Consider the following 72,089-nt stretch of genomic DNA (forward strand, 5'->3'; position numbering starts at 1 on the left):
GAATGCACCAGGTGCATTTGCCTGCAGTGGAAGAGCATGCTCACAGGGAGACCTGCAGGAGTTGGGCTGTGTGTGGATGTCTGTGTAGGTGTAAATGGCTATGTGCAGATGGTTGAAAAGGAGGAGGAAGCATCGTGTTACAGTTTATTTATTGGGCTTCAAAAATACGCATTTGTTGCAGCTGTGCTGGAGTATGTGTATTTAGTGAGGCAGTAAAATAGGATCATGCTAATTGTATCCTAACTATTGATCATTTTAATGTGATGCTTGCTTCTTAGGTATATTATCTTACTCAGAAGTTGTTGCTTTTTAATTGCATTTGCTATATTTTTAATGTACTTGCTCAGGAGGACTCGAGAAAAATTCTGAAGGCTATGGCAGAGATCCCATTTATGATTTCAGATCAAAGCCTTTGTGTTGGGAATATTTTCCACTTATTCTTTTTAACTGTCTGGAGACAATAAGCAGAAATGGTTCTGCTCTTGGTAGTGAATTTTATGAAAAATATATGGAATTGAAATGGTACCAGACTTAAAAGATATAAGCGCAGTGTGTAATGATTAAAAATCATTTTTTGTTTAATTCAGCAGTTCTTCTAGTGCACAGTGTGTTGTCAGGCGGGGGATCTCAGTACAGGTGCTTGTGCCTGAATCTTGTTTCCTGAGCTGGCAGCTCTGCAAAGGTAACATATTTGTATCCAAAGAGAGGGAGCACCTCTCATTGCTTTCCACTGATCCCTCTGGCCTTACATGGCAGTAGTGGATTCTAGGAGTCATTTCATGTCCTTATAGCAAGAGGGAGGGTTGATCCGAAGTGCAGCTTTCAGAGTGCTGAGGAGGTGAATTGTCTGGAGCCTCACTCCTCAACACCAAACCAGAAATACTTACTGACTGTTGATCCCTGCCACTGATTGTGGTGGAAGATATCTCAAACGGAATCTCAGAATGGTAGGCAAGGAACCTCTAAAGATCATCTAGTACAGCTCCCTTGCTAAAGCAGATTCACTTACATCAGGTTGCATGGGAATTTGTCCACTGGAATGGATAGCATTACCCTTGATCAAAGCAAGAAGATGATATTGTATTGTATGTCGTGGGGTTTTTGTATAGCAATCTATTATCACAAGCATTATGTGAATTTTAAACTAAATTTTTAAGAATTCCTACCTTCAAAACAGCTCTAAGAGGCCAGCTGTGAAGGAATATAGTTTTTCTGGACATAAAACCAAATTAAAATGTCCGTTTCACAGCAGCCTCCTCTTGGAGAATGATTACTGAATTTAACAAGATGTCCCACAGAAAATTCTATGAATGTATATCCCTTTACATTGTTTGTCGTTAATTGTGTTACTCTAAATTTGTTCTCTGTTTTTTATATTTTTAGTGCTTTTTTATGAGAGAGGCTAAACAGTATTTAAGAGGTGCAGGATGAAAAGATGGCACAATCAGTGCTGGTACCACCAGGACCTGACAGCTTCCGCTATTTCACAAGAGAGTCACTTGCAGCTATTGAGCAGCGTGTCAATGAAGAAAAAGCTAAAAAGTCCAAACAAGAACGCAAAGATGAGGATGATGAAGATGGCCCCAAGCCAAACAGCGACTTGGAGGCAGGAAAGACACTGCCGTTTATTTATGGCGACATACCTCCAGGAATGGTGTCTGAGCCTTTGGAAGACCTGGACCCATATTATATCAATAAAAAAGTGAGTGTGTTGTATATTTCTATTGGACTTTTAAGAAGATTGAAATTCCAAGGAACCATCTCACAGATATATTATTTCCAGTGTTTTGGACCCAGTTTCTACTTACAATACATTTCCCCAGCAGCTGATTTCACAGGCAGAAATCTCAATTGTAAGGACAGAAGTTAGTAATGAAAGTTTGTGGGACCTAGTCTGTTGACAGAGATGCATTTATGTTTATTTTAATATATCTGCCATTTTAGTAATATTTGTAACTGTCAGAGTTTTACACACAGCAGAATTGAAAAAGTAGCACAGGGGTTATCTTTAAAATTCTTTTATTAATTACTGTATCAGAGATGTGAAAGGAGCAAATCTTCACTATGAAACCCACCCCAAAGGTAGCTAGACACCTTCTGACTGGCTTTCTTCATTGTCTCGTGGAAAGCATCAGTTGTCTTGCTGGGAAGGATAGGGAAGTATGTAGAGGTAATTTCTCAGGATATGCTGAAGATTATCCTCTTCCATTATGTAGTCTGTAGAAGCACCATATGTGCAACTGAAATAATATGGGTGAAAAATATTTCATGTCCAAATTTATATTGTTCTGGTTTTGTTATCAAAGAGGAGATGTTTAAAAGAGGGATGTAAATAAAGGGGAGGTAGGAATTCTTTGAGTGTTGACAGAATATTACATAATTAAAACAAATATTTAATAGAGATGTAAATTTAAAAAAAAAACCCCACAGTTTTTTTTGTTGTTTGTTTAAAGTAACAGCTGTTGTGGCTAAGCACAAACATGCTAAACTTTAGACTTTTTTAACAAGTGTCCTTGGGTTTCCTCCAGAATTCCAGTTCCTCAGACTTTTGGCATCATATGTGTTGCACCATCAGTATTCTACCAGTAAAGAAGAAATTACAATCTGCCTTTATAATATTTTTCTTGTGCTTTCTTCTCTTTTCTTTCCTGTGGAAATTAGCTAGTGAATAAAACCAAGTAAATTAGAAGAAAGCAAAATATCTTCTTCAAAGAATCACAGAATCTGAAGGGTTGAAAGGAATCTCAAAAGATAATCTAGTCCAACCCCGCTGCCAGAGTAGGGCCTCCTAAAGTAGGTCACACAGGAACTCATCCAGGCGGGTTTTGAATGCCTACAGAGAAGGAGACTCAACAACCCATCTGTGTAGCCTGTGCCAATCCTCCATCACCTTCACAGTGAAGTTTTTCCTCATGTTTCTTTGGAACCTCTTATATTTCAGCTTTTACCCATTACCGCTTGTCCTGTCCTTGGACATCACTGAGAACAACCTGGCTCCGTCCTCCTGACACCCACCCTTTATATATTTGTAAACATTAATGAGGTCACCCCTCAGTCTCCTCCAAGCTAAAGAGCCCCATCTCCCTCAGCCTTTCATCATAAGGGAGATGCTCCACTCCATCATCTTTGTGGCCCTGCACTGAACTCTCTCCAGCAGCTCGCTGTCCTTCTTTGAACTGAGGGGCCCAGAACTGGACACCATATTCCAGATGTGGTCTCATGAGGGCAGAGTAGAGGAGGAGGAGAACCTCTCTTGACCTACTCACCACACCCCTGCTAATATGCCCCAGGATGTCATTGGCCTTCTGGGCCGTGAGGGCATATTGTTGGGTCGTGGTGATCCTGCTGATCACCATGATCCCCAAGTCCTTTCCCCCTAAAATACTCTCGAACAGTTCATTCCCCAACCTGTACTGGTACATGGGGTTATTCTTTTCCAGAGCCAAGATTCTACAATTGCCCTTGATGAATTCCATTAGATTTCTCCCTGCTCAACTCTCCAGCCTGTCCAGGTCTCATTGAATGGCAGCACAGCCTTCTGGTGTGTCAGCCACTCCCCCCAGTTTAGTATCATCAGCAAACTTGCTGACAATGCCCTCTGTTCTCTCATCAAGTTCATTAATATATTGAACAGTATTGGTCCCAGCACTGACCCTGAGGGACTCCATTAGCTATAGGCCTCCAACTAGACCTTGCCCCATAGATCACAACTCTTGGCCTTTTTTCCCTCAACCAATTAACAATCCACTTCACTACCTGATCATCAAGCACACACTTTCTCAGTTTTGCTGCGAGGATGCTGTGGGAGATGGTGTCAAATGCTTTACTGAAATCGAGAGAAACCACATCCTCTGCACTACCACCATCTGTCCACCTGGTTATGTCTTCATAAAAGGCTATCAGGTGGGTCAAACATGACTTCTCTTTGGTAAAACCATATTGACTGCTCCTAATGACCCTCTTGTCCTTTATATATGTATTGGGTCTGGGGTGGTGGTGATTTTCCACACTAGCCCTTGTAGTGCTGTGCCTGAAGATAGCACCTAGGGTAAGTTGTGCCATCACATTTCCAGGGCTGGAGGTGAGGCTGACTGGTCTATAGTTATTCAGCTCCTCCCTCTTGCCCTTTTTGAAAACTGGAGTGACCTTTGCTTTCCTCCAGTTCTCAGACGCCTCTCCTATTCTTCATAACTTACTGAAGATGATGGAGAGTGGTCCAGCAATGACTTCCACCAGCTCCCTCAGCACCTGCAGGTGCATCGCATCAGGGTCCATGGATTTATGTACATCCAGGTTGCTCAACTGATCCTTAACCTAGTCCTCATCAACCAAACAAAACTCCTCCTTTAACCGGGCTTCCTCTGGAGTCTGGGGCTCCTGAGGGCAGTCTCCAACAGTATAGACAGAGAAAAAGAAGGCATTCGGTAACTCTGACTTCTCTGTATCCTCTGTCACCAGGGCACCAGCCTAATTCAACAGTGGGCCTACGTTGCCTCTAGTGTTAGTTTTATCTGCAGTGTATTTGAACAAGCTCTTCTTGTTGTCCTTGACCTCCTTTGCAAGGCACAACTCCAATGAGGCTTTAGCTTTCCTAGTCGCCTCCCTTCATCCTCTGACAACAGTCTTTTATTCATCCCAAGTGGCCATCCCTTCCTTCCATGATCTATAGAGTCTATAGACTCTCTTCTTCTTCTAACTCTCTTCTTCCACTTGAGTTTGCTCAGCGGTTCCCTGTTTAACCCTATAGATCTCCTGGTGCCCTTTCTTGATTTCCTACCCACTGGGATGCTCCGATCCTGAGCTTGGAGAAAGTGATCCTCGAATATAGACCAACCCTGGGCCCCTTTGCCTTTTAGTACCCTGTCCCATGGTACCTAATTGCTAGTACCTTAGCAATTGCTTGAAAAGGCTAAAGTTGGCCCTGCTAAAGTCCAGGGCTGTGATCCTGCTTGATGTTCTGTTCCTACCACACAAGATCCTGAACTCCCATATCTTGTGGTTACTGCAGCCAAAACTGTCCTCAACCTTCTCCACTTCAAGCAGACCCTGCTTGTTCATGAGTATAAGATCCAGTAGTGCTCCTCTTCTAATTGGCACATCCACCATTTGCATCAAGAAGTTGTCATCGATTCACCGAAGGAACCTCCTGGACTGTAAGTGGTTAGCTATGGAGGCCTTCCAGCAAATGTCTGGGTAGTTAAAATCCGCCATGAGAACCAGGGCCTGTGACTTTGAGGCTGCTATGAGCTGCCTGTAGAAAGCCTCATCAACTTCCCCATCCTGATCAGGTGGCCTCTAATAGACCACCCACAAGTGTCACACGTGCTTAGCCTGCCCCTTAATTCTAACTCACAAACTCTCAACTTGTCCATCATCCTCACCTGGACAGAATTAAGTACATTCCAGTTGCCCTCTCACATAAAGAGATTCAAAGAAAAAGGAATAAAACCCCCAAGAATTGTTAGGAGTCAAACTAAGTAAAAAAATGTAAATGTAGATATTTATTTCCTACAGCAAATAGGGGTATGTCTCATCATTCATTTGTTGAAACATACTAAACTAAACAAACAGAACAGCTTTAAAAATATCAGATGTATTTTAAATGTTCATTGCAGAATTTCTGAAACTCAATTAATGCAGAGAATCATGAGTTAACTTTGAAAATGAGGTCTTCAATTAAATATTGTGTTCTGCTCCTTTTACTCAAGTGATTTATCCTGCTGAAGTCTAGGTAAATGGAATTTGGGTCAAAGTGCTGGTTCTTCCTTCTTTCCCAGTTCTGCAATAGTAAAAATCTAAAACTAAGTGCTGGAAATCCTAAAGTTAGCACATGTATTATCATGCTTTGGAAACCAGAAAAGTAAATCTGCAATTAAATGTGGACGGGAAGTAGAATCCTGCTGAATTGTTTGTTCCTGATTGAGAAATGCTTAGCAGTTTACTTGATTTTTTCCAAAATCACAGTGGTTTCTAATAGGAGATATAACAGAAAACATATGAAAACTGATTTGAGGGAATATTTTCTTGAACCCCAGGAAGAACAGTAATAGAGTCGTAACGCAATGGTAGCAAAGAGTAAGTCACAGAACACTGGCTTGAGAATCAACAGATATATGGGGGAATGCAAATACGTTCATTTTGGAAGTGTGGAAATTTATGATTTCTGACAAGGGGAGGCATTGTTTTGAGGATTTCAGCTGCTGTATTTCTCACACCTGCTCAGCAAGTAGAGCATAATCTTTACAAATGCTGCCCTCTGGTTCCAGCTGAGGCAGAGCTTGGTTACTGGCTCTGCTTCAGGTTTGCATGGCTTATGTTGCCCTTGGGCTTTTTAGGGCTGACAATGCTAGCTAGATCCACTTAATTTCAGTGAGCATGAACTTTCACTCATGTAGAAAGAAGAGATAATAGAAATAGATAAGAATTTCCCCAATGGAAATCTAAATAAATTTAAATTTTACTGCCTGTTAAATAAATGCTTTATTGTTATTTACCAGGTTTTAATAAAACTATTACCTTTATAAATACTTTAAAAAATATTGCTAGTATACACGCATTATTGCTAAAACAGTGGAGAGATAGTGAAATTACATGGAGTATTGACTGCTGTATTGGGTGAAAGTAAAGCATGACATAAGAGAAATAGAATTACATGTATTAAACTCTAACAAGAAACAGTTAAAAAGAGAAGCAATGCGTTAGTCTTAAGAGTACAACAGAACCTATTCAATACATTAGTGTTATGTTGAAAAACTGGTAATTGAACACTCTCAATTTCCTTATTTTCATGAAGATTGTTCTTAGATCACTTTGTAGTACTGTTTTTGTAGTACTTTGATGTGATAATTAATGCTGGTTATTTGATTCAGGGAATGTTGAAGTTTTAATGGTGGTCATTTTTCTTTAAGTTACATACTGCAGTGTATACATTATTAGGTACAAAAAGTATACTAATTCTTCAACTATTATATACACTTGTACCTTATATACATGTCTTTGTTTTCTATCTAGCAATATCAGAACTACTTACAATTTCTGACTAAACTTACTCAAATGTTTTTCTGCACTGATATTCAGTAGTTTGGCTGGATTCTAGTGTTTGTAAACTGGATAAAGGGATTGTGATTGTGGAGAGGTGTAAATGGAAGAAGAGTTTGACCAAATATTATTAATAATGAAATTAAAATTATTCTAGCTGTGAACTTGTAACTTTTATGTGACTTGATATCTTTTAAATGTCATTTTTCATTCTGTGTTTCTTTTTCCAGACCTTTATAGTATTGAATAAAGGGAAGGCAATATTCCGATTCAGTGCCACCTCTGCCCTGTACATGTTAACTCCTTTCAATCCTCTTAGAAAAATAGCTATTAAGATTTTGGTACATTCATATCCTTTTCAAGTGATTAGTCTAGAACTGTAGCAAATGAGATGTTACTTAGTATTTAAATCATTCTCTGGCATGTGTCCCGAGATCAATGTGATCTATAGTGCTTTGTCCCTCTTGTCTCTGCTATTTCTCTCTTAATTTTTTTTTTTCTTATTCTCTTTTTACATAATATCAGAAGCCAGACAACCAGTCATGGTCCTTCACAATTTCTTCCTGTTATTTTTCTTCCCCCATCTGTGTTTTTCTTCTCTGTCTTTTTTCACGTAGTCATCACTTTTTTTTTTTTTTTCATCTTTTCTCCTCCTCCCCATTTTTCATCAACTGCATATATATTGTTCAAAATACTTTCAGTTCTTCACAGACACTTTGTGTTAAAAATCAAATCTTTGATCCTAGGTTTGTGCTTGCATGAATATTTAGTGAAAATACACTTTCATTATTCCTTTTCATTTTTTTATTCAAATCACAATTGCAGAAGAATAGGTTGATAAAGCAGCTTAGGTTTCTTGTTTTATTATACACTTAGTCCTATATGTATCTTACCCATCTGTTATATTTCTTGATCATTATTGCATTATGCATTCATAATCCTGGAGATGTTCTAATTTTAATCTTCATTGCAGGTAGATATTTGCAAAGCTAAATTATCACAATTACTTGTTTATTATTTTGTCATGTTCAGTGTTTTGATAGCTGATTATAGTAGGCATGCCACTGGTCTGATCCCAAATGCTGATATGAGTAATGAGAGCATTGACTTCAGCAAGTCTAGTTTCTTAAGGAACAAATGAAATGTTTACACATGTACATTTTACAACAGTCAAACATAAGCACACTGAAAGTAATTTTGTGTGTAGTGTTAGATGTAAGGATTCTAAGATCATATAGAATAAATCTTGAGAGGATTTTTTTGTTCAATCTTTGTATAATGGAAGTCTGATGATGATAATGGTTGTTACATGTTGGATGTTTTTATCAGTGGGTAGCCTGCAAGTGACTTCAGAATCAGTCATGACACTACATAGCCTGTTTTGTATTTGCTGGCTACAAGTGTCACTGAAAATAATTATTTGTCAATTATATGACAATCCTTAGTATATTATAGTGCATTATTCTATTACATGAATAATGGGAGATCATAGGACTGAGATGGTGGTGAAGAGCTAGATTCACCAAAGTCATAATGTTAAAAAATGTTTAAAATTGTGGGAAGGTATATTCTAGTTATTTCTTCTCTGATGAAAGCCTAGTGGGGATTTGCAACACTGACAGGACATTTAATCAAAAAGGGGTTTGGAAGCCTGTGTAAAACATAGGCTTGCGAAACCCTCTTATAACACATTATTTTTTAACAGTTTTTATTTTTTTCTTCTGCTCCATTCATATACAAATTGCGTAGTGAGAAGCTGGATTCTGAATAAATGATTTGAAATGTGTTTACTGAGTGGAAAACACAAAGAATTGCTGAATATAATGTCACAGTCATTTGAGATTTCAGAAGGCAGAGGTATATACTGTCACTTGAAGGTTTCTTTCATTAATGTAGATGTGCAGAAAAAAAGCACTCACAGCGCTTCCCACCCCATTATACTCGGATTTCTATTAAGCAGCTCCGTGTGAACCTGCATTTTAGCTAGAGAAGCTAAAGCTCTTTTGAAAATCGAGCTTTGGCCGCTTTGTAGTTTTAGGAGATGGTGCCATCGTGTGGACATTTTATGCGTCACCTGTGTGGTTTGCATTCGGGGGATTGTGTTTTCGTTTCTAAAAACGTCATCAGTCCAGCAAGTGATGTGTTGTAGATTCAGAGCAGTTCTGTTAAAATCTGTGAAAGTATTTAGGACTTGGACCTGTGCCAGAATTTTTTTTTTTTGAGAAGATCATGTGCCACCCTCTTCATCAACTTTATACAACAAAAGCCATATATAATGCAAACAGTGATTAAATTTCCCTGTATGATGAAGGCTTGATACTATGTGACAACGAGCTTTCAGCAGAGGTATTATAAGCAAAAATTTTGATACATGCCTAATATAATGGGGAAATACAAAAGAAGTGAAGGAAATGTGTTTTTAACTGGTTTGTACACATGAAGCAGATTGAATTTGCCTAGATCATCCAAAACAAACACTCAACTTTTTTTTTTTTTTTGTCATTCCACTAACTTAGAAGCTACTAATTCCAACAAAAAGTCATCTAAGGTCTTCTTAAAATTAAGGGCTGGGTTTGGGTTTTTTCATCATCAGATTTTCTGATTTTTAGTATGTGATTGCTCTCTTTTAGCTGTAAAGCAGTGACTGTGGAAGTTTTAACATAATTAGGTTTTTCCCTGAGTGTTAAGAGAGCACTGGAGGGATAAATAGCTTCTGATAGTGGAAATCTGCCAAAGCAGCATGTTATTTGATACTCTTTTTATGAGATTTTCTGGCCTACATTCCTTAACTCTTAACCTACATTATTCAGCATGCTTATCATGTGCACTATTTTGACCAACTGTGTATTTATGACCATGAGTAACCCTCCAGACTGGACAAAGAATGTAGAGTAAGTTAAATGGATTTTCTTTGAATAATAGTCAGTAATCTAAAAGAAACTGTTGTAAATTAGTTTTTATTAGAGTGACATCCACTGACAGCAGCTACCTTGTTGGCTTATCTTTTCAACAACTCTTCTGATGGCAGTTTCTTCTGCATAATATTAAATACATATATTTTACAACACTTGCATCATTAAAAGTTGTTCACTGTCCATCCTCTGTTTGCAGTACTAGATGGGGAATGTAAGAAGAGAAATTAGTATTACAACTATGCAAAAAAATGGAATATAAATATTTATCACTGCATTCTGTGTTCCATTTGTGAAAGAATGTGGGGAAATACAGTCTTCCATCTCTACTGCAATAATCATCACAGATAAAGGGATCATCTAATGAATGTCTGTGTTCACCATTGTATAGCTTTCCTATACCAAAGACAATCTAACAATGGAATGCTTGTATGAAAAATAAGCTATTCAAAAATTGTTTAAATGATTGGCTTATCTTCTCATTGGAAGAAAAGTGGTCCAATATGATGTCAGCTACTTGGTGCCAATATACAATTGCTGCATATTTGGTGATAGTTCCAAGACTACAGACCTCAGTGTGAAACACAGCTCATCATGATGATTTATTTTTGGAATAGCATTTTATGCTTCTACTTCTTCATTCCTAACTGCTTTGCATGATACCTACTTGTTCAGTCTTTAGTAACCAAAAATCACAGGGCTGTTAAAATCAGTGGAGACGTGTTCATTTACAGTTCAATATGAACATACATGTGTTCCGAATGTCGAGCATATAGTAAATATTTATGAGTAAAGATAGCTAGCTTGAATATTTCTTCATGTCATTACATTGTGCCATTTAGATATGCAACAGAAGTCCTCATCTATTCAGTAAAGTTGTAAAGGAAAGAAACTCAACTGAATAATTCACATTGCAAAATTGATTTCAGGTTGGCTGAAGCCTGAAAACCAATTCAAGCCTTTTAAGCAGTTTAATTGGAATTGTTTTGCATCAGAGATATAAATGAGACTAAATTTCAAGATTCTGTCTTTTGGAGATAGAAAATTGAAATGACTCAGAATGCCAGAATGAAATATTTTTACTTTTCAAATTTCAGCATAAATTTTTTTTTTTTTTTTAGTAAAATGAGTTACTGGATTTTATTGGCATTTGCAAGCATTTGTGGTTGTTCTTGAACATAATATTGTATCTGAAAACACTTGGTTCATTCCAATATTATACATGTCTTGCTGAAGGTGAACTACTAGATACACCTACTATAACAAAATCAGTGAAGACTGATGAGGGCTGGCACATTGCCAGCTCATCGTACTTAGCAACATTTCAGCATAAAAATAAAACTGAAGACAGAAGTTTTTGGTCTGGAAACAACTTCCAAAATCCTAACATAATCAATCTATGTGTTTCGTTATAATGTAATCAGATTAGATATAAAGACCTGCCAATGAAGTTAACAACAAATTTTCAACTATCTCATTGGTATAGACTATAGAATCTGAACTTAAGCATTGTTTTGCATTTAGTCTTTTAATCATAATTTGATTCCTCCTACCTTATGGTATAAATTCTTTAGATGCATAAAATTGGTTGGAACTTCCATGAAATTCTTATGGCACTTAAAGAGCAGAAAATGAGAATAAAGCAACTGGAGAGCATAACATGTAAAGATAATGTGTGTGTGTTTCTATAAACCCTGTCTTGCATATTTTCCTCAGATACACATTCACGGGAATTTATACTTTTGAATCACTTATTAAAATTCTTGCAAGGGGCTTCTGTTTAGAAGATTTTACATTTCTTCGAGACCCATGGAATTGGCTGGATTTCACTGTCATTACGTTTGCGTAAGTCTTCTACTTTTTTTTAGTAAAAAATTCTTTCAGATAGCACAAGATTAGTGACTAAAAATTGCCTCATATTTTGTCAGCCAGAACATTTGGAGCCTGGACTTCCTGCGGTTTCAATATGTTTCTTATACCTCTTTTACACATTTTAATATTTCTAACTAAGTATGTGCTGCAGGGGCCAGCATGGTGTGCCATCCCGTTACGATTGTGAATGCCATCAGCCTGAACTGTTCATATCCTGTCTCATTTCTGCATACCAGAACTAAAGGAATCTTTTTAACTTCCTGCTATAAGCTGACCAAATTAAGTTTCAAAAATGAAGTCAATGTGGTTTATTTTATAACACTAAATTTAATCTTATGGCCAGAAGCGTATTTATAACACAGGCCAAATACAGTGAAGGGTGAAGAGGTCTTGATCGAAGACCCAAGCAAATAAGATAAAATCTGCCTCAATTCTGAGTAACTGTGATTTAATCCTACAGGTATGTAACAGAATTTGTAAACCTAGGCAATGTTTCAGCTCTTCGAACTTTCAGAGTATTGAGAGCTTTGAAAACTATTTCTGTAATCCCAGGTAAGAAGTAGTTGGTGTAAGGTGTTAGGCCCCTCGTAACTCCAACTGTTATTTGTGTGCTGTCATTGTGTTTGTGTGTGAACTCCCCTATTACAGATATGTGACAGAGTTTGTGGACCTGGGCAATGTCTCAGCGTTGAGAACATTCAGAGTTCTCCGAGCTTTGAAAACAATATCAGTCATTCCAGGTGAGAGCGAGGTTAAACACCGAGGCTGACTTTTGTTCTACAAAGACTGTACTCAACATTTTTAAAAGCATAAGCCTTGTTTGCTACATGATGTTAACAGAAGAAAAAAGCAGGAATCAAGACATGTAATTTTATTAAAATTGATTCTTACTTTTCTTATATTAGTTTCATTTTCTTGTAAAAAAAAAAAATCAGCCTTTGAGTTTAACAGATTCTTGCATGAGATATTTGCAGTAAACAGCCTATGTGATTTGCATCTTATGACATCAAGCTTTCCTTTATGTGTTCTAAGATAAGTTAATTTTAAACTTCCTTACTGATGCAAATTTTATCATTTATTGCAGGCACTTGATATAGCAACTTAATTCAGTTTTAAGTCATATATAATAAATTAAACTCTAAAGGATAGCATGGGCCATGCATGGGGTATTGTTTTAACGATGTCCTTCTTCTCCAAACCATCACCCCTCTTATATTGTAAGAAGATTATTATTATATCAATAAAATATGTGCCTATAATATCTTTATAATGGGTTTACTAATACTTTTTAAAGGGTAATATAAGAAAGGTTTGGGCAAGAAGCATCAGCAAAAGCAAACAATGCTTTTTTACGTAGGGTTGAGATATAGCATGAATAATAAAGTCACTTGTTTTGGCATAAACAATGTGTTTGGTATTATCTATTTTTATTTCTGTACACTATAAAATCAGCATAAATGTACAGCTTTTCATTCATCTTCACAAGTAATAAGATGTTTCATGAAAGTTACTGTACACAAATATTAGACTCATTTAGTTGTAAATTTGCATGAAATCTTTATCTTGTCAGGAAAAGTCACATTTTTTTTTATGTTTAGTATCTATTTGATATCATAATAAAAATCTTTTCTCTTTTCAGGCTTGAAGACTATCGTGGGAGCCCTAATTCAGTCTGTGAAGAAGCTCTCGGATGTTATGATCCTGACTGTGTTTTGTCTGAGTGTATTTGCACTAATAGGGCTACAGCTGTTCATGGGCAACTTGAGGAATAAATGCCTACAGTGGCCTCCAGACAATTCCACTTTTGAAACAACTGTTATTTCCTACTTTAATAGCTCTATAGGTGAAAATGGTACATTTATTAATACAACTATGACAATATTTAACTGGGATGAGTACATCGAAGACAAAAGTAAGAGTTAATTTTATCATCTACTGCATCAATTATCTAGATTTTTTTTACATAGATACAAAAGCCTCAGTATGTTCCATTGCACTGAAATTGGTGTAATCTAGTCAAGAGACATAGAAGCATTCACTTCATATAGTAAATAAAGACAATCATACTGTAGTTTAACATAATATTGTACTGGATAGAAAAAATATCTTTTTACATTTAACTCAACATGGCTTTTAGAGTAAATTCTCATTGTAGCACAAAGAAGATATTTCTTTCCTAGCTCTAAGACTCCTGAAATAGTGTAATAGTCCTAATAGATTATCTGAAATTTTATAGCTACATTAGTGCAAGATAATGCCCAATATCATAAATCCCATTTTAACATCTGTTAACTCATGAATCCTGTCTTGGCATGTAAATGTAGCTGTGTTGTTTCTTCTGGAACTTGGTGAATGTCTCTACACCACCCTCACGTGCACAGCACAGGCATGCCTTTATGTGGCATGTCTGGTGATCTACTGGTGATTTATCCCATACTTCTTATTCTAGCAAAATAAGAACTAGATTCCATATTATGGGTATTTTCATATATTTTTTATCTGCAGAAACTCAAGAAAGCAGCATTTTTGTCCCTTTTTAGCTCATAATACAGTATTTTCACCATTTTAGGTAGTTAATGTCACTACTGTGTTGACAAAAATTGTTTTAAAATTCAGATATAACAAGGCTGAGTATATATATAGCAGATCACTATATATATATGTCTTTTATAATGTTAAATAGCTTCAGTCTCTCCCAATCATCTGTTCCATCCCTCCTATTTATTTTAGTGTATTTTGAATTTGAACTTTTTAATTAGGCATAACCTTAGATTTTTTTATGAAGTCTGTATAAGTGTTGTAGCTGATGCCTGTATTATGGAAGGTTAGGAAACCTCAGTTTCATAGCTAAGCGTTTTTGGATCCAAGTCTCATCACCTTATTATCTCTTAATATGCTTATCGTCTCAGCATGCTAGTAGTATCAGAGAATGTCATCTTTGAGAAGATTTTGGATTAGAGCTTATGAAAAAACAACTGCAGAACAAATTCCATTCTGCTTTAGCTGCTTCTAGTACTACATGACACTAATAGTTTTTTCTAAATATATGAATTATATTTTCCTAATTTCAGATTGAATACATTACTACTTCCCCTGTGGAGTTAGAAATAAGATGATCATAGATGACTTTATATTAGTCTTTATGATATTCTGAAACTGTTACTATCTTTCTTTCTGGTCTTTTCTGAAGCAACCAATCCCATTTCCTGTTTTGCATTTTCTGTTACCTATTTTCAGGTTTTTTTGCTTTTTTTTTCACTTAGGGATTTTGGCTTTTCTTTTTGTTTGTTTGGATTTTGATTATGGTCTTTGTTTGTTTGTTTGTTTTTAATGAGACACTCAAATCTGGTACTTACTCTTCTAATAAGGGTACAAATAAAAGTAATTACTTCATCTGCCATATATATAACATTCCTATTAACACATCTCAAAAATGCATCATTTTTAGATCTGCACCATATTGTTGATTCACAGTCAACTTGTGATTTGTGACAGTCACTGCATCTTTTTGTACAGCAGTGGCCATGGCCTGATCCTGTCTATTTTGCATTTACGTATTTGATTTTTTCTTGTCAGCTGTGGTATTTCCCACTTGCCTGTGCTGAAATAAATCCAATTGCTTTTGGGCCAGCTTGTCAGTTTGTAAAGGTCATTCTAAATCTCAGTCATCTTCTTTCCTAGCTTGATGTCTTCAGAATACTTGATGGATTTTTTTTCCCTTTTATTTCATGTCTTGAGTTGGTAATGAAACTTGTTATGAAAACCATGTATAGCACAGATCCCTGAAGGTTCTTCAGAAAGATACCCATCTGTATTGACATTGGACCACTGGCTAATGTTCTCTGAGAGTATTTTTTCAAGTATTTAGTGATGATTCCAGCCAGATCATATCTTCTTTACTTGCTTGTGAAAGTGTCATGTTGAATTTGTACCCATGATGTTGTTCTGTTATAAAGTTGGCAGGAGACAGGAATAATTTTATATATGGCATAGTTTTTACAAACTCACATTCCTATGTTTAGTATGTCAAACAATTTCCAAAGTAGTGGGCTCACAGTTAAACTGACTGGATGGTTTGATTGGATCCTCTACTTACCAGAGTTGTGCCACATAAGAGTGTGAATTAGGCCCACAGACAGTTTTGAAAAATCCAACTCAGAGTCTATTTGCATCTTTAAATGGACATGACTATACAAGCACTAGAATGTCTGAAGATGCACTGTTTTCTTATCTGATATCTGAGAATATACTGCATAAGTTAAGCACATAATCTGTCTCTCTTTTTAAAATAAGCAGATTTTATGCTATCTCTATGGTATACTGGTGGTGGTAGAGTAAAAGCAGTCAGTAGGAACTGGTTGCAATTCCCTACTTGTTTCTTTAGCATTAGCCCTCAATTAGTTCATGCCAGCTAAGCTCATCTATGCCAGCTGGCAATGAATCTCAAGGAACCATCTGTTTCCTGAGAACAGCCAGAACATACCTAATATTGGCAACTTTAGCTTAATATGCCACCTGACCCAAAAAATCTCCACTAGAGAGTCTAATTTTACCATAAGAGTCACAAACTAGAAATTGATGTCAAATAGGTGTTCCCTTTCTGCCTCAAAGCAAAACAAGTAAAAGACAAGAACATCCTGGGGCTTTTGAGACTTTTATCTCTTTAAATGATGTTTTACTGCATTTCAATAGCATTTTAACAATGTACATATAAATACTTCAAGTACATTCCTCTGCTGTAGAATTTTGTGTAGTAATTTTTTAATGTTCAAAGCTTGATTTCTCCCTCAGCTGCTAAAGTTAAGATACAGTTAACACTTTCTTTTGCATGTTGTGTTATATTTTCATGCTGCAAAAATTCCAGTACTTTTCCAAGTAGTATTTGGATAAAGTAGTATGTAATGAATAATTATAAATTAATAACACTAAATGGTATATATGAAAATGCATGAACAAAGGTGGGGAATTGCCCTCATCCTTTGTCTCATTTTCTGGTATTTGTTCCCTCATGTGCCAATATACGCAATCCCACCCATTCTACTTCGGTTATTTCTGTAGGTTACTGAGAATTAGCTGTAAAACTCTGTTTTCTAAAAGAAAGGCCAACTTCCAGACTCTATAGAAAGTAATTTTCCTGACAAAACAATATTTTCCATGCTTTTTTATTCCTAATCATTGCATATTTCATTTAAAATGTTAGCTCTGCTTATTTCTTAAAAGTTTAAAAGTCTACATCATTGCTCAATTCCCATTAGGTATGAATGATGTCTTACTCATCACCTTTTAATTTATTTTTTTAAAAAACAGGTCATTTCTACTTCTTAGAAGGACAAAATGATGCTCTGCTGTGTGGCAATAGCTCAGATGCAGGGTAAGAAAACAGACATCAGCTTTCATTATGCATCAAGAAAAAATGGCTAGCTACATAGAATAGCTCAGGTGGTCAACTTTAGTATCGACTGTACCATAGAGTTGCAAATTAACAATGTTTTGCAATTGAAGCCATACTTCAATAAACTATGTGATTTTAGTTTACACAGGCACTTTTGTCAGCATCTTAGGCTAATTTTTTAAAGGTAACCACATCAATGCTGTGTGCGTAAATATTGCTAGCAACTATTTGTCGTCAGCCATGCTGGCTGACATCCTTCTCTTGTCCCGGTAGAGATGTGTTGATGCGACAAATTTTCGGGAAGGATAGATTACTATGATATTATTAAAGCATTAAAATATCATTAGGAAATGGAATTTTAAAATGAAATCCATTAAGATATATATTCTATCTCAAGTATGTAGAATAAAATTTTACTTGTTCATGATTTCATTAGCAACTCGTACTCCTGAACAATTTTGTGATTTACTATAGTATATCGTAATTTAGAGTAGTTGTTAAAAATAGCATTTCCTCTTCTTTTGTAGTCAATGTCCAGAAGGATATATATGTGTGAAAGCTGGTAGAAACCCCAACTATGGCTACACAAGTTTTGATACATTCAGTTGGGCATTCTTGTCACTGTTTCGATTGATGACTCAGGACTTTTGGGAGAATCTTTACCAGCTGGTGAGGACTTATTAAAATAAACAGCACCATCACCAATACCATTACTACATAGTACTTGCATAGTTAATTTCATTCACGTGTCCCTAAGGCCTTTGGGACAGAAATCATCTTTTATTTCATATATGTGAGCTGTCTAAAACAATAAAGCCCTTGCTTATGATTTAGATTCCTATGTGCTACCCAATTCATAATAAGAAATAGCTGCTATTTTATGAAAATAATTAAGCATTATTGTTTCTTTTCACAAGTGAGTAAATGAACTTAAGTTGTCAAAGCTTCTTACCCAAACATACTGTAAGCAGATGCTAGTTAAATTGATTTGCAGTCTAGTACAAATATGTTGTCTTTGAAAAGGTTACATCTTGTCCCTGAACTACACATATTCTTAACCTGAAGGACAGTGATGTTGTGCAGCGGGACATTTTGTATACTGCACCGTCTTTTTGGGACTGTAGTTTGGGACTGATGAGACAAGAAGGTAAGATGCTGGTTAGTCGCCCCACTACTGTTCGATTTAAAGACTATAATACAGACTGGGGCCAGCCACGGCTACTACAGATTCTTATTTGGAGACATTCTGAGGTATTTAAAGCTACAGAATCTTATTTACCTTGACCATAGTAGACACAAATCTTGGATTTTTGCACATGTAGCCAGGATATAATACTATTTGTATATGGAAAAAGTAACTAAATAATATTGTGCTAAGATTATAGTATTATAATGTATTTATAGATTATAATACAGATTATGCTACTCTATTATGCACTGTATTTTAAAATCTGCTAAAAATGTGCATTATCTCTTTTTCTCCAGACACTACGTGCTGCTGGGAAAACATACATGATATTTTTTGTTTTGGTCATTTTCCTGGGTTCTTTCTATCTGATTAACTTGATCCTGGCTGTGGTTGCCATGGCCTATGAAGAACAGAATCAAGCAACCATGGAAGAAGCAGAGCAGAAAGAAGCAGAATTTCAGCAAATGCTGGAACAACTGAAAAAGCAACAGGAAGAAGCTCAGGTATCCTTGTAAAGTAAAATTCCTTCTTCCATTCATGATTGTGATCAATGTCCATATGTGAGAATATTTTTCCTCCCCTACTCCTGGCAATATATTACCTTTGGTCTTATAAATTCCTTCTTTTTTAAAACAATCTATTTTCCATTGCACTGCTTCTGCTGGCTTGAGTAATTTGTGACAAAATAATTGCCAATAAGCTAAAATATTGGATTTTCAAACTGAAGATGGAAATTAACTTTTTTACTGATCACTTGAATGAGTTGCCTTGAGGGCTTGTGGAATCACCATACTTTTAGATAATAAAAAAACATCTAGACTGGGTCCCTGGCAACCTGCTTTAGATGACCCTGTCTGTGCTGGCGAGGTGAACACGATGACCTCCAGAGGTTCCTTTCGAACTTCAACTAAGATTTTGTGAAATGGAGATGGAGATGTGCAAAAAAACCCACAACCCCAAAACATAGGGATTCTGCTTATATAAGTAACAGAAGCAAAACTATTTTAGGTATTATGGGAAAAATATTTTGCTTTGGCAATGTTTGGCTCTTTCTACTCCTTAGCCAGGTCTCACAGCCGAAAGCCTTAGTATTCCAGTTTTAAGGAAAACTGGAAAAAGTGAAGAAACTGTAGAAAACACTTTAATGGTACAGACGCCATGTTTACATAGTGCTTTGAAATTCTTTTACTTTTTTTGAAGACTCTGACGTCTTTAACAGGATAATTGATAAGGTCTGCTTGGCATGTGGCCACACAGAGCACAAGTTGAACTGTTTTCTATGTAAGCATGTGACTAAAGTCAGAAATTTTTGTTTGGTTGGTTAGTTGGTATCTAGTGGCTTTCTTTACGACAACTCGTGAATAAACATTAATAAATGGCTTCACAAATGTTTGAAACTTCACACAGCAATAGGTCTCTAATAGTCTGCAGTTTAACTCAAATCTCTGATTATGATTTGCAAAACAGAGGTAAACAATGTTACACCTGGAGAGTATTCAAAAAACTAAAATGGTGTAAAAAAAGTGCTCCTTCCTGTTAACAGGGATTTTTCCTGCTGTCTGAGCCTTGATTCCTTACTTTTACCTAGTATTTCAGGTAAAAATTCATTGCAACATATTGCTTCAATCTAAACCAGATGCTTATTAACTTGCTTCTCTGACAGCACAGTGTTCCCTTGGGCTACTCTAACTCCTGGTTTGTGGAGTAGGGGCAAATTATGGTTCCTGTGGTATTTCACAAATTATGCTTCTTATGATGTGGTGGGTTCAGTGAAGTGGGATCATTGCTTTTACTTCAAAATCATAATTTTTTGAAGAATGGCAATAACTTTAAAATAGAGAGTGCTGTGTGTTTATAAAAATGTTGTAAATTGCATATGTGCTTGTATGTATAGGCAGCAGCAGCAGCTGCAGCAGCTGACTCAAGAGATTATAGTGGAGTAGGTGGAATAGGTGGATTCTCCGAAAGTTCTTCTGAGGCATCAAAATTGAGCTCAAAGAGTGCTAAAGAGAGGAGGAACAGAAGAAAGAAAAAAAAGCAAAAAGAACAATCTGAAGGCGAGGGAAAGGATGGGGAAGAATTTCACAAATCTGAATCAGAGGACAGCATCAAAAGGAAAGGTTTCCGATTTTCCATTGAGGGAAATAGACTGACATACGAAAAGAGATTCTCTTCCCCACATCAGGTACCATAATATTTTTACCTCTTAAACATCTTTGTTGTCAACTCATAAACAAAACTCTGTGAAATAGTCAATAGTGTGGTCAACTCTTGTAAAAAGTACCAGAGACTCTTTAATAACCTAAATCAAAGTGTGACTGGGTTAATACTTGCAACCAAAGATGGAACTGTAAGAATATGAGAGATTTTGGGGTTATTCTGAATTTATGTGTAAAAAAATCAAAATAATGTGTATAAATTAAAATGAGTTTTAAGTGTCTTAATGAAAACAGACCTATCTCCCCATCAAGATGGATGTATTCAGCATGATCAGTGGCTTCAAAATTTGACACGCACTTACAAAGGAATTTCATGTTTTAAATGAGAAAAGTACTAAAATTTGGGATGCAAAAAACCCAGTAGAAATTGCATAAATGTTCATGTGAAATTTGTGAAATTAATTGATATGAGAACTGATGTTATCTTAAAGAAGGTGTGTGTGTGGCACCTTCTTTATATGTGTGGCAATGTGTCCTTGCATGTGTTCTCTTACATTGAAACACCAGTGACTCAGAGTGCCATCTGCATCTCCCATCTAGACATTTATTTCATTTCATAGTTTCGTTACATTATCCCTTCTACAGATTTTAGAGCTCCTCTTCCTTCGCTCATCTCTGACTCTCCCCTCAGCACTTCAAGTCCAGATCTCACATCAACTATTCTCCTGCCCCTTTGTGTGCCTCAATATGCTTCTTCCTTTTATCCCCACCTTCTTGATTGTCCCTGGTCTTTATGACATGCTTTGTCCCTCTTTTTAATCACTATTACTAAATACATCCCTTTGTTTCTAATCCTCTTCTATTACTGTCTCTGGAAAGTCTTTTTCATCCAGAAATAGATCATGAGCATTCATATTCTCTTCATGTATCACTTTCTCCAGCTCCCATTCTCAAAGAAGCTCAAACCTCATTCACCTCAGACTTTCTTATTAAGAACTATCTCTTTAGATCAGATCGTGGTGGGAGTATAATGTTTCTTAGCCTCCTATTTCTGCCAAGTTAACTCTGCTTCCATTTACTTCCTAACATACTTCCTTTTTAATAGTTCTGCATCCTCCCCATCCCATCCCATCTCCCTTGATCTGTTACCATTCTGCACTATCTAACTAATCTCTGAAAGACTTCATTGCTGACTTTAGTTAGTTCATAATTCATTCTGTTCCTTATGCAAATTTTCACACCTATATCCTTTTACTTCATGTTGAAGACCCATCTGATCCCTGAGGTGTATATTCTTGCTTGTGTCTTCATTCAAACTGCAGACTTACTCAACTGCAGCTCAGTTCATCTGTCTTGTAAGAAATGAAGCATTCCTTATATGATTACTTCTCTTACCTTTTCATCTCTAAGTTCATTTACAGCTATTTACTATGACAGTGTAGCAATACCCTTCCCTCTTGTTTTCCAACCTTGGTACTTTTTCACTTTGGGTTTTAACCACTAAATAGAAATTCTGCTCACCAGTTTTTAATAACCTTTTCCTAGACAAAACTTGGGAGTTTATCTCATCTTTGACATTTTCCTTGACATTTCACTCACCTCCAGTGTAACTGACCATTATGTTCTTCTTGAAAACTTATTCTTCTTAACATTTGTGATTTTGTCTCAATTCCCCTGTTTTAGTTGTGCTTTGGAAGATCCTTTTAACTCTTTGACAGTTTTCTGAAGGATTTCCACAGGACCTTTTGCTATTTCCCTTTTCTCTCCCTCTCTCTTTTTTTTAAATTTTACTATGCTACTCTGGACCCACAACTGTGAATCATGTTTAACTTAGACCTCTTCTTGTGTCCCAGTTACTACTGTATTCACCAAGAATATCGTTGCAAAGAGCACTAACTGATCTCATTGTTTTTACCTGACCTACTAGTAAATAGAGCTACCTAAAGATTTTTTTTAATACCATGAAACATATTGTGCCTAAAGTTCCTCCTACACCACCTTGTCTACTTACAGCAGTCAAGCCCCAGCTTTGACTGAACCATGCCAGTATTCATAACCTTCTGTTAAATTTTCAAACTAGTTTCTTTGAGCCCTTTTGGTATGCTGTCACTCATACTTGGAAGAAGCATTCATGAGTTTCCACAGAACACTTCATTGCTATCCTCAAATCCCTCTTTAAAACTCTCTTTTACCATGCTGCCTACAGAAAGCTTGACAGGGAAGTGATTTCAGGTGAGCCAAGACCACTGTTTATCATTCCCATCAATTTTGCCTCCTTAGATTCCTTCTCTTTTTGTATCCATCTGTTGTGTTACACTTATAAGTTCTTTGCAGAGTGCCTTTTTATTCTGCATTTTTCAGTACATAGAATAATGGGGCTTAGGTCCACAGAGATAAATTGCAGAAGAGAAACAAAGACACTGCTGTATTATGTATTATCTCTGCTATTTGTAGAGATCTTAGGTGAAATCAGGTGATAATGCTAATCAATCAAGTCAAGAGAATCACTGATATAAATTAAAGTTGAAAACATGCATAATTTTTTGTAAAATTAGAACATTATTTTGACTCTTATCCTGAAAAAGTCCTCCCATAGTAGAACATTTACTCATTGGGAAGTCAGTAAAGAACAGCGAGACTACTCATCCAAAATTGCAGGCTTATCTTTGCATATTAAGGATTGATAAGAGTTTAAAAACAAAACTAAAACCTTATTGTCGCCTATATGTGTGGTTTTCAAACTAGGCACTATTTGGGAGCTACCTCTGTATGCAGACTGAGTCAGGAAATTTGCCTAAAATTTTATTTACTCAGCCTGTCAGACTAATGCCAACCTGGGATAAATAGTGTCTAGATGTGCTTATTCAGTTTATGAACAGTTGGTAATAAAGCAGACAGAATGGCAGAGCAAACAATTCTGTCAAGCAGTTTCTTTTACTCTAATTAAACCAATTGATTTCAGAGTAGTAAGATAACTAGTCCTTGTCTGTCACTTATGTGCTCTTTGTTTACTACCCAAAAGGGAGTGTATTAGGGGGGAGGCTGTTCCAGTTCATTTCTTTGTAGATGACCTTACCCTTTAAGACACATTAACACTGTGTAATTTTTCTCTGTACATTATATTTTAAAGGATTTTCATCTGTAATAATTGTTTTTATTTGCCTACAGTCTTTGCTGAGCATTCGAGGCTCCCTGTTTTCCCCAAGGCGTAACAGCAGAACAAGCCTTTTCAGCTTCAGAGGTCGAGCAAAGGATGTAGGATCAGAAAATGACTTTGCTGATGATGAGCACAGCACATTTGAAGACAATGAGAGCAGAAGAGATTCTCTCTTTGTTCCTCATAGACATGGTGAACGGCGCAACAGTAACATTAGCCAGGCCAGTAGGTCATCCAGGACAATACCTCCACTTCCAGCAAATGGGAAAATGCACAGCACTGTGGATTGCAACGGAGTAGTTTCTTTAGTCGGTGGGCCGCCAGCTTTGATGTCACCTACTGGACAGCTTCTGCCAGAGGTGATGATCGATAAAGCAGCCACTGCTAGCAATGTAAGGAAGTCTGCAGTAGCTCGGGCATGATATCCTATCCCTGTATGATCACCTACTGTTCCTAAAAAATTTAGTTACTTGGGAATGATACCCTTTCTGGCCAAGCTGTGAATGCTCCTTTCATATATTCCAGTTATAAGTTACAGCAGAAACTAAAATTGTCTATTTCTTATTAACAAAATGTATGAAAATATATGCTTATTTACTGTGAATTAGCAGAATAGCATAGTAAACCATTGAACAAATGTAGTATGTGTAGTCTTACACCCATCAATTCATTAGCCTACTGAAAACTTTACTGGAAGTTTCTGTATTTGTACATCAGACAGGATTTCAAAATGAAAAAGAAAAAGGGTATTTACTTAATGGAATATATTAAATGAGTATTTAACTTCTCTCTGACCATATATGAAAGCTTTGATGTAACACTGATAGTACAACTTACCTGGGTTACTACCAGTGTGGTAGTGTGTCTGTAACACAGTTAATTTTTCCAGTTTATTTTTTTTAATGTCAACATTATTCAGTATTTTTTATGTTATTTGAAAACATGTACTCAGAAATTGATCATTGATTCTACATTAGGAATTATGCTCAGAAAATACACTTCCTTTGTTCTGTTACTGCTAGGTGTGTGGGCTGGGCATTTTCATGTTCAGAAGAAGGCTTCAATCCCTAATTAGAAATATATTTACACCAGAACTCATTGAAAAGCATTGTGGAATTTTTTTATAGTCTAAAAACTGTTATAATGTCTCAGCCCTTTTTCAGTAAAATACTTAAAAACATATTCTTTAAGCACAAGAGCAATCTTACTGATGCATTTGACTATTTGCTACATAAAAAGTTAGGCATACACAAGTCTATTCCAAGACCATGATATAAACGTACATGGTGCAGAACAGCAGAGTGTTTTAAACCATTAGACTTCTGTAATAATTTACAGTGTTACTAAATGATCAATAGGCTATTTTATCAGCATTTTCTTTTCAGGGCACTACTACTGAAACTGACTTAAGAAAGAGACGGTCTAGTTCTTATCACGCTCCTATGGACTATCTAACAGATCCTAGTGCACGGCAAAGAGCAATGAGTATAGCCAGCATGCTCACAAACACAATGGAAGGTATGTAACACAATTTTTATATGACAGTGCCACAAAGTGCTATTAAATGTAAGATACAGTAAGTAGTAGTGGTGTTACATGGTAGCTATTTCAGCCTAAAGGGTACAGGCAGGAGGAGATTTCTATATGGAGGTAGTATCTTCTTTTAAAGGTGGACTGATATATTTGGAAAAGGAGTCAAGCTTTCAGTATCCTTATAGATTTGAGGTGGAAGCAGCAAACCTCCAAGTTAAATGCAAGCAGAAAGCATTCGATCAATGCAGTGTTTCTGTACAGAAGTGGTTTGGGGTAACAGCTCCTTTTAGATTATTGAACTATCTCTGCTGCTAGCAGTAGAATGATCCCGTTCTACCAATTCAACAGACATGATATTTCACAAAGGAAGGATCACATTTTTCTTTCTGTAAGACTAAATATGATTAATCTGAGTCATAGAATTGAGCAACTACTTGTAAGATAGGGCAAAACAATAATTTGAGGCTTAAATGACTGCACAAAATAGCAAATAAGAAGGTATTAATAAGCAGTTTTGCATATGTGGATCAAAGTACTGTCTAGTTGTCTGACTTGAGGTTTGTTCTAAATGTTTGTCTTTCACAAGGAAACTTTTCAATATTTTGTTCATTCTGTGTATAGAATGATAGACTGGTTTGGATTGGAAGATCCTCTAGTTCCACCTCCCTGCCTTGGGCAGGGACACCTTCCTCTAGACGAGGTTGCCCAAAGCCTCATCCAGCCTGGCCTTGAACACTACCAGGGAAGGGCAATCCACAGCCTCTTTAGGAAACCTATTCTAGTGCCTTGCTGTGCTCACAGTAAAGAATTTCTTCCTTACATCTAATCTAAATCTCCCTTCTTTCAGTTTAAAGCCATTACTCCTTGTCTTATGGGCCTTCTAGCTTTCCTGTAGCCCCTTTTAGGTACTGGAAGGCTGCCGTAAGGTCTTCCTAGAGCATTCTCTTCTCCAGACTGATCAACCCCAACTCTCTCTACCTGTCCTAATATGGGAGTTGCTCTGGCCACCTATCATCTTTGTGGCTCTCCTCTGGACTGTATGCCACATCTCTAAGACAAATTTCTATTTTGCATCCTACATAGCATTCACTTGTGAGTGGTTATTTTTTCCTATTGAATATTTGGTATTCTTTTTATATCAGATTTAGAACATAGTGGGATAGATTATTTTTAATTGTAATTTCTTTTGACTAACAGTAGCCTTGGTTTCAAAAGTTTATCGACAGTACCTTGGAAAACAGCATTTAGGCCTCAAGGAAATACTGAAATAGAGAATTATTTTTAAGATGTTATTTTCATTTTTCTCTCTAGAACTGGAAGAATCCAGACAGAAGTGCCCACCATGCTGGTATAAATTTGCTAACACTTGCTTGATTTGGGACTGCTGTACTCCCTGGCTGAAAGTTAAACATATTGTAAATTTGATTGTGATGGACCCATTTGTTGATCTGGCTATTACTATCTGCATTGTCCTAAACACCCTGTTCATGGCCATGGAGCACTATCCAATGACAGACCAGTTTAGTGGTGTGCTTTCAGTAGGAAACCTTGTAAGTCTTTCATGATGTGCTATGTTTGTGAAATGCATTTTTCTTACACAATTCTGTGACCTATGTGCATATGTTTAAAAGAAAATGTTGACTTGATATTTACTGGCTTGGAATGGTTGAATTTAAATTTAAACTGTACTGATCCTTCTTTGTTGACATTTATGGATTTCACCATCCTTGCTTTATAGCACAAAAGATAGTAAGATTTATTGAGTCAATATGCATTTTGATTTTTGAAAACTTCAGCTTCTTTCATTGAAGTTGGATAAAGGAATTTATCTAATCTTTTTTTCTTGGATGGATACTTACAAATCTTAAGATTTCAGTTCTATTCCCACACCTGTTCCGCTCCTCACCAGCACCTCCTCAGGTCCTAGAGTGTTCAGGGAAATGTAGAGGGGAAAGACCCAGTAAGCATTGCAGATTTACTGCAACTCCACAGGAAGTGGTAAAATGGCATGACAGTGCCTTATGCAGGTCATCTTGAAGAAGAATAGTTTGGCTCAACTTTCAGTATATTTTTTTCTTAATAAAATAATTTTCCCTCTCATAAAATCTGTTTACCCATAGAAGCAAAAAGATATCCCAAGGGCCAAGATGAGATCTAAACTGAACATTAAAATCAGAAGAGATTCTATATATAGGTATTTATACATGCATATTAGCATTCTAGACAATATTTTTCCTATATACCTCTTTTGCTTTCGAAATCAAACACCGTGATGCATCTGTAAGCTTCAAATTTGAATTTAAATCCTAACCCAAATGTATGGCAATATAGAGAAGTAGTTCAGATTTGACATGGATTCCTTGCTGAAAATATATTTTAAGTTGATACTATGAGTTTTATCTCTTAAATATTTTATCATTGAACTGGATTAAGAAACTGTATTTTCATTGCAGGTGTTTACCGGCATTTTCACAGCAGAAATGTTTCTCAAGATAATTGCCATGGATCCTTATTATTATTTCCAAGAGGGATGGAATATTTTTGATGGTTTTATTGTGAGTCTTAGTTTAATGGAGCTTGGCCTTGCTAACGTGGAAGGGTTATCTGTCCTTCGATCGTTCCGACTGGTAAATATACTAAATAAAATATTCTTCCATCATATTGTGTATTTGTGCATTTATGTTGTGCGTTTTTCATTTGTCCATTATGTATTTGGATAAGACAAAAGAACTTGCAAAGTACTAAACTGCATGCCCGCTAGATGGCATATACCTGTTATGTCAAGTTTATTTTACTAATTGTCTTACTTAATATCTATTTCTTCTTCAAGAACCTGTGAACATCAATTCTGTTCTTGCAGTAAATGTGCTTCAAGGATTAACTTTTTAATAATAGTATCTCTTAGAGTCTTTTTCTCCCTAGATAAGGGAATAAAAAATGCAGGAACTACATGCCCTCACAACTTTTGACTAAAGATTAGTAAATTGCTTGATAAATAACAGGATAGTTTAAAAAGTTTATTGTCAGTTTTAGCTGATAGACTTCTATTACCAGTTTGCTTATACAGTTAGTTTTAGAAGAGAATAGTGTGAAGATTTTTCTTTGGATTGATATTTGTCATCACTACCACCCTTCTCCTTACCGTCCTCTGCAAGGGTCCATCTGCAGTCTCAGAGCTTTTCTGTTCAGAAGTTACTACAGTATCTCTGTTATCTGCTATCTCTATTTTGAATGGGAACTTTAAAAACCTTGGTGTTGCTGAGAACTAGTCTAGCGTGCAAGTTGATGTTCAAATCCTCTGCTGAAAAGGAACAACACAGGAAGAAACATCACGCTAGAGTTCCTAGACACCAAGTTCAACTTTTGCCTTAAATAAAGCAAAAAAAAAAATAACTTTAAATGGAAGTCAGACAAATCACATTTTTAAAAATAGGGGGTTTCAATTCATTAATTTACTGGTCCTATGTATAGCACTATATGGTATTTTACCTGAAGTCTAATACTCCTTTTTCCTTTTTCAGTTGTCTGAACACTTGCTGTATCTTCCAAATAATTTCACTTTTGTCTGTTTCAATTTGTATGTCAATGTAACACTTCTTTGCTTTTCTCAATGTTGTATGATAAACTTTGTAAGACAGTTTATGCTTATTTTAAATGAAAGAAAGATACTGTTAAAGATACTTGAGAGTAACTTACTATGCCCATCATTAACGTCTTTAAGCTTGTTTCTCTTTCTAGGGAAAACATTTCTTTCATCTCTCTGCCAGTTAAGATGACAGAGATCTGGAAGTGTCTATACACTGTTAAACTGATCACATTTCATTTGTACTGGTTTATTTTTAGTAATATTCTCTTAGAGTTAACTAAAGAAGAAAGACTTTTGTCCAACTTGTTGAACAAGCGGAATATGTTTAGATATATCTAAAGTCATCAGAAGAGGCAAGCCTGGAGACAGTGGCAATTGCAATGTTATTTAAATGAGCATATAGACAGCATTTTTTAGATGAATTGGACTTAAGACTGATGTTAGTATTGTACAAAGAACTGGAAACATTGTAACTAAAGCCTCTAAAGGTTACATAAGACATGATTTAAACACAGGGTAACAAATATGAAATGTATAGTGATAACTTCATTACAATTAGTTACAGGACTAACTGTACACTATTATTGTGTTTTTCAGCTTCGAGTTTTCAAATTGGCAAAATCTTGGCCAACTCTAAATATGCTGATTAAGATTATTGGCAACTCAGTGGGGGCTCTAGGGAATCTGACCCTGGTGCTGGCCATCATTGTGTTCATTTTCGCTGTGGTTGGGATGCAGCTGTTTGGGAAGAGCTACAAGGAATGTGTCTGCAAGATCTCCAGTGACTGTGAACTTCCACGCTGGCACATGCATGACTTTTTCCACTCTTTTTTGATCGTATTCCGAGTGCTGTGTGGAGAATGGATAGAAACAATGTGGGACTGCATGGAGGTTGCAGGCCAAACTATGTGCCTTACAGTCTTCATGATGGTCATGGTGATTGGAAACCTAGTGGTATGTAATCAGTGGGGTTTCAAGAAAACTATTGGAACATGTGTCTTATTTTTTGTGATTTAGAAATCAGAGATGAAAACTGGAGGACTTTAGGAGATCGTGTAATTCATTTGCCTGTTCTCTAAACCAGGTTCAAATATATCTTGATCATTTATGAAAAATGCTTGTTTATATTTTCTTTTAAATCTTCAGTGTTTATAACCTCTTTAGTAAGATAGATGCCAAATTATGATTAAAAATGCCTTTTAAAAATCCCCATCTTTTACATCCAATTAAACAGATTGATCTCAGTAGTAATGGAAAACGACCTTCATGACTGTATTTGTAATACTTAAAGGCTTACTCTTTCCGCTTTTAGTCTTTTCTTTCTGAAACAAAACAAGCTTAGCCGTTTTTTCTTGTAGGTGATGATTTCTAAACTACTTGATGCTTTTGTTACTGTCCTCTGAATTCCTCCCAAGCAATGTTTTGGATAGAGACACAAGTACCAAATAATGTGGAATATTTATACTTCCGTGTCTTACACTCAACATTCCTTGTGGCACCTCCCCAAATGACACATGAAATTTCTGTACTAGCATTGCTTTTCTGATGCAGGCTATATACCTTTTTGCTGCACTGTTGCCACCTTGCTAATTTTCACAACTCTATGTATTTACTTTTCATTTTTTGTAACCAACATTCCCACACTAGTACTTCTGAATTAAAGACCATATTGATTTTTAATCATTTCACCATTTTACAATGGTTATGCCTAATTTTAATTTGTTCTTGGGCTAGCATCCCTTCTCTTTTTGGTACCATCCATTAATTTTATAAATATGCTTGTCCACAGGCATAAATACCAAGTTTAACTGGACTAATGTGAGACTCCAGTGGTGCATCTTCTAAAATATTCTGGAAATTTGGACAAGAAGAATTGAAAAATATAATTCAATTATGATTTTTCATCACTTTTGCACACAGTCTGTCATAATTACTTGTAATCCAAATTTGTCTCATTTGTTGGTGTAATGCTGTGCAAGAAAGTCTGAAATAGTTTCCAAAACCTGAGATGTGTCACATCTGTGGATTCTTCATCTTTTAGCTAGTTTTCCTGCCAAATGAAAAAATAGACTAATATATTCTTGTCAAATATGTAAGTTTATTATAATCTGCAATAGAAACACTGAAACTATGGTCTGTTGGACTGTAGAAGAACGGAGACTGCTTGCGTTCCCCTCGCCTATGAACACTGTATCATGTCATATCCCACCTTTTTTTGTCACTCTCCATATTGAGGAGCAGACCTGCACTTTATTCAATGTGGAGGAGAAAGTCAATGACCGGGTCACCTATATCAGTCAAGTTAAACAACCTAAAATTGTTTTGGGCAAGTTATAATAAAATGTAGGGGACAGGGATTATGGATGGGAAAGAACAGCAGGAAGGTGGGTTGAAGTAAAGTTGTAGCTATTAAACAAAATTTATGTCATATTGAACAACCCCTAATGGAGTTACTTTTATGACTTTAAAAAAAGAGACCCAGTATATTTTCTCCTTACTCTCTTTCAGGTACTCAACCTCTTCTTGGCCTTGCTGCTGAGCTCATTTAGTTCAGACAACCTTGCTGCTACAGATGATGATAATGAAATGAACAATCTACAAATTGCTGTGGCAAGGATTCAGAAGGGAATAGATTATGTGAAAAGAAAAATGCATGAATTCGTTCAAAAAGCTTTTGTTAGAAAACAGAAAGTTTTAGATGAAATAAAACCTCTTGAAGACCTAAACAACAAAAAAGACAGCTGCATTTCCAACCACACAATAGTAGAAATAGGTAAAAACCTTGCCTATCTTAAAGAAGGGAATGGAACTACCAGTGGCATAGGCAGCAGCGTGGAAAAATATGTTGTTGATGAAAGTGATTACATGTCATTTATAAACAATCCAAGTCTTACTGTGACAGTGCCAATTGCTGTTGGGGAATCTGATTTTGAAAATTTAAATACAGAGGAGTTCAGCAGTGAGTCAGACATGGAAGAAAGCAAAGAGGTAAGATTGTTTCTATATTTAAAATTCTCAGATGCTTTTTTTTCCCCTAAGGTTACCAGTATTGAAATAAAATCTCTATTTAATTCCTGTATAACAGTGTATACTAACTTGTAATGATGTTTAAGGTAAATTGAGATGTAGTAGTTGTAGTACAGCATTGTATTTCAAGTAATAATCAAGATGCATAAGACTTTAAAAAAAAAAGATTTTTTAATGTTTTGTTAAATTATTAGCAGGAAAATGAACCAATTTAATAGCTACATATGCCAAAAGTCTTACAAAATGTGTGTTGTACAAGTTACTCTATGCTTATTTCATCAGTGCAATTTATTTAATCTTTTGTCAGCTTTCTGGAGTGTCTCCTAACAAATTAACACTTCATTCTGATGCTTTTAACCTTTTTGGTATGGTCAAAATGCATCTAGATACGTCATAAGTACATTTGAATACTGAATCAGCATCAGTGACAATTTCATGTAAATCATTAATCATCTGATAATAGCAGAACCACTAAAGAAGGGAAGTGATGGCCTCATGTTAAAAAAAAAAATGAAGCTTTATATCTCAAGATTCTTTCTTATGCCTACCCATTTTCATTTTCAAAGCTTTAAGATATCTGAATGTTACCTCCTGTGACTGCAATAAAATGAATGGCTTTCTGTCACAATGTGGTGTCAAATGGCCAAATCTGAGCTAGCACTTTAGTGAGTTACAGTGGATGCCAAAGCCATTAATATTGTGTTAACCCAATACTCTGTCCTGCACAACCGTACAGAGTGGAGACACACCACGTCAAGTGGAGTAAGTCTACACTATGGTTGAGTATCAATGCTTCTCTTTAAGCATCATCATTAGTATTTTTTTAAAGAGTACTGCATGCTATGGTATAGACATAAACTAACACAAAGGTTTTCATAAGTGATTTCCTCGTGCTTGAATCTGAGGATATAAAATATGGGTATGATTCTAGTAATTGTCACCCTGAAATCCTTTTTTTTTTTTTTTTTGTACAGACAGCATCACACAATCATATTTTCTTGTTTCTTATCAGAAATAACTTTAATCTTTTAAAAAGATTTCTCTTTTGAAGATTGTTTTTATTAGTGTTTAACTTACTCTTTGAAACCATGATGTGTATGTAGAACAAACCAGAAGTTACTGTAGTTTAACACTTAATTGTTCTTGTGCAATGAAGAGGGTGATTATGTGAAAGTTTCTTGGTCTGTATGTAGGATTTTGGTTGATTCTATGTTACCTTTGTACATAGGATAAGGAAAGACATCTAGATCTTTGGGCACTACACCACATAGAACATTGTTCTGTTATTCCACTGTTCTGCCGTTCCAGTGTTCTATTGTCCTGTTTTTAACTGTGATCTGGTTAAATTCCACTTATCAGTGAGCTCATCTGTAATGATTGCATATGACAGTAATGGCACAGCTTATTTTTTTGTGAATCAAGTAGTTCCTTGGTATAGGCTTGGTTTTTCTGGGTTTGTTCTTTTATCCTCCTAGTCATGTTCAAGTCCATCTATCACTTTCAGCCTTTTCCCTGCTTAGCAACTAGTGACAGAGGATGGACTGACAGTTTGGGAATAAAGTGTTTTAACTTAAAGCTCAGCACTAGGAAACAGAATATTTTGGATTTCTTCATCAAAAAATATTTATTGGTGAAGTAACAAATACCTATCTGTCATTCTGTATTTGTCTGTAAAGTTAGTACAGTATTTTTATCAGTTTCAAGGGTGCTGTCAGCCTAAACCTACCATTTTTTCATAAAACATTCTAAACGCCTGAATTGGAAAGTGTAAAGATACTGTGTGTGAGTTTATTCTGCAAATATATTGTAACTGGCAATGGTGCTTCAGATGATTTTACCATATGAATGACACTAAAAGAAAATCTTGTGACACAGATACAGTCTGAGATGTTGAGTGTGAAGTCCCAGTATGATCAGAAGTATGCACTCAGGAAACTTCTCCTTTCTTTGCTTCTTATTTTGTGCTTCTACTCATATCAGAATAATTCTGATAACGTTACTGATTCTGATACTACCACTACTCCTGATAGTAGTAAACCATGTTTTAAATTGCCTTATATACTTTTCCTTGCTTGTTCTTTTTGAAAGTCATGAAGTTATGTACAAGTTAACTGAAGTTTAATCAAAATAGATTATAGCTCTGACAATTTTTAATTGTCAACTTCTCTGCAAAGAGTGATCAAGAAGTATAACTGGATTCTACTAATTTAAATACTGTATGTCGTTAAAATGACTATGAAAAAGTAATTACATATTTCATTAGTGATTATTCAATTAATTAGCTGCTGAAGTCTGTTTTAAAAAATGGGACTGTTCTGTACAAGTGGAGAATTCTCCATTACTTATGCTGAAACTACAATTACGCAGAAAATAGTTTGTATTCACTGAACAACGGTAGCAAGAAGAAACATGACTTTTGGTAGTGCCTAATGATTATGGTATGTGTTTTGAGAATGGAATCTTTCCCTGCCACAAACTTTGTTTATAATTTTTCAAAAGTCAATAGTTTTTCAATAGATATTAAAATCTCTATTTTTCAATAGGGATTGAAACCTGAATTTCCTGTATGAATTCCCTAATCACCAACATTCTTCCTTTTTCTTCTTTTTGTACCACTCTCAGTCTTTACTATTTACTGCATAATAGCATTAAGTCAGTAGAAAAGCTGGAGAATATAACCTGTTCAAACCTATAGGCTGGCGGTTAGCAGGACTGAGTATGACCACAACGACCCTGATTCAGCTATTTCTTCATTGTTTAATAGGATGGTATGTCTGCTGACTGTCTTCATTAGCCAAATCTTTCCCTTTCCCAAGAGAAGAATCCCAATTGCGTTATTCTAAAAGGTGATAAAAATATAGGTTTGAATTCCTATAGGGAAAATTTTAAAGTGGATTATCCCACATTTGAGACATGAGCTCCAGTCATTAAGCTTTCACTATAAAAGAAAGGCTTTCTCCTTCAGATAGAGTATTTAAAAGAAAATGTTGTCCTTATCCCATTCTGAGAGGCAATTAATCCTGTAAATGCATGTGTTAATCATGCTTCAGGAACTACAAACCAATCATGTGATAAGACAAAGAAATGCATATGCAGTCAGGAATGAGCTAGTGCCAAGCAATTTTGACCGGTCAAGCCTAAAGCTCTTCTGAGCATGTTCAGAATTAAAACTTTGACTCTTGCAGAAGTCAAAGGTGAAAAATTGAAGGGAAATGTTTAAAAATTTGGGGAATTTCTAAGAGAAACTCAGCAGTTAAGCAAAGACATTGTGAGCATATTTATTATATAAGTGCCTACATTTGAAATCGATTTTAATTACAGAAATGCATTTTTAAATTTTAATCCTTGTTCCTACATATCACTAGATAATTCTTATCCACCATGGTTTTTGAAATAGATCAGAGTGATGGCATATTAGTCACAGGACTAGCCTCGTTGTGAAAATGATCCATAGCAAAAGACAACATTTTTAAAACTGAAAAACTGACTACAAATGGCTTTTTGATCCAGGCTTCCTTTTTTTATCATGTCATAATGTGCCTTGCATTTCTGTGCTCTCCTGTTTTTGCATTTATACAATTCTGCTGCTGCTGACTGTTGGTCCGCCAGTCACTTCATTGCTTTTACCACAAACTAAAAGAGGTTAGAGACTGCCACCAAACCAGGTTCAATTAGTTGTATCCCAAATTAAAGGCATCTTAGGCATCCAGGTACTGTGAGAAAAGTCTACAAAAGTTAGCCAGATGCTAATAAGTGTGTGTCTGTGTGCTTTTTCTTTTCTTTATGTATACACGTGCATATATGTATTCACTGTGTTATGGGTCAATACGCTGAAACTCAATGAAGGAATGATAATTTCTTAGCAAGTTTTTATTAAATATGTTAATGTATGGTGAATTCTTTATTACAATATACATTTTTTTCAGTATTTTTACAGGAATGTTAAGTAGAGTATGTTTTTACAATATACAATGCTAGTAGGTGTGAATTTAAAAGGAATTTTCTAGAAAATTGCCTGAAACTTAAAATGAGAACCTATGATAACATAAGGTACGGGAACTTCCGATATCCATAAGCATGGTAGTGGAAGAATATAATGTAATAAGAAAATCAGAGAAAAAATCCTAAGTCAAATTTTACCATGGAAGCTGGGCCATTAACAAATATGAGGCCACTGTACTGAGTCTGTTGTCCTCCTGTGTGTAAAGGTCGTGGACCTTAGCTGCATTACTGCTATCCAGCATAAAAATTCTAAATTTTTTTTTCCCCTTTTTAGGTCCTTAGGTACTATGGGAATGGTTTATACAGAAAATTTTGTAGTGCATGTTCAGCTGTATAGTAATTAGATTTTTATGTGGAGTAACTTCTAGGCTAGTAATTACACCAAATATACCAAATTACAAGACATTTCTAAATGCCTTGAAAAATACGGGATCTCCTAATGCTGTTGCAGACACCTTAATAATGTATCTTTTACTTTAAGCAGTATTCAGTGCAAAAAAAAAAAAAAAAACAGAGGTGCTGTGTCCTGAACTTCATTTCCTACCATTCTTACTTCTCACAGGAGTAGAACCAAGCTGGATCAGTCAAGCGGGCAGCTCTGGTGCCTTTTAGCGAGGCAGAGCATCGTGTCACCAATTTTACACAGGTTACCTAAGCAAGTTATACATCTATACGTATATACTATATAATCACTTTTTAATGGATATTGACTGGCCTGCATGCTCCTCAGCTATGATCCTGTCCCATTCATTGCAATAAAGTACAAACATGCACAGCTGCTCTCTGCTGAGTCACAGGACTCACATCACAGCATGGTCAGGCGGGATCGGCAGCCCCTGTATTTCTGTGGTTCAAATGCTATACTTTCCATGATATTTTAGCAGTATTTTGCAGTGCATGCTGTGTACCTTTCCCAATCTTGATGGTAAAGTTTTCAGGGTATTATTTTTGAAGGGGTTTCTTTCTTTTTGAAGGATGACAGAATATGTAACATGTAAGCTACTTTTCTCATTGGAAGCTTACATAAGTCAGTCTGTAAATTTTGTTGACAATGAAAAGTTGCTAGCTGTTTTAGAAACCTTTGTACTATTGTATTTTATCTTGTAATGGAGGTAACTTGAAAAGTCATGAGAGTCACAGTTCTATGTTTCAATTTTTTTTGTCTTAAAATTGCTTTTCTATGGTACTTGTATCAGCCTTTAGTCATCTTGGAGATGAATATTTAATCTTGAAGCACCATTAAGCATGAAATTCATTTAATTTCCACAGTCAAAGCATGTGACCATCATTTGGTTAAAAACGCTCAGACAAAACTAGTATTTGGCTGGTCAAACATTCAGACATCAGTTCTGCTCTTGCTTACACCCACACTTACAAGTGTAGAGGTGCACATAGAAAACTGATAGCAAGATCTGGCCCAATTCCATCTTACCGTAGCTCTTTAATTTATGCTCACAAATTGGCTATCTTCTCAAACATCTAAAGTTGTCTATCCTGAGAAGCTTAAACTTAGTCTCATCTTCTCAGTAGTAAGTTCAGCAGTCTAATAAACAACCTACTACCAAAAGGTCCTGAACTTCAGGATGATTTACATCTCACCTATTAAACATTGCCATAATATTTAGAACACCATAGCTGTATGATGCTACTTTTAGTTTGGTAAATCAGTGGAGTTAGCATATACCTATTGCTTAGCTTTTTGTCTTACATTTTGTAAGGAATAATTTACCTGATAAATCATATTTTGATTCAAAAGTATTTGTTATTTAGAATCCTTTCATACGCCAAAGAACTGAGGCTTAGTGTTGTTTGTGAGTTCATCACACCGTATTGGCGTATTGTGATTCATAGTGGATGACATTAAGCTGTTAATATTAGAGTTAAGTGGAGTTTGCTTAATTAATCTTTACAAACAGCAATCCCTTGCTCTGTTTCAGAAATATCCTTTCGCTATTGCTTGTGTGAATTAAAGAGCTTTTTAAAGTAGTTTCCAGTGGGAGTGCTTTTGCAAATATTTCCACTGCTACTAACGATGCTTTTGCTTTCATCTAACTTTCTTGCAAATATTTTCATCTATGAAATGCACATAAATAAGTAGATCAAAGAAATTACAAATAGCAATAGAGTACAAGGTGGACTATAATTTACCGATCTTGCTTTTTTCAATATTTACAAACAATATAACAGAATTGTTTTGGTTCACATTACAATGTTCTAGGTTTTTTTTAAATGATAGTTATTATGCCTGACTATACAAGCAGTAGAAAGAATAACATCCAGATTCCACTGAATTGTACCAGTGGAAGTACAGTGGTATTTACCACTCAGTCGATTTTATAGGTGTTACTGAAAAAGCTGTACTGAAAAAGACTGAATAAGTTTGGATATTATATTGCCATTTATATCACAGAACATCTCATTTTCATACCGACATCCACACAGCACTGAGAAAATAAAAAACAGCATGATTTCCATTATTTAACGTTTCCACAGGTATTTAGCAGGTAAGGAAATTAAAAGCAAATCCAAAATGTCGGTTTCTCTTGGTGCCATCTTCCTGCTTATGTCTGTTGTGCTCTTTGTTCTTTCAGTCCCTTACACTGTTTTCAACAGCTATTGGTGGTATCTTGGTCAATCCTGAAATTTCAGGCTTGTTAAAAATGTTAAACTAAGAGTTGTTCAGCAACTCTCAGAATGTCATCTTTGAAACAATGAAAAAATGTTAGAAGCTCAAAGTGGCCTGGCTGTAAGTGAAGCAGAATTGTATGAATCTATAAGATGTTGTTGAGGTTCAGAAAGTAATTATATAAAAAACTTCCTGACCTAATTTTGGCTGCTGCTTTTTGCGATGCTTCTCTGATAGGCAAGCTTCTTTCCACTTTCAGTTTCTATCTTGAAAGCTAAACTAAAATATCTTATACTGTACTCTATTGCTGACTAAAGCATGACTGGCAAGGCTGTTGGTAGATGTGATGTAAAAGATATATATATCTCTATGATAATCAGTGTACTTCTGCTTTAGAGCCATGTAAGTAATTTTGTCCTTTTACTGTCTTCTGTGAAAAGTAAATGGAGTATGTACATTCTGAGGTTTTGAAAAGTAGATTTCTCTGAGAAGAATTTCCTTAGCATACTATTCAGAAAAAATCTAGCATCGTAACTCTCAAAGTGTTTAATACTCAGCCCTGATAAATCTCTTATAATCTAGGTGAGTAACACTTTTGAAACCTAGAGCCATGGTATAACAAGGCTTAAAAAAGACTTACTAATATCAGTGACGATGTTTGGGTTTGATTATTATCTTGTTTCTACAGGTTCATTTTAAAAAAGGTCAGTATACATGTTAAGTATATAGTATTGCCTAAATCCAGTTTTTGTAATGTTGGTGACCACAGAATAATTTTTCAGGGACAAGGTTAACTTTGAGATATGTTAAGGTAAAGAACTGAGACATATGCTACATAATATATCAGAGTCTGCAAGTAATCTATCTATCCAGATAGATTTCATTCTGTGTGAACACTGGCAAGTCACTGTGAGTGGTAGGAAAAAATCTTCCTATGTAGTAAAGCATACGGACAAAACAAAATCAGCAATAACATGGTCCATTCCATGTGATGTTGTGTTGAATACATAGAAATCAGTACAACATCCCTTTACACAAGAGCAGAAGTTTGCAGGGGAAATACGTGATTGTTACCAAAAGGTTTTCCTAGCACATTGAGCTTAAGTGAATTGCTTCAATCTTAAGATATTGTATCATAAAACCTTCCTAGCTGTTAGTAATGCATGCTATATTTTATAAATATTGTATAGAATGCCATACAATAAATTCAGTGTAAAAAATAACAAAGAAACAAACAAAATAAGTAATTATTTTTGGGTTTTTTTTTCTTCCCAAACTTATACTGAATTATTGCAGATTGAATTTACTGAATAATTTGTATAATATGCTTCTTCATATAGTGATCAGTTTGGGGCTAAATTCAGGTAAAATAGAACAGCATGCTAAGGAAATACTCTATTACATCAACAACAAAGAAAAGTAACTGAGCTGTCAGTGAGATAAGGCATTTAAATGTTATGTTCCAAGTATCAGCTGCTGTTGATTCAATTTAAGACTTTTCTGTTTAGCTTAACTCCTGTGATTACTATTACAGCTTTTTAAAAGAAGCATACCAGATTTTCAGTGAGAAGAGACTTGTAAGATACAACTCACCAAACATACTGCCCCACATAAATAAAGATGGCTTTCTGACGTTCCTGATAATTGACTGTTCTACTGATCAGTTTCTTTCTTTTCTATCTGATCTTTTTAATTTCTCCATTATAGTGGATATCTCTAATCTTCCACCTTGAGTTTTTTGTCTTACACAATTTCAGTAATAGGAATTCATTATTCCTATTTAAAATTAACATGTGCTGATTAAACTGATTGCATAATATCTGAGTTACTGAACTCTTCATTTCCTGTAAAGGAATGGACAGTAGGGTTTTCACACTTACAGTTTAACCACTTCATAATTTTTGTTTGCTCTGCTACTACTACAGCATTCTGCTAGAAATGCTGTCCAGATTGGAATGATGCAAGCAATATTTTAAGAAAACTCTGCATAATACCAACAGATAGTCACTTTTCAACTATTTACTGTATTGTATTGACAAATGTTAATTTTTTACACCATATTCTTTGAAATGTACCTTGAGTATATGGTATTTCTGGGCTTTCCTCAAACTGATGACTGACTTCCACTGATGTTTGAATGCTGTGGTCCTTATTGGAGGACTGCAGTACATATCTCATACTTTCCAGTTTCTCCATTTTAGAGGCAGTATTCCGCAATGACCAAACTGCCGGGCATTATCTATAATTCTAATATGTTGCAATGGGAAATTTTTAAATGATATTCTGCAAAAAAGTGTGCATCCATGTCTTTGTATGTTTGACCTAACCTCATAGATGCTAAAGCTCATGCACAAACATGAGCCATGAATATGTAAGCTGAGATTTTCAAAGAAACATAAAGGAAGTGGGTGTGCAGATATCACTGAAAGTACATGCATAATACACCCTACAATGTCTCTGTTTGTTTGATCTTCCTCTAAAATGTAGGCTATGCTCTACCATGGTACACAAAAGTCAAAGTTAAGCCTGTGTCAAAATCACAACATCATGTTTTGACAGTGTGATTTGATAAAATCAGAGTGGAGGAGAAAGGAATTAATCTTCTTTTTGTTTGAAGGACATAATATTGTCTGCAATGTAAAATTCCACTGAAGTCTTATGGTACTGTCTGTATTCACATACTAATATTGTTTACATTTCCTTTACAAAAATAAACCTGTCTAGAATTTGGAGTTTCTCAAACATGTCAAATGTGTCTTAAAGGAATAATGCCTCTAACTTAAGTTTTAAATGCCAGCAAAGATATATCTTTAACGTTAACCATGTCTCTCTCTAAGATTCATTCCCAACAGACTGTATTCTAAATCTGCTTACATCATTCCCTTTATAAAATTAGCTACTTATCAATGCAGCCATTTTACTGATGTTATACTCTGCATAGTGATAACATTAGAAGAGTCATAGAATGCCATAATCAAACTACTTTTACTTATTATAGTACTCAAATTTGTCTGTTGCCAACATAATGTGATGATGTGAAAGAACAATTTTGAAGATTTGGACTATATTATCAGTATGATTCATTGGTGTAGTATTATTTTATGACAGCATTGTTTTAAAAGCATTTGTTTTCACTTTAGCCTTCAAAATATAAAGATTTTTGGGAGGCTTTTACAGTGGTTGGACATGTATGAGTACTGTACCAAAGTAATAAGTAGTTTCAAAATGCACAATAAATTCAGAAAATGCATTGGCAAGTGAGAATGCAAAATATCAGCTACTGCTCTTAAAGTAATGTGCTGCTCTTTTGGAACCAAAGAGAAATAAACTATCTTACATAACTCATAACATGTGTTTTCATGTCAATGATAATGTAAAGTTCATATTCAAACTTTTTAGATTTCACAGACTTGATAGAATAACATTTACTTGAGACATGAAAATACATCTGTGCAGCTTGCTGTTGGTTTGGTCATGATGTTGGAAAATTATTTGTGTTAACACATGCTATCTGAAGCATAATCTCAAATGCAGCCACATGATTGGAATAAACAGTATGAAGCATGGGTGGCACCCATTCCTAACTTACTGAAATTTCATGTCAGAATTCTTATGTGTGGCTCAGAATAGTACTCAAATAATCTCAGCAATTCCTTGTATGAAAATATAAAAATATTTTCAATAGGGAAAATGCACATGATGTAGTTTCTAATCTTGTGACCTCACCTGTAGTAGAGCAATTTGGCATTATAGATTGTTTATTATTTTAAGGTCAGAGCATGGAATACATGCAAAATAAAATATTTTGGTATGCAGTTCAAACATAAACTTCTATTAAAAAAAAAAAGAAATTGAAAAAAAAATGTGGAATTTCATTCACAGAAATTAAATGCATCCAGTTCATCAGAAGGCAGCACAGTTGATATTGGACTACCTCCAGAAGGGGAACAGCCAGAAGCAGAACCTGAAGAATCTCTAGAGCCAGAGGCTTGTTTTACAGAAGGTAGGCAAATAAAAAAATACGCAAAGTGATTAGACCTAACTTTTTTTTTGGCTGGATTCTATTTTTATTCAAAATCAAGAAGTTTTGTTATTACAGTTGTATTTTTTGTTTATATTAGTAACTCCTTCAGATGTACTGCCATAGGTGTACTAGTCTAATGCTCTCTCTCCTTGGAAGTTATTGTAAGAGTTACAAAGCTTTAATTTCGAATATTGGGAAAAAGTTCCTCAAATAGAAGATAGTTATTTACAAGCATCTATTGCAGTAGCATTGAAATAAACCAAATTACTTCTGTTCATTGTGATTCCAAATAAATGTTTACATTATTCTGACATGTCAAAATTTATTATTGCACTTAGGCTGTGTGCGGAGATTTAAATGCTGTCAAGTCAGTGTAGAAGATGGGAAAGGGAAAATCTGGTGGAACCTTAGGAAAACCTGCTATAAGATTGTTGAACACAACTGGTTTGAGACCTTCATTGTCTTCATGATTCTTCTTAGCAGCGGTGCTCTGGTAAATTCAGTGTGGAACTGTTGTGTCTATTTGAAGCAGCAAGCATGTAGAATTGCAGTTAATTGTATAGCTGCAGGTAACTTACCAGAATTTACTATCCAGTTCATAAATATTCTAATTTAAACATTTATCAGAAAGTATTTGGCATATATCGTAGGATATTTCTGCTCACAGGCTATGAAACAAATTGTTTGTAGAGTTCAAAATCTAGTGTTAATGGAAGTTAGTTACATCAAGCTGGAATTCACATGTCTTCATAATAGCTTTTTTTGGGGGGGATCTTACACACATTTAAAATAAACCACAGCTGAACTTGGAACTTAGTGACAGCAACTTGAACTGTCAAACTGAGATGTAGGTTGCCAATATGATTCCGCCAGGTATTTTACGAGATTGATGTTCAGTCGGGTGCACTAAGTACTGAAGGAATTAGTTCCTCATAGCAGAATGTAGTGTACTTGCTGTGCTTGAGTCAATGCACAGTGATTCACTGTCAATGTGAACACTTTCTTTGGGAAACAGAATTATTAAACTCTGTTCAGGATTGCTTTGTGCATTACGATGTATTGTTTGGTTTCATTTATCAGTTCCTCAGAAATTCTGTATCACAGAATAGTTTAACAATCACAGATAACGTTTTGATATAAAGGTGTCTCTACCGCAAAGAAAATCCTTATGTCAAAAAGTCATTGGTATCAATTGAAATCAATTGAAATGAGATCTGGAGAGTAGTATTACAGTAAGTTTTGTTGGATCACTGTTCAGCTCAGCTGAAAGCTGAAAATTTGGTTTAGACCTAGGTTTATGAAAAGACTACAATATGGAGTGAAAGCAAAAGTGGCACATGAGGGAAGAATATATCACAGAATCTTAAGTATTGGAAGGGACCCTGAAAGATCATCTAGTCCAACCCCCATATATGCCTTATCATCACATGCATCTCTCCAATTCCAATTCTTTCTTGGTTACTATATACCATGCTGCAAATTGTGAAGACATTTAATTATACCTTCAAAATATTTTTCACAGGCCTTTGAAGATATATACATAGAGCAACGTAAAACTATCAAGACGATGCTGGAATATGCTGACAAAGTTTTTACTTACATCTTCATTCTGGAAATGCTTTTAAAATGGGTAGCTTATGGATTTCAAACCTATTTCACTAACGCATGGTGCTGGCTGGATTTCCTGATTGTTGATGTATGTATTCTTTTTCATGTCCTTTACAAGTTCTGAAAATCAGATTCTGTTTTCAGTACAAGCTTTTTGTTCTATTCAATGGAAACTTTTTTTACAACTGTTGCTGTGGTATTGTTTATAATTCTATTCAGAAAAGAAAAAAACATTTAGATATTACTTGAGAGGTGTTTTCTTGATATTCTCTAGCTTTATAAAGCTGTAATGCTTTCTTGAAATAATGCTTTATTTTTTCTTATGATATGGAAAGAATGCTGTTCATCTTCAGTTTTCATTGTATAAGGAATTTAAATATTTCAGGGTTTCTAAGTTCTAATCAGTTACTGTGAGTATATTGTCACTTGCTCTGTGTATTATAAAAGGAAAATACTACAAGGAACTCTGAGTTCCATTTTTCTAGTCAGTACTTTTGCACTTCCACTGCATCACCTTGGGAACCTTAAAGAGACACTTGGAGAACTGCAGATGAGCTCGCTTGGAATAGGCTCTCAAATTATTTTCAAAAGGCTGCACCACCAAGGAGCAGATATACATTATCTGAAGGAAATCTAATGAGAAATGCATTGTAATTGCAAGTCTATGTGCTCAACAATGTGTGCACAGTACTGGGTAGCATAAATGGAAGTCTATAGATCTTTAACTATATAGTAGACTTTCATTTCCCTTCTGTCCCTAATAGCATGACATCATCTGTCTGAGCTAATAGGGCATCTCTCCGTTCCACATATGTAATTCCCAGGGAATGCAAAGTAAGAATATGTCTTGAATCACCAGTTTGCTCATTCTGAAAAGCAGCAAATTTCTATAGAAATCGTTATGTATCTCCCTAAAACTACAATGGGACAATAGACCACAAAGTCTTTACTATACAGAACTTTTAAGTCCACATCAGGATTGCAGATGCTGTAATAAAACATTACTATATGCACCCTTAGTATTCTGTCATTGAGCCTCTACCCTTGTAAAACATTTATTGCCTCAATCATCAGATGTGTAAATTACTATGGCAAATAGAGCTTGACAGAGACACTGTGGACACTTTACATTGTTCTTTTATGTTTATTGTATCTATCAACAAATATTTCATTCTTATTTGATAATCTGTGGTTTAGTTACTTCTGTAAACTTTATAAATAACTTCATAAGTTTTTCATTTTAACTTTACCCTGGTGCAATTTTTAGTGAAAAAAAATAATCTCTGAAGCATTTGAAAAAAATCTTTAGTCAGAGTATTGAGATAACTAACTGAAAAGATTTATTTGGAAATGAAAGAACTAAGACAGAAGAGGAAAGATGGAAGGGAAAGACATTAAATGGAGATAAATAGAATATTTTTTTCTCTTTACTTGGGCCATTCCTTCCTAGGGGTTTACTTATAAATACATTTCTATGGATTATTGATGTAAGATAATTGTATTATTTATTTTACAGCTATTCTAGTTTATTTACTCATCTGCCTGCAGACCAGACCAGCGTTATGCAAGCCAGAATTGATGAAGTGGTTAAAGGAGTCACAGGGAATGTAATGAAGTGTGGATATGCCTAACAATCAAGCTTCTGCCATTGTCTAACAAACAGTTGGTTATCAGTCTTGATTAGTCTGGTTAAATCTGAACAGCACTGATAGCTATGGCTGTTGAATAAAATTTTTTGGACACTAGAAAGTGACCAAAGGCCAGGTCTGGATGTGGTTTTTGAGAGCTTTTACATTCTCTTCAAGTTCTGAAGATATCATGGGAAGTTCTGACCTTAACTGACCATTTCAATTCACTCAGCTTTTGGGAGTTTTCTTTTAGCATGTGCCTTCATTTTTCTTTAAATATCACCAAATGTTGACTAGATTGTGTGAATTTAGAAGGCATTTTTATACCATTCTACCAACAATTTCATCATCAGGTACCTGGAATATACTTTTATTCTACTTTGTCTGACTTGAAAGGTCTTTCTGCATTACAGAGGATGCCTGGAGAAAGAGGTCCAGCCTTGAATCTTCTTGAGAAGTTCAGGGCACACATCATTCCCACCATATGTATCAAAAAGATATACAAGATGAATGAGCAATATTGCCTTTCTGTTTTTGTGTAGGTCTCTTTGGTTAGCTTAACAGCTAATGCCTTGGGCTACTCAGAACTTGGTGCGATTAAATCCCTTAGGACACTAAGAGCTTTGAGACCTCTAAGAGCCTTGTCGCGATTTGAAGGGATGAGGGTAAGACAAAATGAAAGAATCTGAAATAATGCATGCATATACAGAAACAATGCATGCAGAATAATCAACAACAAATCCATGCAGAAATGGTGCACTATCATCCTATATATTTTACATTTCTCACTAACATATAAGCAAAAAGCTTCATCTGCTTATATGAATTCATGTGTTATTGCACACATTGTTACACTTATTTAGGCTTCTTGGCCTTTCACTCTATTTCATATTTCCCTGGTAGGCCCAAGGATTTATCAACTGCATGGATCTATGCAATGTATATACAAAACTGAATTTATCCCATACCAATAAATTCTTCTAAAGTCAGAAGAGTTTTAAAAAACCAACACTCCTCCAAAAAGTCTGTGTACATATACACACATATATATGCATGTGTGTATTTCATACAAGTATAGAGTATCATGTGTAGTCTCAGTATTCTTTAAATATTAATTGTGAATTTCTGTTACAATTTAAAAGTTTTATATTGGCAATGTTAAAATACCTTCTCCCTTTCGGGTTGGAAGTACTGCATTCTATTTAAGACAACTTTTCTAGTGCATCTGTGAGATGGAGCTGGCTTTATGATTTCTGGCCTAAGCTGATTGCTTACTGCTTTCCATATTGATTTTCAAAAGTTGATTATGATCTATAGAGCACCAAGCAGCCTGAAAACATATCAGAAGACATTTGCTGACAGAGTTGAGTATATTTGAGAAATTACTGTCCCTAGCTGTTATCACCATATCAGTTACCCCAGCTGAGACTTTCAGCTGCCCAATTGGGCTTTCAGTCTATTCCAGTGCAGTCATCTTTATTAGTTTAGATAATTTCTTTAATGCACTGAAATGGACATTATGTTTTCTGCTATGACATGAAAACTTAGAAATGTTTCTCTTAGGAGCAGTAGTCAACTACTGGAGATGGTACATATTCAGAGCTTCAGCTTCAAGATGTCTGAGTTCAGGGTCCGTACATCTGCCTTGGACATATTGGCATAAGTCTAATCATCAGATGTGCCTCAGCTGAAATCCTATTGCTGTAATTAAAAGGGATCCTTGTGTCAGATCCCTACTGCAATCACTGATCTTTGGCAGCCCAAGTTATAAGACGATTGGCAAATTTATAGGTCAACTATAAATTGGTGAGCTTCTGAAGAAAACGTGATGCTCTGTGTGTGTGGAAAGTAAAAGACTTCAACCAAAAAGGAAACAGGCTTTCATTAAAGGTTCTAAATTAAAATAGAAAATACAACCTCCTTGCCCCTAACAAATCTCTGGAACTTTGCTGAAGCAAATTTGAAAATTTGGGATGTTAATACCAGATACAAGGCATATCTAAAATCTCAATAGTAAGTCACAAAAAACCCCACATTAGCTGTGTTTCTTTTCATGGGAGTGATTAGAAAAATAAACTGAATACAAAATATTTCAAATTTTATATGCACAGTAAATTGCATAAGTGACAATTTAACGTGGCAAGGAAAAAACAATCACTTGACATGAAGGTTTATGGGTAATTGTCAATCCCATAACTTCCATGTTGGTGTGACCTTTACCTACTGATTTGATCCTGATATGCTAATTGTATATCTTAGTAAAATACCCAGATTAGGAGATTTATGATTCAATAACACTATAAGAGAAAGTAGTAGATGAGGTTAGATATCTTCAGTCTATAAATTAAACTTATATTTTAATTAGTTAATCAATTAACCATTGAAATTTGCCTTCTTTAAAGTAATTAATTTCAGGCTTCATGTCTTTTAATGATACAGTAGCACAAATGGTGAAGAAGTTAATTTGGAAAGATTTTAAGGTCTGATACATGAAATTCAAGGTGTCAGTTCATAACATAGTAATTTCATTGGTATTTAACATCTGTGAACTGAAAATATGACAATATAGGACAATATAGTGTGGTGCAAATATTGGCATAGGCACTTGTAATTACTTCTGATGAGCATTATACTTCCTATATATAAGCAAGAAATTCCATTCTAAATATCTAAAATTTTTAATCCACCACACTATTCTCTAGAATCAGGACTTGTGCCTACCCAAAGTAATAATTAATAAAAAACATCTCCCCTATAGAAAATATGTTTCCCCTGCGTCTTCCCACCACTGCTATAGCTCGGGCACACGCTACCTCTTCTTTTTAACCAGTAAACAACACTTTCTCTAATGCTTTTCCTACTTTCACTTGCTGCCAGGCCTTGCTCTCTTTTCTCCCACTTTTACTACTAATGCAAGTTAGGAGGTGTCTAGATCACTGTTTTCAGTCAACAGTATGCTTTGGTGTCTTCAAATTATTCATATTACAAGCTGGTCCCGCTATAGCTTCAGGACTAAAACCAGAGAAAGTAGGTCAGCTGGAGAAATCCAGTAATTAAAGAACGAAGAATGTTACTAGACCTGCAGCTGTAACAGAAAGAGGAACAGAATTCTTGGATATAATGCTACTGAAAGCTCAAGGACAAATATTTTCACTTCAATAACTATCCTTTTATATCTCAATATATTATATCTCAATATATTTATATATTTATATCTCAACATATCTCAATATATTTTTCCTGCTGGATGATATGACTATCTTTAAGAAATTTACTTATGTTTTTTAATGTAAGAATTGAGATAACTTTAAATAAAAATAAGGTAAAACCTAATATACATTTGGAAAATAGAAATGAACTGGTAAAAAAACGATGTTGACTTTTGTTATTCTAGTCAAACTTCCCACTAAAATCACTGAGTTCATGAATTTACAATTAAAATAATTCAGCATTATTATTAAACTGTTCATTTGTTTAGGTCCAACTACTCCTCATGCCCTTCCACAGTCATTGACAAAGCTGAGAGTACAGTTCTGTCAACAACCAACAGCCCTGTTTAAATAGTTAGAAGAGATTTATTCATTAGCCTGGGAATCCTCTCTGCCTGGCTTATGAATGATAAAAAAGTTATATTTTATTTAATTATTGATCTGTGATAGGTATTAATGATTATTCTGTGCTTTTACAGAGTTGTAAAGTAATATACATTGAAAGGAACCTCATTTTGTCCATCTCCTAAATTTAACATAAAAACAATTTCACTGAAGTCCTATAGTATCTTAAATATTGTTCAAAATATGTAGCAGCCCAAAGATATGGGTTTTTTTGTCAGGAATGGAGCTCTGAATGTAAACCATGTATTTCTCATTTCCTTCGGCCTGTCTACTGGATGATATGGATAGTGGTGGTTCATCACCAAAACTAACATTCAAAGGTTTTATTTTATATTCTCTAAAATGACAAAGAACTAAAGGATCTACCTAGATTACTAATTTTACAAATTATTGGTTCTATGGAATCTATTAATTGTAGCTACAAATGTAATGCCAAAATATTTTACAGGCTTAAGCTACATATTTATAATTCAAATAGAAAAAAAATAACATACTAATGAATCATAAATAAAGAATTATTTATGTCCTGCATTTTAAAAACAAAATCTTCATTAGGTTCTAAAGATTTGGTTTAGCTGTTTTTGCAAAATTGGTAACAGTGCTCCTTAGTTGTTAAATTTTATATTATTAGCCTCACAAAAAGATTTAAAACAGGAGTTAACTAGTTTAGTAGTTCATCAGTTCCATCAGTAATTCTCATTCATAATGGACCTACTTTCTCCCTAATTTTGTTTTCTTTACGATTTTATTTTTATTCTGGTATGTTGTCATTAATTATTCATCATCATACATGAACTCATTTTCATATTTTTCTTTTCTGAAGCCTGATTTTTCCTAAAATGCATTTGGGAATTAAATCAAATCTCTTCTTCAAGTCTTCTCTGCCACTTGCCTCAACACTACCAGCTTTTCCATGTTCAGATACTCATCTAGTTTCCTGGTTGAACATGCCTGCTTTTCTGATTTTACGTATAGCCATCCAAGTGAACATACATACATCCCTGAGTTTTATTTTACTGAAAAGAAGTTTTAAAATAACTTTCAATTTAAAATTAGCTCAGTAGTATTGATTTGGTCTGTTTATCCAGTAGACATGTAATAGAAAAAAGTTTATCGAGTTTGATGCAATCAGTTATTAGAAACATTATATAAATGATTTTGCAGACACAAGTTTAGTAAATATTCTAAAACAAATTAATACATTGCTGACTTTTTCTAGTTTTGATTTTGTTTATGTGCTTATTCTTCTTTTCCCTGTTCTTTAAAGTTACCATTTGCTACTATGTATATATTTTTCCTTCTAATTATGCTGACATTTTATCTCTTCTCTATACTGCATTTCTTACTTTTTAAGCTCAACAATTAAAAAGCAAACAAACAAAAAAGTAACACAGCTATTAGGATTAAAATAGAGTGTTACATTTAAGATAGGTTGATGAACCATTTTAATAAGATTCTCATCCCTATGTTCTTAACAGTGTTTTGGGTTTCATTTGTACTCTAGGTGGTTGTGAATGCCCTGTTAGGAGCAATTCCATCCATTATGAATGTGCTTCTTGTTTGCCTTATATTCTGGCTGATCTTCAGTATCATGGGAGTAAATCTATTTGCTGGAAAATTTTACTACTGTGTTAACACTACAACTGATGAGAGATTTGATATCAGCCAAATCAACAACTATAGTCAATGTGAAGAGCTCATAAAAAACAATGAAACTGCCCGATGGAAGAATGTGAAGGTTAACTTTGATAATGTAGGCCTTGGTTATCTTTCTCTGCTTCAAGTGGTAAGTCACCGCTTCTTAATTTCTACCTTTTTCTCTGTCTCTTGTTTACTTTAACAGTAAAAAATAATTTTTCATTGCTTCTTTCCTTTAGAGATCTTGTCCCCTACTTCTTGGTTTGGAATTATAAAGTGTGGGATAAATCCAGACTCTATAGAAATAACACAAAGCATAGAGACTGTGCTGACTACGATAAAGAATATATAGTTCAAACCTAATTCACCGTAGCTACACTGACCTCTATCAAGTACATCTACTTTGTTCATACATAGAAAACAACTTTTATAGCAGATATTACTCATAGTTGATAAAAATTTTTAATAGATGCTGTGTCCTCTATAGTCAGATACTAGAATTTGCTTTCAGTTCTCATATATGAATAAAACATATTATGGAAGAGTCACCTATTAGCATTGCACTGTGCTGGTGTTTATGACAGTCTTCTGCTCTTAAACAATGTTTCTTACAAGTAATTTTCCAGGAAAAGCATGAGTTAAACACCAGTGTTCTGTTCATAGGCTACATTTAAAGGATGGATGGATATCATGTATGCAGCTGTGGATTCTCGTAACGTAAGTATAGGCCCCTGATTCAATTTCTTTTTACTGAGTGCCATGCTTTAAGAATGTAATTTTAACATCTTAGAGAAGTAACAGTAAAAGTGAGAGAACATGGAGTTATTATATTTTTAGAGTTAAAGAAAATGGAAACCATAGGAGAAATACAAGAGCTGAAGAAAGCAGAGGAGCAGTCCTAAAGGAGTCCATGTTCTCTATGGTGCAGTTGGACCAAAGTAGACTTCCACAGAACACTTAACTATTGCCATGAAATGCCTTTCCCTCCCCTCATTGTGCATCGAGGCATTATTTACATTTGAAAACAGGCACCAATACACAGCTTAGAGTTGATTTTTTGTAGCACTTTTTATTAAAAGTTGAGACTTTCACTGTGGCATGACAGCTGCCTGACTCCTTTCTTCAGGGCACAGTTCCTCTTAACTATCTGTGCATTTTCTCACCCTTTTGCCTCCCCCTTGCTACATTGGTGCAAGCTATCCTCTAGTTCTAAGTAAACAACTGAATAAACTATACTGGTAAAGCTCCAGCATATTTGGTAAGCTGCACTCCCAGTGGGAAGCCTGTTGTATAGTAAACGTGCATAGTTGTACCAAGAAAATATGCTTATTCTAACCATGCCTGTCCTCTGCAATCCAGGGCAGTTTCTGGTGTTTCTGGTTTTCTATAGACTCAGACAGATGGTGTTATGCTAATGTAAACCAGTTGTGCCTTCAGTATTTATTCAATGCTTACATACACCAGTTACATTTTTTAAAATGAATGAACAAGTTTGATAGCAAAGCTCTTTGTCAAAAATGTAACTTCGTTAATGGAAGATAAGTGGGATGGATATGTGGAACTTGGCCATAAGAAGCAAAGATCAGAGTAATAGAGCCCTAAAGTCTCTCTAGGGGACATTTCATTCTGTGCTTACAGTTAAACTAAGGCTTAGTTTCTGTGTGTTGTTTGCAGGTTTTGGATCAACCTAAGTATGAAGATAACCTATACATGTATCTTTACTTTGTCATCTTTATCATCTTTGGATCATTCTTTACCTTGAACCTTTTCATTGGTGTCATCATTGACAATTTCAATCAGCAGAAAAAGAAGATAAGTACTCCATTTTTTTAAAAAGGGAGAAAAAAAAGTTTGCTTATTTTTGGTAGATAAAATTCACAAAATATTATTTCTTCATTTTATGATAAACTAGTAGGTACTCTGCATTTTCAATACGTTAAATTATTAAAGCTTATAATTTGAGTTGATGAGGATTTAATGGAAAAATGACAGCATATATCTGTCTATGGTTGCTGAAATAATGTCATATTTGTAAAGATGTGGATTTAGGACTGGAATCTAGACTAATAAAAGGGCTAAGTATTGAAATAGCTAAATGCAGCTATAAAAACTCTTAGCTATACTACCTTCATGTCTCAGAACTCAACAGTGTAGATTTAAGAACTGGAATAATAAATGTTGTATTATCTTTTATTTATTTATTCCTTAGTCTTTATATTGTCAACAAAAGATATCAGTGTTTCATCTGCAGAACTTAAGTAGCTGGCTACATGAAGTATAATTGGAGGGCTGGGTGTGCTGTTGGATCCATTTGCTGAAATGGGTTGAGATGGAGAGAAGTTAGTGCTTTTTTCTACTCATTCCACATAGTAGTTCCAGGATCTCCTGCTTCAGGTCCTGTGGGGGGAGAAGAAGAGGTCATGAAATATGACCATCAGGATACCTTCTTATCACAGATATTCTGAAATTTTGCCAAAATTTACTCTAAAGGAAATTCAAGAGAAGAATGGAGTGTTTTATTAGATTGGGCCTCTGTAATAACTGATGAAATTTATTAGAACAAAGAAAAGCATCTCTCCTTCCTCTGTACCACCCCTCTGGCCAATGAAAAGCAGAGGTCTACCACAAGCAATGTGAGTTCAAGAGACTCACAAAAGAACATCCTAAACATCCCCAAAAACCATCCTAAACATTGAGTGGAATATGTAAAACAAGATTCTGTTACCAGAGTTCTAATAATAATGATAAAAGAGTATCTTTTATGTCTGTCCTAACTTTTCCCACACATGATAATGTGAACAAGAGTGACTATTACGATTTAGTATCTTTGTTTATAAGTAATGAGTAGAAATATGTGATTGTAACCAGTTTTTGTCTGTTTGGTTTACTTTGGAGGTCAAGACATTTTTATGACAGAAGAACAGAAGAAATACTACAATGCAATGAAAAAATTGGGTTCAAAGAAACCACAAAAGCCTATACCTCGACCAGCGGTAAGAATAAAAATATTTCTTGGTGTTTTTTCACTTAAACTGGGATTGTTTTAATTACACCTTAGGCTCAATAACTTGTAAGCTAAAAAGCCAAGTGATATAAGAAAAGCCTTATTAATCTGAAATCCATTTATTTTTCTCGTTTTGGTTTGAATATGGAGGACTTTTCTTTTTCCTCCCCTCTCATTTCCTCTCTGCTGAGGGCCATGACATTTTATGTGGCATTTTTTTAAAACACTGGTTTGACTAGAACAATTAAATGTAGCAATGTATTTGTCAAAATATGTGAAAGCCTTAGGGCACAGGAAGACTCTGAAACTTCTGTATAGGAGCAAGTTACCTTATCATTTCCTGAAAAAAAGTACTTTTGCCCCACACATCCGTTACACAATCCATGCAATGCTTTGCTCTCCTGAGCAGGGCTACTCTAGCACTACAGAGCAGAATTTGGCTGGGGCAGAGTCATGCCAGCTCTGCAGTTCTACTTTGGATAGTGGAACCCACTCAGTGGCCAGTCCAGCTATCAGTAAATTCTCTATAGCTGACAAATGGAAGATAACTCTTTTGAAGGCTATGCTGGTGGCAGTCTGTGCCACAAAAGGTTCCAGTGAACTGGTACAGGGGAGCAAAATGTCCTTTTACAACTGTAAAAAAAACTACACTGAGCATATTTTGAAATGAACCCTTTAATCATAGAATCATAATCATAGAATCATAGAATGGTAGGGGTTGGAAGGGACCTTTAGAGATCATCTAGTCCAACCCCCCTGCAGAAGCAGGTCCACCTAGATCAGGTCACATAGAAACATGTCCAGGCGGGTCTTGAAGACCTCTAAGAAAGGAGACTCCACACTCTCCCTGGGCAGCCTGTGCCGGGGCTCCCTGACCCTAACAGTGAAATAGTTTTTTTCCTATATTTAAATGGAACTTTTTGTATTCCAGATTCATCCCATTACCCCTTGTCCTGTTGCTAGATACAACAGAATAAAGGGATGTCCCAACCTCCTGACACCATTTATAAATTTGTAAATATTACTGAGATCCTTCCTTAGTCTCCTCTTCTCTAGACTAAACAGCCCCAGTTCCCACAGTATTTCCTAATAATGCTTACAAACACAGTAGTTGCATTTATATTTAATTTGTGTTTTCATGTTCTAACTGGAAAATTCAAACAAATGAAGGCTTTCATGGAATACATGGAATGCCCTTCATACTAGGCTTAGATAATTTGTAACAATTTTGAAGAATAAATGTTAATCAATGCATATCATAATTAATATTTTTTGTTCCCTCCCCAGAATAAATTCCAAGGCATGGTCTTTGATTTTGTAACAAAACAAGCATTTGATATCAGTATCATGATACTTATCTGCCTTAACATGGTCACAATGATGGTAGAAACAGATGATCAGAGTGAAGACATGGAAAATATTTTATATTGGATTAACCTCGTGTTTATTGTACTTTTCACTGGAGAATGTGTCCTGAAGTTGATTTCACTTCGCCATTACTACTTCACTATAGGCTGGAATATTTTTGATTTTGTGGTTGTCATTCTCTCCATAGTGGGTAAGAACAATTCTTTTTAATGAAATGGCTAATTCTGTGGAAACTGGAACGTTTTTTACATATAGAGTCATATTTTGGTTTGATACTGTCACTGGAAAGTCTGATCACTATGTCTTTGTCTTCTGATTTCATATTATCTATAAAGTAACTGAACAGTATGGTAAGAATTTTTTTAGCAATAGGTTTAATACACTCTCACTTTTCTATAAATTCTATTTCTATAAATTCTATACATTGAAATGAGATATTCATTCTGAATTCAGTACAGATTCCTCAGCACAGAAATAAACTCATACATGAAAGGCAATTTTGATATAAACTAACAGTTGCAGTTACAGGAAAAGAGTCCAACAATCTAAAATCCGAGAGCAATATCTGTGTGGGACTGTTGTTCAGGTAGCATGCAGAGCAGAGTAAAATCCTCAGCTTACTTGGGAGTTTTACTTGATCCTGAGAGGTTTTATGTGTGAGATAGAGTGAGCAACTGGAGAAACAGAACTGGATAAATGGCTCTTCTATACTTTGGTTAATCTACAGCAGAAAACCCGAAAGAACTTGAGTAAAAATTCCGTCATTTTAACTTCTCAGAACTCCTTAATATGCAAATTAGTTTTGCCATTTTCGTATGGAAATGGGATGTAGTTATTTTTCTGCTTTGAAATACATAATAAAATGTTAAATTCTTCTACTGTTCAGTGAGTTCTAAGAAGCCTCTTTATTATCCAGCTTGGAATTGCTGTGTCATTAGTAGTAAACTTGTGTTCACATTATTTCATGTGTGAATAAGAAGTTGCAGTTCTCTTCAAGAATACATATTTTCTTTGAATACCATTATTTGACTACATGGCATTTTAGTACTATTATAAAAATGATCTTTCTTCAGATTGACTGAGATCATTTTTGTTACCATTAAACAGAAAGCTATTCTTCTAGTCTCAGTATTTGGTAGTCCATATATATTAGTTATCAGTTTTTCCTAGAAAGGGTTTTTTTATGTATTTGTGCACTTGTTTATATATATAGTTATTAATGCAGCATTTTGTTATCTGGCAAATTACTTTAGAATTTCTGTTGGGATTTATGAGTTTCCAAAGCACAGCAAACTGTAAAGGTTTTGTAAAAATGACTGAAAGGCTAACTTCTAAAATATGTTCAACTATTCTTGAAGTTCTACAATGTTTTTAAGGTAAATCTTTAGCAGTATCTTTTTAATGCAATAACATTATTTACTAATTTAATTTGTTTTTCAACAGGTATGTTCTTAGCTGAGATGATTGAGAAATATTTTGTGTCCCCCACACTATTCAGAGTCATTCGACTGGCCAGAATTGGTCGAATCCTGCGTCTCATTAAAGGCGCTAAGGGAATCCGCACTCTGCTTTTTGCTCTGATGATGTCTCTTCCTGCTTTGTTCAACATTGGCTTGCTGCTCTTCCTGGTCATGTTTATCTATGCGATATTTGGCATGTCCAACTTTGCCTATGTGAAGAGGGAAGTTGGGATTGATGACATGTTCAACTTTGAAACGTTTGGCAACAGCATGATCTGCCTATTTCAAATTACCACGTCTGCTGGCTGGGATGGTTTGCTCGCCCCAATTCTTAACAGTGGGGAGCCAGACTGTGACCCCCATAAAGATCATCCAGGGAGCTCTGTGAAAGGTGACTGTGGCAACCCTTCCGTTGGGATTTTCTTCTTTGTCAGCTACATTATCATATCATTCCTGGTGGTGGTGAACATGTACATTGCTGTGATTTTGGAGAACTTCAGTGTTGCTACTGAAGAAAGTGCTGAACCCTTGAGTGAGGATGACTTTGAGATGTTCTATGAAGTCTGGGAGAAGTTTGATCCCGATGCAACACAATTCATAGAGTTCAGCAAACTATCGGATTTTGCAGCTTCATTAGATCCTCCTCTTCTTATAGCCAAACCAAACAAAGTCCAGCTTATTGCAATGGATCTGCCCATGGTAAGCGGTGACAGAATTCACTGCCTTGACATCTTGTTTGCTTTCACAAAGCGTGTTCTGGGGGAAAGTGGGGAGATGGACGCCCTCAGAATACAGATGGAAGATCGGTTTATGGCAGCCAATCCTTCCAAAGTCTCCTATGAACCGATCACAACCACATTAAAACGAAAACAGGAAGAAGTATCTGCTGTCATCATTCAGCGTGCTTACAGACGTCACCTTTTAAGGCAAAAAGTCAAAAAAGTTTCATGTATATTTAATCAGGATAAAGGTAAAGATGAGGACGATCTGCCCATGAAAGAAGATATAATTATGGATAAACTAAATGAGAACTCTACTCCAGAAAAAACAGACATGACCCCATCCACAACCTCCCCACCATCCTATGATAGCGTAACAAAGCCAGACAAGGATAAATATGAAAAAGACAAATCAGAAAAAGAAGATAAAGGTAAAGACAGCAGGGAAAGTAAAAAGTAACACAGAATTCTGTTTGTGATAATAAACTGTTTACAGCCTGAGAAAGTAGGTATTTGTGTCAACAGGACTCCTGTAGGAGGTACATGCCAAACTGACAGTTTTTACATATATAAATATATATATATAATTATATATATATATAAAAGGTCAGTGCCTATTAACAAGACAGTGACCCCTCGTCATCAAACTGCAGCTCTGTAAAACAGGGTAACATCTTGACAGGAGGTTGTTGTTTTTATTACCAGCTGACACTGCTGAAGAGAAGATAAAATGGCCAATCAGACTGTAGGGACCAGTTGAAAAAATAAGGTGCGAACCTATGAATCTCTGTGTTTAACATGAAACACACAGTAGAAAAATTGTATCCACTGTTTGCATTTCAACAGCCACATTTGCCATATTTTTACAAAAATCAGTGTTGGTGAACTTATCATTTTTTAATTCACAGGTTGTTTACTATTATATGTGACTATTTTTGTAAATGGGTTTTATGTTGGGGAAGGGGGTATGAGAACCAGGTGTTCTACTCTCGGATTCTCTATAATGTACAGACAGAAGTGATTTGCATGAAGGCATGCTGCACTTGTAGTTCATGCATGGAAAAACATGACGTCGCACAAAGCAGCAGAGTCTGACTACTTCCATGTTTCAGGGTGGCTCTATATTTTGAGGTGCTTAATAACAGTATCCATCCAGTATCTCATCCAGACAAATCTTAATGTGCCTGTAAAGTCCCATAGAGTCTACAATAATAGAACAGATGTTTTATTTTTTCATAAGTCATTTGACTGTAGTTGAACGAACTCTGCATTAAAAATTTACTGAGGGACATAGAGTCTGTTTTTAAATATTCTTCTGCAGAAAACAGCTTACCTGAACTTGGGAAATTGAATTTACCAAAAACCCGCAAAGCTTAAGGATTATGAAGTTGTTCTGCTTCACCCTGCAGTATCGTTTAGCCATCTTCTGCTCTCAGCAAGGTTGACATTGTATGTGTTGATTAAAACAGTACCGTCTTATGTAAATAGTTATTTTATCCCGTGGTGCATGTTTGAGCAAAGAAATAATGACCTGTGCACAATATTAATTGCATCAAATATGTACCACAGTAAGTGTAGTTTGCAGGCTTTCAACAGCTGATATGAAGTATTCTGTACCATTATAGATAGTTTGGAAGCTATCACTGATGCATGTTTATCTTGCCTTTGCGGCTGTAATTTTACTCCTTCCACTGTTTAAAGTCTAATATGGGAAGCCATATCTCAGTGGTTAAGTGAAACAAATTGTTCAATCAATCATTATTCTTTCATGACATCAAGCAATAGTTTGCAGCTATTTAAGAGCTTCTTGCTTTGCTTTCTAAAATTTTAAGTGACTACTGTACGGTGTATAGTCAGACTGTGCAGGGTATGTCGCAAACTGCTTAATCTGATGAAAAAATTACATGGATAGAATTTTCTAAGAAAATATAAATATTGTAAAAAATACCATTTTATTTTATTTTTCAGCGTTTTGTACATAAAATAAGAAAAGAGAATTACCTTCAGGTTGATGTCACGGTCACTTTTGTTACTTTCTATCCATAGCACTTTTTAATTCAAGAACTTCATAAAATAAGAAACAAAGGAAAGAATGGGGTAGCTTTAGGTTTTTGCTTTTTTATTAGTACTGTATTTTTGCACACATTTTAATGTGAAGTAAGTTTCAAACTAAGTCCAAAATGCACTTGCTTCCAAATAGATATAACTTGTAATTGAAATGTGGTGGGGAAGATTTGTTTAAAATTCTAGCACTGCCTGCATCAGAAGTTTCAAGGTAGTCTTTTTATTCATTAAATCTTTACCAGTGTTTGTTTACATAGACTATTCTTATTCTTGTTGATTCATGCTGCACTAGAACTGTTCTAAATATAATATGGGATCCACAAGGTTTTGGGTTTTTTTCCACAGGAATTAAATAGCAAACTTGTATAATTGATCACATCAGGACATTTTGTGTTTCTTACACAAGCAAAAATTCGATGTTGACTCCTCCTTTTACAAAAATATTGACTTGTGTGTCGGTGAACTGCATGCAGGAAAATGCTATTACCATAAAGACCAGTAAACCACATTACAGTTGAGCCAAAAGAATAAAGACTTCATTTTTTATTGTATTTAATTGTTCTGTCTTTGTTTTCATCACCAAAAACTATTGGCTATCAAGAGGTGCTATGAAAATAAAATATGAACATACAAAGTGTTAGAAATACGACATAGTGATTAAAATTCATTATCACAATAGCTTTGTGAAACATAAAAAATCAAAGCTGTGTGCTTGCCAAAAGATCTTTAATATGATTTGCACTTAGGCTCTTCAGGTTATTAATCCTATTTTGAACCATTTGATAGTAGGATAATGTTTATGTGTACATGATGCTTAAACCTCTTTTTTTTTGTGTCAAGTATTCTAAGACAACTAGAAAAACAAATGTTAAAAAAACTAGCTCTCAAGGCTGCAAACCAGTATGTATCGTTTCAGTGGTATTTTACATTTGAAGTAAAGAATATCATTGTGTTGTAAGAAAAAATTTACTACACAATTTGTAAAATATAGTTTATTGTTTTGCTTTAAAATATGAGGGACAGAGGTCAGCAGAAACTTTGCCGGAAGTTTTAGCAAAGCATCACATTTGTGGAATTTTTTTAAACCTTAGAGTGCTGAATGCAATTATATTGTGAAAATGCTATCATGCTAAACTTCGATGGTGAGCTTGCACGCAGTACTTTTCACTGTCAGGGAGCTGGTGTACACTGAGTGCTGTGTGCATGCCCATGGAAGGGCTGACACCAGAATTCAGGAGGCAGGCGTGGAACAGACATTGCAGGAGTGGTGGCAATGGAACTGAGAAGAATTTTTAATTTTGGGGGCAGTAATATAAGCAAGTATTTGCTGTGTCAGTCTTGTTATGTAAATTACCTAATTTGTCTCCACTTTACAGAATCTCTAATGAGATGCTTGGAAGTGTGTTGGAAAAATGCCTGATATTAAAGTACTTATTTTTCCCCTAGCAGGGCTTCCTATACTTAGAGACACAAAGCAGTTTCCTGAAAAACCTCAGACAAAACATTGTCATTAGGCTTTTGACTATGACATATGACTATCTTCTCACTGCATTAAAATGAAACATCACTTACATTGTTGCAAAGTCATCTCTGGTCCCAGACAACATGCTGAAATTGATTTTGAATAAAGTAGTGTTTGTGACACCAAAAGCAGGTGAACCAGATTTTTAGGTTGCAGTCACATTTGAATGCTATTTCTAAAAGGACATTTTTCTCTGTTGTAAGGTAAAACCCTGTACAAATTAAAAACTAAGGACAACATGAACAAACTCTAATAATCATCAAAGATGTGCAGATATATCTGTGTAGAATATCAGGAAAACCAGACGTGCCCAATCATGAATGTGATGTGAAGTGTCGGGTGTAGACTCCAGGAGAAACACTTCCCCATGGAGCAGTAGAATGGTGCCCGACATCTCTTCTCACCATGATTTTCAACCACTATTGGGCTGTTGAGATTGTTTACTCCAAAGATGTGTACTGTTGTACTAGTGTAACAAGCTCTTAGACCACAGTGTTGCAGTTAGATTTTTTACCAGTTGTCAGTGTAGGGTCTAAGACGCGAAGAGATGAGAGAATCTGAAATTCTGTAATTTAAGGACAAAGGTTATCGCTTTTGGGTTGCTTTTGTGGAGGGATGGGTGTTGGAAGAAAATGCAGATACATATATTTGTATGAACTGACCATTCAAAAAAGAATATATTTCTTGCAGGGATTTATACTTATCAAGAGACTAGTATAAATAAAGAAAACTAATCAAATACCTCAAAATTGACAAGCAGGTATGTTTTTGCTTGGGTGTCGTGTGTGTGTGTCCTTTTTAAAAAGAACCCCCCAACCAAACATATCTACATATACTAAAAGCACCTGCAAACAGACTGAAGCCCCATAACGCACAGGTGTATTCAGCACACCAGTCTCCTGCCTGCTACCCCGCTGCGGGCGGGTGGAGGTACAGGTGGCAGGAGCGCTCAGGTGGCCCTGTCTTTGCGGTCGGTGAGGTAGCAGCGAGCGTTCCGCGAGGCTGGCTGCCCAGCTGAGCCGAGTGGCGCGGGCCAGGCGGGGGTCCCTTGGCACTTCTCCGCTGCCGAGTGCTGCGGAGTGGCCACCAGCGCCGCCCATCCTCAGTTCGGCCGGCGGGCGCGGCATGGAACGGCGCGGGGGGCCGGCCCCCGGGTGGGCAGGGAGACACCGTCTGCTCCCGCTCCCCGCCCCGGCGGCCATCGGAGGCCTCGAGAGCTGCCCGCGCCTGCGGCCGCCGGGGACAGGTGAGGGGAGCGCGCGCAGAGGCGTGGGCGGGGAGCGGGCGGTGGGGCGCGTGCCGCGGGTACGCTGAGGGCGAGGCAGCGAGCTCCGCGCTGGAGGCGGGGGCTGCGCGGCCCGACTGCGAGTGGTCCGGGCCCCGCGGCCTGGGGAGGTGGCGAGCGGCCCGGCGGCAGGTGAGGGCGGCCCGGAAAGCGGGCGAGCGGCAGCCACGGCCCGGCAGCAGGTGAGGGAGGCCCGTTAAGGTGGCGAGCGGCAGCCGCGGCCCGGCGGCAGGTGAGGTCGGGCCGGAAAGGTGGCGAGCGACGGTGACAGCTGCGGCACGTCAGGTGAGGGTGGTGCGGGGACGGCAGCGGCCTCCGGAGCTCCAGAAAGCCGCGCGCAGCGCGCTCCGCTGATGATGGCGAGCTGGAGGCCAGGCGTGCCCGTTACTTATGTGATGCGTAACTGCCAGCGTAGGGCCGAGTCATTTCAGCGGTGGCAGGGTTAGCTGAAATACCAGTTTTTCAGGTGAGCATCTGTAAGCATGTTGGGTGTTTCTAACCGTAGAGGTGGCTCTGGAGCACAGATTAGCCCAGGAGCTGAGGGTTTCTTAGTGAGGAAGAGAACAGACCGCCGACGTTCGCGGGTTTGTAAGTTGCCAGAGAGAGCAATTGACCGCACATCAAAGACTTACTGGGGCCTCACCTTTAAAACCATCAGCCCTTCTTGATGTTTCTAACAGCGAAGGTATAGAAGGGTGAGGCGAGTTGGCCTGTGGCACCCTTTAGAATTCAATTGGTTTTATCTGTCCTGAAGCGCTGCAGCACCTTTCTAGCTGCACCGGGCAGCTAAGAGCCCCATGGTGGAAGACTTTTTAACTGACGTCTACCACAAATGATTGCACATACACATTTGCTCTCTTTGTTTCATCAGTGTGCCTGCTGGAGAATGGATTTTTACATAATATCGGCGGGGGGGGGGGGAATAAAGCTTGATATATTTACTCTGGCGAGGGCTAAAGTAAATAAAGACACAAGGGCAAAGATGCTGGAGTGGAGTGACTCTGGGATGATACCTGTGCTGTTTAGTCATGTCAGGAAAAAGCAAGTTATAGTAATCCCTAAAATACTGCTTATAAAAGAAGTAAAAGACTATAAGAACAGTTCTGCCCTTTCTGTATACCTATTCTTATCAGTATTTTTTTGGTTGAATATGTTATTTTTGTGTTCATTGTTTGAAACATAGTTCAGGCAAGCCCAGCGAAATACCTCACTGAGAGTGATTGACTAAAAATCTCATCTACCATGATAAATTGGAACTTATAGATAGAGAATGATAGATAATGCAATAAAGAGCAGGAAGAGCAGAGAACTCAAAGAGATTGTTTCTGTCCTTGTGACTAAGCATCCTTTATTTTAAAATATTCTTTGATATCTGAGATGTAGTTTTTTAGGTCTATATAGCTTTTATCATGAAATAGAACTTCCAGTAGTATGTAGTCTGATTTAACTTAGATAAATCTATTTGTAATTAGGGTTAGGTAGTCTCAGATTGCTGGAATATAAAGCAACTTGAATGTAGGCTGGCTCCTTCACTCTGTGGGGACCCTCGCTCTTGTAACAGACTAAGAAGTGTTTGGTGCATGCACTGTTACCTTACTGTGAATATATCATTGTTACATGGCTTCTGCCTTACTGTTTAAATTTTGGATTCTGTCAGGGCATTTTAAGGCAATTTAAAATAATTTCCTGCCTTTGTGATTGCATAGCAACGACTGGAGGGGGTGGGAGTGGAATAAGCAACTGCAAGAGGTTCCAATTGTGTTGTTACAGCACACATCCCCTATTGTAAATAATTGTACTTTGGAAACAAATGGCCTTGTAGAGAGGCTACAGATTAGAATACAGCCTGGTTTGGCATTTGTTGCACTGACAGCGCAGCAGTGGAAGTAGCAGCTCGCTTTAACCACTGACAGATGTTCCAGCACTGATGTAATACATTGATTATTTGTTCAAAGTGGAGAGAGGGGTAAAAGGGGCTGAACCATAGTTTGTTTTCTTTTCTAAATGGCTAACTATAAATAGGGCAATCTTCTACAGGTGGTTAATGTGACTAATTTAGAGAAACCGTGAGCTAGAGGGGAGTTGGAAGTCCCTGGCAGCAAAGATGCCTGCCTGATGTTTGAATCTGAGAAATGCAGAGCATCCATATTCCTGAAATACTGACTCACCAAATAGATGCACTGTTAACTGAAGGACTAATATATGCAGGCCAAATGATGGAGAAGATGAAATATTTTCCTTTTTTAACTATTTTTAGTATACTTTATTGTATTAAATTACTTATCCTCACTAGTCACTTCTGAGAAGACACTTGTATTTTTGCTAGTTCTAAAAACTAATAATGACACACTATTCTGAATATAAAATTTCACCATTAGAAGTATCCCGTGCTTATCTGTTTCACTCTGTAAATTGCTGGACTACTTGAGCCCAATTTAAATATGGTTGCAGTTTTTGCAAACCATAATATGCATGCAGCTATCGCACCCTCCCACTGTCATCCTGTCTACTGTAGGGTTAAAAAAAAAACCCAAAGCATTTCCCAGGTGAGCACATTCTTCATTGGGAGTGCTTTCCATCACTGAATATCCTCAGTTATTTGATGATTTGTCCAAGCGTTTCACAAGAGCTGTGAAATTCTGTGCCAGGATATGCAGGCTGGATAAGAAAGGAGCATGGGCATGGCAAAATTGTAGGTAGCTGCCCTAATCGGTGCTCTGGGAAGGGAGATGAAATGAAGAATTAGTCAGACCTAATTGGTTTCAGTGGTACTACATTCTGTATAATGCATGTTCTGATAAGCAAGTGTTGTTAGAACAGATTAAAAAGTATGTATTTCAGAACAGATAAAAGAATGGTTTCTCTAATTAACGGTTTGGTGGAGCCATCTGGAACCATGAACCAGTCTGCAGCTAAGACCCATGCTTAGTTTTCACAGTTTCTTTTTAAAGTAGTTTGTCATAATCTGTTACTTAAGTGCTTACAGTGTTAAAGAAAAATGTATTTAAATTATATATTGAGGCTGCTTGGAAGTGCAAAAGCAATTTTTGCAGATACTGGTATGCAAAACTCTTCTCCAAGGAAGGTTCTTCAGCTTCATTGTTGCATTACAAATCAGCTTATGGTCTAGAGATCACATCATTTTAACAGCATTTCTATGTAGTACTTTTCATGTGATACTCTTTAAACATTTTATACCCTGTGCATATTTGACAGGAAAACAAATTTGGCACCTCTAAGATTATAATGGGGTGCTGGAAAAGATGTATTTGCTAGTATGAGTTCTATGTTATTACATGGATCCTTTGATCAGCGTGTTGGATTTTTTATTCACACTTCTGGGAACTATTTGTGTTTAAGTGAGAATTGCATGACTCCAGGTTTGACACTGCTTTTTCACTTTGCTTTGAAGTGCCAACAGCCTTCTCAGAAAGCATGATACTATTTTAATAATCAAATGTTAATTTTTTTTACCTGATGAGAACACAGATACCAAGGGCAATTTGCATGTATACCTAACCTTGAAATGCTGTTTTAAACAATTTTATTATAAATCTTGCTTTTTACGGTCTGTCTTATGCAACATTCTTTTTGTGTGTGCCTTCTCATTAAGTGATTTAATCTTTTTGTTGTTGTTCATTGTCCCATATGTAGATGAAATCAGCAATGTAAATAATTAGTGCACGCTCTAGGAAGCGTGGAAAAGATGTATATACAAGGTGGTATTCTTGCATTGTATATAGTACATCTTAAACACTGATTTGCTTACTTAATTTTTTATAAACAATACATATATGAGAGCAGGTTTTAGAGAAAATGTGCAAAATATTTGTGGAAGGAGAGTTTGGAAATAAGATTTGAGGAAACATTTTGTTTTCGGGTTGAAAATACCCAAACATTTTTGATCAGAAAACCTGGACTACTGGTAATTTCCCAGCAGACATGTTTTTGTTAAAGCCTTGCTATGTCATGACTGGCTTTTTTTTGCAGTTCCCATGACAACAGGGATTTTTGATCTGCAAAGCAGACTACTGTGTATGGTTTGAGGGAGTATAAATTTTCTTTATTACGGAAGAAGTTTTGATCGATGAAAGCTGATCATCAGGCACCCTGCGGTCTCATGCTCCCATCCTTCTCTTCAATAATCTGTGTTTTGCTCATGAGTTTACATGCAAATGTGAATTACCTGTTTGACAAGAATTGTCCAATTGTTGACCTAGTATGAGAGATGGTGGAAGATTTGTAAAGGCTTACTGTAGTGATAACATGGAAAATGTGTTGTCTTCCAAGTGGAGTCTCTACAAATGAGGCTGTTACATAAGTATCTATATTTGTATGTTTATATATTTGTGAAGATTGTATATGTGCACAAAAAGTAATGAGAGATAAAGTTGCTGAGGATTTGCATTGGCTCCTGCTAATATTTACTTTGTTTTGAACTTGTTTCCGAGATGCACTCACAAAATACTTTTTAAATGGACTTGCACATTTTAAATGAAGAATCTCAAAGTGCTGCTCATAACTAACGAACTAAAACTTGTTAATCTTGTTAATAGTGTGGCTTTTGTGTGCATGTCTATATCTCACCTTCTCGGATGAATACACAGGTGGCACGGGATGTTTGCAACATGTCCTGAACCAAACAGTTATAGAAGAAGCATTGACAGAGTAACTATGCTTAGGGCATGATTATTTTTTGTAAATTAGATTGTTGTTGTTTTTCTTTTTGAGCACTTGTTCCAAAAAAAGGAAGCCAATTCAGATTTGTTGATTTTCCTCCACACCCCTATTTGTTTGGACTTGTTCTCTCTTACCAGTTACCAAAAAAATACCAAAACCAAAAAAAAAAAAGGGGGGAATGGTGTAGTTAATGACACAAACAGCATAGGTAAACTAGGCAATCACTCTTTTTTAAAAGCACTTCTGAGTAGTGCAACTAGGATATATTAAAAACAAATTTCGAAAGTAAAGTCAACTGCCCGTGGTCTGCCCACGGTCTTCATGGACTGAGAGCTCTGTGTCCTGCTGCTACCATATCCACACACGTGTAGGATTATTATGGAATCATGAAAACAGAACCCCACCATATTGATCTCTGCAACTGAAGCTGCTCATCCACAGACGTGCAGTTCTGCTGGAGAAGTATTGTACAGGAGTAAAGCAACCTAGTATTTAGGTGATAACTTCATCCAAAAACTCACTTGTAAAAGACTTTTCAGTAAGGCTATCACCTGTTTATGTTGTAACTGTGACAAAATAACTTACATAAACATGAAAGAGAAATCAGGCTTAGTACCCATACCCAGGCATACCTTGGATACATACCAATTTTTTAAAGTGAAGCTAGAAGTTCTGAAATTACTAGTTTTTTACACACAACCCCTTTTCTACCATGGCATTCTAGGACATATGAACACAGTAAGTGTGTGTAGTTTTGGTCTCTGTCACCTTTCTTGTGAAAAATAACTTTGAAGTCGGTTCAATGCTAGTGTTGAAAGAAGGCTTACACGTCTGCCCTAGTATGTCATTCAGAATGCTGTATGTGATTCTGGAGTATCCTTTTTGTGAATTCAAGAAAACTGAGAGATGACAACTGGAATTTTGAACATGGGTCTGCAAAGGTTTACAGTGATGGATAGCTTCAAGATTTTATTTTGGTATTTGTTTTTCTGTTTTTCACCAAATAGTTTATGCAGTGCTGCCTGTGAATTCAAGATAAAAGGTAGTTGCTAAACTTGGGCTTTTATACTTCAGAAATGTGCAAAGTTTAGGAGAAAGGATGCCTTAAATGCATTTAAAGAATAAAAATAGTGGTGAGTTGGTTATAATGTCAGATATTTTCCATTGTATATGGAGAGGACGTGGAGCTGATGATCCTGCATGAAGCTGGATGAATAGGTCAAACAGGTTCTGCATCTCTGAGATGCATCAGGAGGAGTGACAATGCGATGACACAATCACTGACTCCAGATTGTTCCCAGCTATGAATCCTCAGGTTGCAGCCTCTGCTGTTTCTCAGCATGTGCCATTCACGTTTAAGGGCTTTTCAGCCCATCTCCCATCACCATCTGCTACATAATGGAAACAAAACAATGTGTTCTATGTGGAGCCAGCTGACTCTGAGTGGAGTTCGAGGTTTGCAAAATCCGTCTCTTCTTGTTTGTCTGATTGGTCTCATTGACATACTGTGAAGTAGTCACTGGGCTGTATTTTCATTATGAATGAAAAGTAAAAGATGATAGTGACTCATTTACAGGACCATACACTTTTTTTGAGGAGGTTAGATATTGCATACTGTATCTGTTTTCTCATGTTTGTGTACAAGAATTATTGCACATTCTGATGTCTCTGTAATTAGAAGGGAAACATACTGCATGTGTGAAACATCTTTTCAGCGTGATGGTATTGGTAACGTTTGTCCTGAATGGGCAATGAGAAGATAAGCAACAGGATTTCATAATTGCAAGTGTTCACTAGGTGTCACTGCATGATCACACCGAACTGAAGCTCTCCCTGAGGAGTTCTTTGATGGTTGTGATACTTCCCTTATGAATAGGGATTTTAAAGAAAATTCCTACTTTTGTCTTCAGAATGCAGTGTGGATTAAATTTAAGAATAACTAATGATTAGAAGTAATTAATTCAGTCTTGTTTTTAAGAGCAGTCTCATAAAAATGCTGATGTATTTTAAAAATCCCAAGATGTTCTGTGCTTTAATTTTTAAAGACTTAGAATAGCTTCTCTATTGATCACTATCTAGCTTTCTTGTCAATATCTGGTATATTACTGATCCCAGATTTGACTAAAATTCCTATTAAGATGTGGAAAATTTACGGTTTTCATAATAATACATTATCTATAACACAAACACTTTCACTTAATTATTTGCAAAACTTGTTTTTGTTAAGGCATGTAAAAGATCGAATCTGTAAATGTCTGTCAGAGTGGAGTGTAAGTATGAATATAGGTAAAATTGCCTGATTTTCTGTAAGAAAATCTTCTTGTTCTCATGCCATATTATGTCACTGGTGAATGGTAAAACATTTACATACTGTCATTTTATATCTAATCTATTTGCAAGTGCGGCTCTTTTTGGCACTGTTTAATAGTACTCTAAGGAAAGTGTTGATGCTTATGGATAAAACAAGTTAGTTTGGTTACAAAGATACATTTTTTGAATCATGCTTAACACTGTATTGCTACATGTTCAGCATGTAGCAGAAATGCTTACAGGAGTGATTGATGGCCAACCTTCAGTATTTTCCCTATTGCAGCTGCTATATAAGAGGAACGTCATTGGTGCACCTTTGTTTTTTCATAGCACTTAACTGTCAGAAACTGTCTGTTTACCAGACAAAAGCACGTTTCTTTCACCTTGGTGTCCTGTTTGTATCCTGCAATGACATTTAAGCACTGCATCTCTCATCATGTGACACAGCTACCCAGCTGGCCAGATTTTAAGACAAATTCTGATCAAGCTTGTATAACAAGATCCATAAAACATACAGTAAGAAGACTTCAGTGATTAAAATAGACTCTTGTCTAACATGCACTTCCATGTGACAGGCATAGTGAAAATAATCATGTATAACAAGTTCTTAGTAAGGGAGAGCTTGAGAGACTTCTCATTGCATATTACTCTGTGTCTGTGAACAGTGGGTGAAAACTCATTCTCCACCTTCAATTCATAGTGATCGAATCATTGAATAGTAGGGGTTAGAAGGGACTTCTAAAGATCATCCAGTCCAACCCCCCCGGCTAAAGCAGATTCACCTTGATCAGGTCACACAGGAATGCCTCCAAGTGGGTTTTGAAAGCTTCCAGAGAAGAAGACTCCACAACCTCTCTGGACAGCCTATGCCAGGGCTGGACCACCATCAGAGAAAAGAAGTTTCTCTCTGAGTTTCAGGAGAACTTTTTGTACACCAGCTTATGTCCGTTACCCCTTGTCCTATCACTGGACATTACATAAAAAACTGCCACCCTATCTCTTCACATTCACCCTTCTAAGTGTTCATAAGATTCGCTCCCTCTTAGTTTTCTCTATATTAAATAGCCTCAGGTCCCACAGTCTTCACAAGAAAGATGTTCCTGTCCCCTGGTCATCTTTGTAGCCCTCCACTGGACTCTCTCTAGAAGTTCCCTGTCCCTCTTGAGCTGAGGAGCCCAGAACTGGACACAGGACTCCAGATGAGGCCTCACCAGGGCAGAGTAGAGGAGGAGAACCTCCTTGGACCTGCTGGCTATGCTCTTCTTGATGCATCCCAGGATACCATTGGTCTTCTTGGCCACGAGGGCACTTTCCTGGCTCATGGTTAATTTATCTTCAACCAGGACTCTCAGGTCTCTTTCTGCAGAGCTGCTTTCCAGCAGGTCAATCCCCAGCCTGTACTGGTGCCTGGGGTTGTTCCTCCCCAGATGCAGAACTCTGCCATTGCCCTTGTTGAACCTCATGAGGTTCCTCTCTGCACAACTCTCAAGCCGGTCTTGATCCTGCTGAATGGCAGCACAGCCTTCTGGGGAATCAGACAGCCCTCCCAGTTTGGTGTCATCAGGGAACTTGCTGAGGGTACACTCTGAAGAAGATGAAGATATTGAACAAGACTGGCCCCTGAACTGATCCGTGTGGAACTCCACTGGCCACGGGCCTCCAACTCGATTCAGTGCCATTGATCACCACCCTCTGGGCTCTGTTATTCAGCCAGCTCTTGATCCACCTCAGTGTCCATTTGTTCAAGCCACACTGCTTGAGCTTTCTGATGAGGATGTTATGTGAGACAGTGTCAAAAGCCTTGCTGAAGTCAAGGTAGACGACATCCACTGCTCTCCCCTCATCTAGCCAGACAGTTAATTGCTCATTAACTTCACGTGAATAATTATTCAGAATGGTGCAACATAAAACAGATTCCATCATTGTCTTAAAAATTGTTCCTAACTAAGGCTTAACAGTTGATATATAAGAAATGCTGATTTTAATTTTTAATGACGATTTTGGGATCCTTCTAGGAGCTCTCTTCAGAATTTGAACTGTGAAAAGAGACTCTGCCCAGTGACAAAATTTTTATCTTCTCTTGTTTGACATGTCTTAAGAAATTTATTTGAAATAATTTCTGGAGCTCACTTTCTTCTGCCCTGCTTTTTATTGCTAACCATGACATTCTATTGATATGATTTCTTTGAAGTTGATGATTCTGCTAAGCAGTGTCTTGCAGGCCTACTGCTGCACTGAAGGTGATTAAAAAGGCTTTTGCAACTTGGGAAATCAATTTGATGGTTCTCTACAGCTACAACTTTTAAAGTAATACTCACTGTGGTTTTAGGACAGAAAATTGAACTTGTGTCTCTGCAAAATATGCAAAGAGAAATTCAGTCATGCTGCGTTGCACTGAGGTTTCTATTTTGCTGAAATGGATACACTAGCACAGTAGGATTTCTGAAGTTTTGAGCTTCTTTAGGGTATAGGGAGCTGTGTCTACTGAGAATCCAAAGCACTGATCCCTCTGCTATGAGTGGACTCCTAATGTAATAAGATTTTCTCTTTTATCTATGATAGACATGTCCTTATTGTAGTTGAGAGCACTTCCTAAGAAAGTGAGAGACTTGGTTACTGTTCTTAGCTTGGAAGTGTTCAAACCCACATCTACATCTTCCAGAAATGTACCA

The 72,089-nt window shown here is 36.2% G+C and overlaps 1 protein-coding gene across 9 annotated transcripts; it reads left to right on the forward strand.

Annotated features, from left to right (window-relative positions):
- Positions 1-1,435: 1,435 nt before the first annotated feature.
- LOC104559722 (sodium channel protein type 2 subunit alpha) lies at positions 1,436-58,016 on the forward strand. Of its 9 annotated transcripts, none has more exons than XM_062004970.1 (26): positions 1,436-1,702; positions 7,269-7,387; positions 9,840-9,929; positions 11,667-11,795; positions 12,283-12,374; positions 13,462-13,734; positions 17,130-17,193; positions 17,742-17,883; positions 18,700-18,906; positions 20,298-20,588; positions 23,731-24,111; positions 25,105-25,237; positions 26,564-26,802; positions 27,706-27,879; positions 29,436-29,792; positions 31,347-31,826; positions 42,376-42,496; positions 42,856-43,010; positions 44,040-44,213; positions 46,296-46,418; positions 50,872-51,153; positions 51,669-51,722; positions 52,680-52,817; positions 53,894-53,998; positions 55,297-55,567; positions 56,821-58,016. In XM_062004970.1, the coding sequence occupies exons 1-26, from the start codon at positions 1,436-1,438 to the stop codon at positions 58,014-58,016; spliced, it is 6,057 nt and encodes a 2,018-aa protein (XP_061860954.1). The 9 variants fall into 9 exon arrangements, with proteins under 9 accessions (XP_061860954.1, XP_061860956.1, XP_061860961.1 ...); XM_062004972.1 differs by having other exon boundaries at positions 23,731-24,078; XM_062004977.1 differs by having other exon boundaries at positions 23,731-23,940.
- The last annotated feature ends 14,073 nt before the right edge of the window (positions 58,017-72,089 follow it).

The sequence above is a fragment of the Colius striatus genome, chromosome 11 (genome assembly GCF_028858725.1).
Source record: "Colius striatus isolate bColStr4 chromosome 11, bColStr4.1.hap1, whole genome shotgun sequence".
Classification (NCBI taxonomy): domain Eukaryota; kingdom Metazoa; phylum Chordata; class Aves; order Coliiformes; family Coliidae; genus Colius; species Colius striatus.

Excerpts from the sequence above, each read along its gene's own strand:
- LOC104559722 (XM_062004970.1), top strand. The coding sequence starts at position 1,436 with ATGGCACAATCAGTGCTGGTACCACCAGGACCTGACAGCTTCCGCTAT. Across the intron at positions 44,214-46,295 it reads TGGATTTCCTGATTGTTGAT|GTCTCTTTGGTTAGCTTAAC; the intron begins GTATGTATTCTT and ends GTTTTTGTGTAG. Across the intron at positions 55,568-56,820 it reads TGTCATTCTCTCCATAGTGG|GTATGTTCTTAGCTGAGATG; the intron begins GTAAGAACAATT and ends GTTTTTCAACAG.